Source organism: Ostrea edulis, chromosome 6 (assembly GCF_947568905.1).
Source record: "Ostrea edulis chromosome 6, xbOstEdul1.1, whole genome shotgun sequence".
NCBI classification, from domain to species: Eukaryota; Metazoa; Mollusca; class Bivalvia; order Ostreida; family Ostreidae; genus Ostrea; species Ostrea edulis.
Genome location: NC_079169.1, coordinates 27208927 through 27272421, shown reverse-complemented (window position 1 = coordinate 27272421; position 63495 = coordinate 27208927). Strand labels below are relative to the sequence as shown.

General features: G+C 36.5%; 3 protein-coding genes across 10 annotated transcripts in view; 2 read left to right on the top strand and 1 right to left on the bottom strand.

Moving 5' to 3' along the window:
• LOC125645733 (3-beta-hydroxysteroid sulfotransferase-like) overlaps positions 1–2814 on the top strand; it is a 37026-nt gene extending 34212 nt beyond the window's left edge. For 7 of the 8 annotated variants that reach the window (XM_056142251.1, XM_056142256.1, XM_056142254.1 and 4 more), the window contains one exon: positions 23–2814. In XM_056142251.1, the coding sequence (XP_055998226.1) occupies positions 23–397 (375 nt within the window). In that variant the 3' untranslated portion in view covers positions 398–2814. The remainder of the gene's footprint in view (positions 1–22) is intronic. The other variant, XM_048925465.2, reaches the window with a different exon arrangement.
• Positions 2815–19250: 16436 nt separating this feature from the next.
• LOC125646671 (tripartite motif-containing protein 45-like) lies at positions 19251–22071 on the top strand. Its single transcript, XM_048873165.2, has 2 exons — positions 19251–19276; positions 20197–22071. Exon 2 carries the CDS (start codon positions 20216–20218, stop codon positions 20951–20953), a length of 738 nt encoding a protein of 245 aa, XP_048729122.1. The 5' UTR covers positions 19251–19276; positions 20197–20215; the 3' UTR covers positions 20954–22071.
• Positions 22072–25071: 3000 nt separating this feature from the next.
• LOC125645706 (cullin-associated NEDD8-dissociated protein 1-like) lies at positions 25072–62019 on the bottom strand. Its single transcript, XM_056142250.1, has 32 exons — positions 61803–62019; positions 61419–61520; positions 56625–56692; positions 55186–55298; positions 54266–54366; positions 54058–54124; positions 53732–53830; positions 51281–51407; positions 50472–50634; positions 50258–50361; positions 49934–50088; positions 49405–49513; positions 49058–49243; positions 48027–48138; positions 47551–47644; positions 46306–46423; positions 45657–45788; positions 45434–45467; positions 44447–44546; positions 42523–42608; positions 41405–41605; positions 40963–41028; positions 39735–39898; positions 39422–39516; positions 38320–38423; positions 37500–37567; positions 37124–37313; positions 34788–34976; positions 34208–34279; positions 32364–32535; positions 27191–27337; positions 25072–25864 (listed from the first exon to the last, which is right to left on the bottom strand). The coding sequence occupies exons 1-32, from the start codon at positions 61842–61844 to the stop codon at positions 25734–25736; spliced, it is 3711 nt and encodes a 1236-aa protein (XP_055998225.1). The 5' UTR covers positions 61845–62019; the 3' UTR covers positions 25072–25733.
• Between the last annotated feature and the right edge of the window lie 1476 nt (positions 62020–63495).

The window sequence follows — 63495 nt, the reverse complement described above, 5'->3', positions numbered from 1 at the left end:
ACTGGACATTTTCATTTTACAGAATCTTAAAGAAAGTGTTCAGGAAATATCCGACTTTCTTGGTCTCAATTCCCCGCCAGAGCTGATAGAAGACATTGCAAAGAAATGTGAATTTCGCACAATGTCAGCTCACAAAAATGCGAATGTTCCGGAACCGTTAAGACAACTAACAAACACAGGAAATGAACAAAGTCACATTATCTACGGAAAAGGTTTGAAATATGTTATTTTTCACATGAATATTCATTTTCAATTCCATGTCTTTGTACAGACCCTGGAACGAACTACTACACCAGTCGAACGCTGGGGTAGCAGGGGACAGTTTCGCACTATAGGCCCGGTCAACTTTTTCAAAAAATGGAAATACCCCATATTTGAAGTGATATTACATGTGTAAAAATGTATACAATAATTTTAGGATGCATGTCAAATGTAGCTGAGTGCTTCATAAAAATGTTGATATACAACATGTAGGTGTCACCATGATTCCTAGCTTATAGATGGGTGCAAATACGAAACTAAGACACGTGGTCAGTTGCTGAAGAAAATCCGGTGAAAACATGCAGGGTCTAGCAAAAGGTCGGTAGCTGTGAGGGAAGGTGGATGGCCCCATATGCGAGGTAGATGTTTTAGAAGGGCAGATAGGGTTCTTGATTGTGCACAGTGTCTAAATCCCCATGTTTGGTACTGTGATGGTGTGGGGGTGGTGCGGATTAACCCAAATGAGGGAAAATCAAAGCAAAAAAGGGGAACCTGCTCAGGGCATGTTTTGTGCAACAGCACCAGTATTTATAGATTACATGTAATTTAGGGTCATAATTTATTAACTACACTAATATGAAATACAAGTATTGACATAAAAGGAAAATATGATTTTTCATTAGTCTGTCATAATCTGTCTTTGGTGTATACCCCCTATCCACATGTTTCAAAACCAAAGAAACTGTCCCCTGCCACCTGGACGGTTTGGAAACGAACGGTTTTGTTTGGGGAACGAACGCTGAACGGATTGAACAGAATTATTCTTAACGAGAACGGGCGGTTTTTATCAGGAACGGATCGCTTTGAGACTGAGAATGAACGGTTCTCATTGCGAACGGAACGCTTTGGTCCAAGGTGGGAACGTACGTTTAATTTAATAATAACTAAGCATTTTAATTTGAAATTCGTCAATAATAATTATTATTTTCAACAAAACTTTAGTTTGCGTTTAAATCTGATAGTGTAATGTCCGCACGCATTGTTTAAGGATCATGGTGACTTGTTCTGATTGAAGGTTCACGTAATGGTACTCATTCGGGTCACGTACATTAAAAACGCTTTGAAGACACCTGTCAAAATCAAGGAAGCCAATGTCACCTGATACAGGGATCAACAGGGGTGACTCCGTGTCCACTTTCCCGTAAACTGGTACATGTACACCGTTACTCTAGCGACTCTTCGTGTCTCGATCACTTCATACATACTTCTGATGACACCACAACAAATTCATTTTAATTTTCCAACACTTTCACTGTAAAAGAGAAAATCTTATAATTTGACATTTTTGTTTTGATATCCCCAATTGACAAAAACAAAACAAAAATAATCAATCATAAATTATTTTTTTTAAAAACTCCACTGCACGAAGTTCTTCCTTTCATCAACAGTAACATTATCGTAATTTATTTATTCATTGGTTTCAATATGAATAATCCATTTTCACATGTTTTCTTCTTCAATAAGTTTATTTCCGTTCACAATCTTCGTGAAAGTAAATTTGCCCTTTACCCCCAAAATAAGAACTATGCTGTCGTATCGTAATGAACTGGTTTGTCTGTAAACTTTTATGGATTTAAACCGCAGAACTGTCCACCCTTGTACAACTTTAGAATAATGTGTCAAATCAAAAGCGATAGTCTTCTTACATCTTGACCATTCGTCATGCTGACCGACAATGACGGACTGACCCACGAGTTTCGAATGACATGGGAATGGAATGCTTTGTGCTGGGAACGGAACGCTGAGTGGTTTGAACGGAACGGTTGATATGGGAATGGAACGGTTCTTATCGGTAACGGAACGGTTCTTTTCGGTAACAGAACGGTTCTTATAGATAACGGAGCGGTTCTTATCGGTAACGGAGCGGTTCTTATCGGTAACGGAGCGGTTCAGATGATGCAGAAGTATCCTCTAGGATCTGTACATAATGAAACTACCAGAAGCAGTGTCGCGATTTATCATTGCTTTGAATGACAAAGCATGTTCTCCGTTTCACTTTTTTGTTTAGGATATGTGGGATCTTGGAAGGACCATTTTACAGTGGCTGAAAACGAGGCTTTTGACAAATCTTTGGAAGCTAGCCTGTCGGAGTTGGGGTTGAATCTTACCTATGAGTTGTAACAGACACCCTACACATTTCAATCATTCAAAAAGAAAAGTAATCATGTCCTCTATATATATAAACCTGATAGAAATAAAACAAAAGTGTTGAGTATTGATCTATTATTGGACTTCACAAAATTCAGAATGAGTTTTTATAAAGGACAAGGTACGGTTTTAGCCAAAATCTGGCCTGTCAAGAAAATTCACCAAAATACTAAATCTGGTATTTGAGAATGTGCCATTTATGAAAATGACCATTGTTATTCTTTATCTACCACAGCAGCTGCAATATATTCAACGGAAAACTCTATATTAAACTGACGACGTCACCAACTTTGACGTTAATTTTGACGTAATATACGAGAGTTCTCCCCAAGTGATGTTTTGAGTAGGAAAATAAAAATTGTATCACACATAGAAGTATTAATTTTTAATAAATGCGAAATTATTGGTTTTTGTTCTGATTTGAATGGGTATTAAATGGAAATTGAAACCACATCAGGGGCAAAAACTGCAGATATTCGCGGAAAGCTTTTCTGGTGCGAAAATATAATGGTCCAAATACCAAATATTAAAGAAACATTTATATACCTATAACAGCGATTTCTTATTTCTGTCTCCAACTTCCTTTATTGTGGCGAATTTTAAGAAAAATTATATTTATATTTGTTAGAGTCTTGCGTGCATGCAGGGGGGAAATGACGACATTAAAGGTGGCTCAAATTCAAATCACTGAATTTTATGCGAAGTTTATGTTATCACCAATGTAATTCTTCACGAATCGGAACACAATGGAATTCATCGGTATTTGTTTTTAATTGGTATACGCAATGTTCCATGAACCTTGATGATAAAACATCATAAATGTATATTGTCAATATTATATGCGTGACATTTGGAGCAAAATGTCATTTCATAGGTATACTCAGGAAAAAACGCAGTGTATATGAGAAACTAGAAACACAACTTCAAAGGGGAATAAATTATGAAACGGTAACGGAGATCAGTGGTAGAGCATTCGTTCCGTAACCAGGAGGTATAGTGAGTTCGAACCTCGCACAAGTCATGGCCACGTCGAATCTGAGACGTAGAGATAGGCCTACATGTGCTCTTCGACAAAAGTGAGAATCACGGGTCTTTCAGATAGGCACCTGATGCCACCTCGAGTGTGTCCAGGGGTCCGTGTTTCCCCTACTAATCATTTTGTATTCTTCATAGAAATTATGCAAATTGATCACTATTCGATATCTTCAGCTTTTCACGACCATAAAATTGGAGGTCCTGTGTCACAATAGGACTTGGCACGTTAAATATTTTAATACTATAGCCTTGAGTGCTAATCATAGGTTTTATATGTGGTACTTCAGATACAGCTGATGACCTCTCAATTTGAGTGAAAAGTTCTCGAAAGGACGTGAAATAAACAAACAAAACATGAAAAACTTTTGAAGTCCTAATACTTTCTCTCTCTCTCTCTCTCTCTCTCTCTCTCTCTCTCTCTCTCTCTCTCTCTTAAATATACCATGCCTCAAAAGGACCGCCTCCCATGTACATATTCACACACACTCACTCACCGCTATCAGGCTCATATTTCTCTACACACACAAAAACGTCAATGTGTTCCGGACAGTACGACTGAGCGATACGAAGCTTGTACACCCCAGCACTTGGTTGACGCAATTCAGTGTCATTGTAACCACTTTTGGCCAAGAAACCCTCTTAAAAGTTGTTGTAAAATACAAAAATTATTCAATAGTTTATTAGTTTATACAAGAGAAATAAAACTTAAGACTTGCTACCCCCCCCCCCCCAATGAAAAAATAAAAACAATCAAATATAAACTGCATTTTCTCATTACGCAAGTATATACATACATCGTGTCTCCTAGGGATCCGGGTTAAAATAGGTCCTTAGTACCCCTTGCTTGTCGTAAGAGGCGACTAAATGGGGCGGTCCTTCGGATGAGACCGCAAAAATTTAACCGAGTTCCCGTGCCACAGCAGGTGTGGCACGATAAAAAGACCCCTCCTTGTTCAAAGGCCGTAAGCGCCGAACATAGGCCTAAATTTTGCAACCCTTTGATCTATGGAGCGCCAAATTAACATAAACTCAAATAATTGAAGATATCTTCAATTATTTGAAGATATCATCAATTAATTTAATGCGCCCAACAATTGAATTAAAGATCTCTTCAAATAATTAATGATATCTTCAATTCTGAATTATTGCGCGCATTAATTGAATTGATGATAGCATTAATTCTTCAACTGAATTGATGCGCGCTTCAATTGAATTAATGATCTCTTCAAATGAATTAATGATATCAACAATTGAATTGATGCGCGCTACAATCCAATTGAAGAGAGCAATAATTGATATAATGCGCGCATTAAATCAATTGATGAGAGCAATAATTGAATTGATGCGCGCATTAATTCATTTGATGAGAGCAATAATGGATTTAATGCGCGCATTAATTCAATTAATGCTCTCTTCAATTGAATTAATGATATCTTTAATTCATTTGAAGAGAGCAATAATTCTTTTAGAGAGAGCAACTATATAATTAAAGATATCTTCAATTCAACATATCCACAATTGAATTAATGATCTCTTTAATTGAATTGTTGCTCTCTTTAAAAGAATTGATGTGCGCATTAATTCCTTATACAAAAGCATTGTAAATGATTTAAAGATATCTTCAATTGAATTAAAGAGATCATCAAATTATTTAAACCGAGCTCTAAATTAATTATTGCGAGCAATATTTCTACTAAATTGATGCTCTCATCAAATGAATTGAAGAGAGCAATAATTGAATTAATGCGCGCATCAAATCTATTATTGCTCTCATTAATTGAATTAATGCGCGCATCAATTGAATTGAAGAGAGCAATAATTGAATTAATGCGCGCATTAAATCAATTATTGCTCTCATTACTTCAATTGATGCGCGCATTAATTCAATTGATGAGAGCAATAATTGAATTGAAGCGCGCATTAATTCATTTGATGAGAGCAATAATTGATTTAATGCGCGCATTAATTCAATTAAAGAGAGCAATAATTGAATTGATGATATCTTCAAATAATTGAAGATATCTTCAATTATTTGAGTTTATGTTAATTTGGCACTCCATATTGATCGGTTCTGTTTATCGTCTTCATGAATTTTTGTACATAAGGCGGCAACTTCGATATGATATTTCTGAAATGCATTAAGACAATTAACATAAAATGAAACATAAAAAGGTTTGTTTTTGGTGGATATTTGGGCACTTGTCAAAATCTAATAAATCTGTGTTCCAGATTACTACTGAATGTCACAGAAAATGATTATACATGATATTTATTCTTTATAGACAGTAAAACATCATTCATTCCATTCGAAGGGGAAAATGACATGACTCGGAATAGGAACCCGAGTATGATTTATAGCACGATAATTATATATAACCCACATCTCATTTCATACAAATATATACATGTAAAAATGTCACAACAGCAGCTTTTCCCTCTTAGCATCATCTAATATATGAATTGGCAGTGTCCTTTGACGAACTCGACAACCAATAATGACCCAAATGCGCTCAATAGGGTTCAGATCTGGACTTCAAGCAGACTATGATAGTGTCACAACTATACTGGATATCGATATATTGGATCTAAGACTCAGACGAAACATGCTTGTGGATGAAAAGTGAAGATAACGAACAGTGATCAATCCCAAAACTATAAGGAATACTAATTAGAGATTTGGGCAAACACGGGCCCCTCGATATACCTGGTGGAATTAGGTGCCTCGGAGGAGTAAGCATTCCCTGGATCTCAGACAAAACATGCGTGTTAGTGTGATGTATTAGTTAAAAACGCATTGATCAATCTCAAAGCTTCTATAAAGAATACAAAACTAAGAGCTTGGCAAACGTGGACCCCTGGATACATCAGAGATCGGGTCAGATAAAAACATGACATCCCACCTATGGTGTGTCCAGGCCTCCGTGTTTGTCCTACTCTTCATTTTGTATTTTTATAGGAGTTATCAGATCGACCACTATTCGTTATCTTCACTTTTTCATGTGTGTCTAAAACTGAATTACCTGAAGAGGCGATTTACACCTAACGGAGAACTAAACTCACTAAAAAATGTATATCGTTGAAACACTGAAATAGGCTTGTGTCAGTAAAAATGTTTATTGGTTGTACAAAAAGCATGCGGCAGGTGCGACCCGTCATCAGGGGATATTTATTCCTCCTAGGCACCTGATCCCACCTCTAGTGTGTCCAGGGGTCCGTGTTTGCCCTCCTCACTATTTTGTATTATCTATGAGATTGCTCTCACTTTATTTTCGCTTTTCGTTCCCTTAATATCAAAGACGATGGGTCAATTTTGAGGATTTACTTTTTTGTTATGCTTTTCTGGATCAATGTTTCGTCGTGGTTTGTTTTTACTCGAAAATGAAGTGGTTTGTTATGTCGTGAAATCTTTTGAGAAGCCTTTCGGGCTTCACAGGATATCATCACGTAATCAGTCCACTCTCTAGTTAGATATATGTAGTTCTATTTCATATTTCATGAAATGTAATGTATTTTTCTTGTTATCCTCATTGTGTCGATTTACTGTGATACGGTCATTTTGGTGAGAGTTTGACGGTGCATTAAAATCTGCATCTAAATTTGATTTAGAAACTCACTGTACTTTTCTTTAGTGTCATAAATAGTTCATGTCCTTTGATAATTCAAGTTGCAAATTTCGATTGAATATAAGTAAGAGGAAAACGTGTATGATTGCAAGCAATGGCTTCTATCGATGAATGGAGTGATCCTAAACCAGAGAAAACATATTTGGATCAGTCCTCGGCTTATCGTTTTAAGAATTTATTGGGAAATTTTAAGTTGATTATCTAAGGCAGTTTGGCGTAATGATTTTATGACGGCTTAAAAGACAATTCTTAAACCCTAATCTTATTTCAAATGTTTCATAGCAACGCGCTTTACACTTTCTATTTATCGATTTAATGTCTGTTCTGCCTACCATTTAGAATCTCTCTATTAAAGATACAGTGCTTTACATCAAATATCACAACACGATTATTGACTATATCCGAGTAACACCTGTTTGTGCGTAGATCTGATTGTGTATTACTTGAAAAAAATACAACCTGTATACAATCGAATAATCGCTGATGTGTTCATACCAGTTGTTAGACCGTTCTTTATATACTGATGTTGACTACAGATTTTTCCGTTTATCTAATCAAGATAGAAGGTTCACGGTCGGTAAGAGCAGTCGAAAGGGAATGTTTACTACTCTTAGACACCTGATTCCGCCTTTGAAGTATCCAGGACTTCGTGTTTGTCCTGCTTTTTTGTATATATTTTTTAATAGAATTTATGAGACTGTTGGTTATCGTGAAATGTTTCCTTGTTTCCTGTGTTTAATCACAGAGTCAATACATACTGCGAATATCTCGATCACCGGGTCTAAATCCGGATAAGGTCACTGAAGAGTGCTTATCTTCGAGGTATCCTGCTACTTTTTAGTATCAGTTTATAATATCACATATTCAGTATCTCTGTCAATGATGCTGGATGAAATATCTGCCTCTTTAACACACAGTATAAGAAACGATATTATTCATATCTACAGTATATATACTACAAACCGTTCGTAATATTTAAAAGGTGTTCCTTTATGTAAGTGATATTTTAAAACTATGTAACCATACAAACTACCTCTGTCTTTATGTGCATATACTCTTTATATATCATCCCATGGGGATCCGGGTTAGAATAGTTCCTCCGTACCCCTTGCTTGTCGAAAGAGTGACTAAATGGGGCGGACCGAAAAAAAAACTAGTATCCGTGTCACAGCAAGTGTGGCACGATAAAGATCCACCCCTGCTCAATGGCCGTACGCGCCGAGCAAAGGCCTAAATTTTGCAGTCCTTCACCGGTCTTGGTGACGTCTCCATATGAGTGACACTATCATTCAGCTCGGTGGTAAAAAAAAAAAAAAAAACAGACTCTGTTTTGGGAACTTTGATTTCTCTAGGTTAATATATTTTCCTTGATATATTTTACAGTGAATTATTATAGATAAATTGCTGATCTTTGAATCGTATTATTGATTTTTGCCCGCATTTCATTCGAGTAATTCTGACCCATAACATGTACAACATGAATAAGTGAAATTTACATCACACCTCTTAATAATTCAGTGCTAAATGTAAACATTTGGCTAACAAACAGAACGCCGACGTGTTATCCTGGTGACAAACAGTTTAAAATATTTAGAGTTTGGCTATCAATATAATTGAAAAGATCATTACCTTATGCATTTTATAACACCATAGCAATCGTGATACAAACAGATCAAAGTCTACATACATATATTTTCTGTCCAATAACGACAGCAAGATGCGATCCTAAAACAATGGTTATTCCAGGTAGGATTTTGCAGAGAACACTAGAGGAAAAGGAAGAAGAAATTGGTATTATGTTCTGGGAATAAATCGGAATTTCAAAATGTATTTTTCAATTCTATGCCTAAAAGAAATTGAACATTTCAGAGCAAGGGATTAAGGATTCATGTACAAGTAAAAAGCGAAGATAACGAGTAAGTGACTAATCTCATAAATCCTATAAAAAAAATTACAAAATTAAGAGAAGGGCAAACACGGATCCCAGAGGTGGGATCAGGCGTCCAAAAGAAACAACCTTCCCCCACTGACCGGCCACACCCGCCGTGAGTCTCACATCCCAATCAGACAAACGGAGCAGTCCGTAGTCAAAACCAACAGGCAAAGAACCGCTCAACACTCGGTACAAAAGACGTCAGACAGCATTTTACCCAAAGACAGATTGTACCCGTAAATCAGATCACCACAACCACCACAGAACTCGCAAAACGCCTACTCCATACGAGGCTGCGGAAACCCCGAAACAACGTACCTGTCAGTAAGAAAGCAGTTATAACATATTTTGGGGAATCTAAACACCCTTTTTAACTATTTCACGAAAGCATTTTGAAGACATGCACCTTTATCATTTTGCTGGAGATTTAATTGGGGGGTTTTGTGTGTTTATCTCAATTATGATACAAATTACACTTGTGAGATAGTTACAACATGCGACACAGATGATCTAAACACTTCGTGTGGTCAAAATTATTTTAATGGTCGGAGTCAAAGTCTTCTGTCAAAACATAGACACTCGTTAACTGCCGTTCACTGTCTACTTCACCGATTTTATCAATGCGTAAAACAACTTGAGAAGTGATAACACTACCCCTGATAAGAACTGATAATGTAGTAGCAATACTAAATCTACCCCAACAAACACAGTCCCGAGGAATTTAAATAAAGGAATTCCGTGGGTGATATTTAATTTTCACAGCAGATCGTCAAGGTGGTGGTTACAGGAATAGTAATACGGGCATTTAGCTATATCAAGAGTAATATCGCAAAGGGAAGGGTTTCAAACTAAGATGAAATCAGTGTCTGTTTATTTAATCATTACCATCATTGTAGTGTGGAATATTTCACAGACACACTCATTTTGGCAATACTTTGAATGGACCGGGAAATATAATAACAACCGAACCAATCTCTTCTGTCCGTTGTACTGTAAAGATCAGACAGATGAACATGCTGAATCATGCTGTTGCTGCAATTCAAAAACCCTCTGGGAGTTAGACACCAGGCGCCTACTTACGTTGGAAACAGAATACACTGGCAGAAGAGGGAAAGCTATCATTTTACCAAAACCTTCAGTGAAGGTAGGATATACCCAGTTCATCAAAGTGGTACACGTGAGTGGATTTCTGGTTTTCATGCCCTTAAATATGTGTTCCTACTCCGATATAGTAGAAATTAACTTTTCCAAGAATGCTTTCAAGGGCATTGGTGACATCCCATGTCTGTCCAATTTAGATACTTTGGATCTCTCGCACAATCTGATAACCTTTATTTCAAACTCATCCTTCTCCGGACTCTCCTTACTGCGTAGAATCGATCTATCATATAATTTGATCAGACGTATAGAACCCTATACACTCTTTCAAAAATCTCTAGAGTTGTTTTCAGTTGATTTCAGTCACAATGAGATCAGAGACCTCGATTGTACAAACATAGTGAAGGAGAAGACATTCTGTAAAATCAAATATGACCACAACAAAATCGACCGGCTGGTTAACGAAGCATCATTTCAAATAGACAAGAATAAAACATATGGTGGTGGTGGATATATTGATCTAAGTCATAATAACCTCAAACATTTTGTCAATTTTACTGATCTCGGCATCTCTGATCTAACTCTACTTGGAAAGTTTTTCAACTTTGCTTTTGATTTGCGTAATTCACATATACATTGTGATTGCAACATGGAGCCGTACCTACAGAAAGCCCGACAATGGGTGAACAGAATGTGGCGTGATTATTTTAACATCACCTGCGATTTTCCACCCAATCTTGTGGGTTTGACAATTGGTGAGGTTGTGGCCAGAAACAAGTCAGGTCTGGACAGGCTCACGTGTGACATTTCCAGTAGCTCTGATGGATGTCCCACCGTCTGCACGTGCTACAGACAGCCCAGTCAAGAACGGACGGTGGTAGACTGTAACTCGGCAGGGTTACTTCATCTTCCAAAGCATATGCCACCATTTAATGATCTCCAGCTTTTTTTTGCTAACAACTCTATAAAGGAATTAGATTTGGATTCTGTGAGTTATTTAAGCCGAATTTCCCATCTTGACCTTTCAGGCAATTTAATAGAGAAAATATCTGAAACTTTTGCTAAAGCATTGAACAAAAATATTAGCATTGTGTTGCAAGGCAACAACTTGAAAAACATTCCTTCCTCCTTTAAGAGCAACGACCCATGCAATTTACACCTTGGATATGTATACATACCGTGCAATTGTGATAATGAATGGGTGTCAGACTGGCTGTCTGTTCGAAGAGAAAACACTTGCACAAATAAATCAAATATTTTATGTACGACACAATCAGGACATGTACCAGCCCTTGAGTTTGACTTCCAATCTCTGAATTGCCGTCAGGACCATGTCCTTCGAAACATCGCGTTATCCGTTGCCATTGTCACTCTCCTTCTGGTTGGCGGACTTGCTATTTGTTACTATTACCGTTATGAAATCTATCTTCTGAGAAAAAATCCAAGAAACCCTAGGAAAAACCGTCTGCAATACAGAACTGATGTCTATATAACGGTGGGTGAGGACGATGAAGAACAGTTATTGTGGGTCGTTAACGTTCTACTTCCATTTCTGAACGCGCGGAATTACTCTGTGTTTTTCCCGCTCCGAGACAGTGATGTTGGTCGCGTGAGAGAGGAAGAAATAATCAATAGTGTCGGAAACAGTCGGAACTACATCGTTCTGTTATCCTGGAATTCTCTTGGAAATGGCAGTGACGAGGCGTGGCAGAACCTAGAATGGCGTTATATTTGGAACAATTTTAAAAGGCAACCGCACTTGAAAAACATCATCATTATAAACTACGCACAATTCCGTTCTTGTGACTTCGTTCCTAGTCCAATCAAAGCATTTCTGCGACTAAAACTTACATTGGATTTTGCCAATCGGAAGCATCAGTTATTGCGTGATGTACAAATGCGCCTGGGCACGGCAAATGAACTTGTTTGTACTAAACCGCTAAACTATTCCAAACCCAATTTATATCAAAGAATATCGAATACCATTTTACCCGACAATGGAATGGGTTCGGCAAACAACCGATCTAGCACATCCAGTCCATTTGATATGATGGACTTATCCTCATACACTAACAATGCACAGATGTATTCTACTGATGGAGATAAGTCATCTACATCGGCGAGGAAGTCCAATATATCATTTACGGGTATAGATTCTCTAAGTCATCACAGAAAACCGAAAACAATTAACATTTCAATCTGAAGGCTTTAACATTTATGGGTAAAGATTCTCAAAATCATCTCAGAAGACCGAAAACAATTAACATTTCAATCTGAAGGCTTTAACATTTACGGGTAAAGATTCTTAAAATCATCTCAGAAGACCGAAAACAATTAACATTTCAATCTGAAGGCTTTAACATTTACGGGTAAAGATTCTTAAAATCATCTCAGAAGACCGAAAACAATTAACATTTCAATCTGAAGGCTTTAACATTTATGGGTAAAGATTCTCAAAATCATCTCAGAAGACCGAAAACAATTAACATTTCAATCTGAAGGCTTTAACATTTACGGGTAAAGATTCTTAAAATCATCTCAGAAGACCGAAAACAATTAACATTTCAATCTGAAGGCTTTAACATTTACGGGTATAAATTCTCTCAGACATCACAGAAAACCGAAAACAATTAACTTTTCAATCTAAAGGTTGTAACCTGTACGTTAACGGGTTTTTTCTTTCGGTTTGACATTCAATCAACTTGTGTCCTTTTTAATGATGATATTAAGAAAATACCTAATGGGAATTTTCTCAGGACGTTTATATATATATATATATGTGTGTGTGTGTGTGTGTGTGTGTGTGTGTGTGTGTGTGTGTGTGTGTGTATAAACTTATCTTTTATTTTATCATTTATATTAAATAGTTTGTGTCTAGCTGCTTTTTTAAGATTTTGAAATAATTTATGTACATTCTGCATCACTTACTAAGTTTTAACGTGTTTGTATATTCTTTTATTCAAAGTTTTAGTTTTAGGTTTTTGATTTAAACTTATTTTAATTGATAAACTCGAAACGATCGGGCAACAGACATAGCCTTTGTAGGCTCTCTCCTAAATACAAAGGTCAATTATAAGAAACCTTAAACAAACAGGATTATCTGAAGATGTGACAATATTGTAATAAGGTTTACATGAAAATCATTAATACGAGTGAAATGATTTTGTAGAGATCATATGTTTCTTTTCTCTCTCTCTCTCTCTCTCTCTCTCTCTCTCTCTCTCTCTCTCACACACACACACACACACACACACACACACACATTTACAAAACTCTCCACCTACATTAACACACATACATTTATACATATAATATAGAGGTTTAGCGCTTTGGAGTAATTCTAATGTTATATTTAGCGATATTTAAATATTGTGCATCATAATGATAATTAATCTTATTATATATATACCTGATTTATTCTGTCATATTAGGTACTTATTAAGTCTGAATTATGATGATGCTGACGATGGTGTTTACATGTGTATACGTAATATATTTTATATGTACTTATCATATCTCCGACTGTGATATGTAAAACTTATACGGTACCAATTTTGATGCACCAGATGCGCATTTCGACAAATTATGTTCTGTAATATATATTCATATACATTGTTTTACACTTAGAAAATAAATTTTCACATAGATATTGCATGTTCAAAATCCGACTCTTTAGAAATTCAAACTGCCGTACTGTAAGGGGTGGCTGAAAAGCAAACTACAACGGATCAAGAACTCAACGGTAAGTCTTGTTACGCGCGTTCAGAACTCAGCGGTACGTCTTGTTACGCGCGTTCAGAACTCAGCGGTACGTCTTGTTACGCGCGTTCAGAACCCAGCGGTACGTCTTATTACGCGCGTTCAGAACTCAGTGGTACGTCTTATTACGCGCGTTCAAAAATCAATAGCACGTCTTATCACGCGGACGATAAAGTCTAAACATATCGTCCCGGTTCTGGTTGACCTGCACTCGCCTCCAATTCAATACAGATGTTGCTACAATATTTTTCTATATGTTTACAAAGCACTTAACAATCTTATCTTTAGGAACTTGTGACACTCTGCACACCAAATCGACCTCTTTGATCGGAATCAGCATTGCATTTTGCTGTCCCACGGATTAGATCCAAAATCTACGGCGAACGACACCTTGATAACACTGCGTCCATACTCCGAAACAATTTGCCTTTTAATATGAGAAACACAAAATATCTAGCTATTTCAAAAAGAGAGAGTTAATTCGTTTATTCAGAAAAGCTCATGCTGTTTAACTAGGTATACATGTATATTTCACACAGAATTTTACCGGTATGTCTCAGATTTTTTTTTATATGAAGCGCTTTAGAGGAATTTTATAATCTATAGGACGGCTATTATATTGTAGTGTATTTAAACTCTCCACAACATTGTATATGTTTGGAGCTCAGTATATCTGCTTCCCTTCAGTGACTGAGAAACGATCCCCTCCCTCCCCGTTGCTGTAATACCATGATACATCTTCATCATTAAAGGCAATGCGCACCAAAAAGCTGTTATTACAATAGGATGTAAATAGCATGTGACGTAAATGACAAATCCTGATGTAGCACATATATTTATCGCCACCCGCCGCAAATTTAATGCATCTTACAAATTAGTTGTACTGATATATTGAGTCCATATTTCTTCATGTAAGAAAAACAGGACATTAGAGTGAGTGGATAGCTAAAATTATATAATGCTCCTGGAAAGGTCAGCGCCATCTGGTGACATTGCTTCAATATTCAGAATGCTCCGATACACAGCATCGTGTAAAATCAGCAATATGAAAAGTGAAAATAATGATCAATCTCAGAATTCCTATAAAGAATACAAAATCAAGAGTAGAGAAACACATCAGAGGTGGAATCAGGAGTAAGCATCCCCTATTAATCGGTCACACCCGCCGTGAGTCCTATATCTTGATAAGGGAAACGGAGTAATCCGTAGTCAAAGAATAGTATTAAAGAATGGCGTAACAGTTGGCATGAAACTCTCCAGACAGCATTTGACACGATGATAGTCTGTATTTGTAAATTACACTGAAGATCATTATAATGATTATAGAATTTGCAAAATGTTGAACTTAAACGAGACTGCTGAAACGCCTGTTGCATCATCGTATTTGTCAGTAGCCTGTCTTGATTTTAAAACTGATCATACGCAGAACAAGTTTTTGCGTATTGAATCAGTTGAGAGACATAAACACAATATGCAGATAATAATGGAATATTGCTATGAGAAGTTAACGTTGTAGAAATAGAAGTGACTCTTTATGTCATAAAACTGTGTTAGTAATTTGCCGTTAGCATCTATGTTCAATAGAATATCCAAGTATGAGGCAGATGTGGAAGACTCTTTCTGCTGCAGAATTCATTTGGAATTCAGCCCAACAACAAGTTTTGACAAGGTCAGGGAAGTTATCACAATTTCACCAGTATATTTGCTTATTTTGATTCAAGCAGACCTACTACAGTCGTGTATATTGCAGGTGGATGCCTCACAGATTGCTGGTGCCACTTTGATGCAAAAGGGCAGGCCAATCGCATTTGCATCCTAATCGCTGACTCCGAGTGCGAAAAATTACACTCAGATTGAGCAACAGATGTATGGAATCCTATTTGAATACAAACACTTCCATCAGTACCTATAAGGTAGAGAGGACAAGAGAGACCATAAACCTCTTGTTCCGATAATGAAAAAACCACTACATTCGGTCCCACCAAGGTTTCAGTGTATGTTCATGTACCTACAAAGATACCACCTAGATTTACACTTTAAACCCGGTAAGATTATACCAGTAGCAGATACTCTGTCAAGGAAATATCTTCACATGCCCTGAGTTATCCAAAACACAAGAGGTGCTGTGAGCAATGCTCACTAAGAATACCCTCCGTTTACCCCCATCTCCCAAAGGGTGTTGGTAATAGGTATAAACTACCTCTTTTCTGAGTGTAAAAAACAAATGGCATGACAAACCGAACCATATTGCTACTTCGATGTCCAGTGTGCTTGACCTTTGACCTTTTGACCCAAAAATCGATAGGGAACATCTTCATCCCATGGGTAGTCCATATGTATGATATGGTGACTGTAGGTGGAAAGGATAACACTTTAGAGCCCGGAAACCATATTGCTACTTCGATGTCCAGTGTGCTTGACCTTTGACCTTTTGACCCAAAAATCGATAGGGAACATCTTCATCCCATGGGTAGTCCATATATATGATATGGTGACGGTAGGTGGAAAGGATAATGCTTTAGAGCCCAGAAACCATTGCGTCTACAGACGGACGGACAGACAGACTGACAACCCGATTCCAGTATCCCCCCCCACAACTTGTTGCGGGGGGTATAATGAAACTTTTGTGCACTCAATCATTACACACCATGGAGTGAATGACAAATGCCTAGACGAAATAAAGTCAGCAACAGCTCGGAATGAGCATGGTTGGTCAGATGAGAGAAGCTCATGCGCACCGGAAATTCTAGAATATTGGAACCACAGAGATGAGCTCTCCTACGTAGAAAGTCTCCTCCTGAAAGGTCATAAAATTGTAAATCCCCTGAACAAAGGTCTGACATCTTATGGTCAATGCACATAGGTCACCAAGGCATACATGAATGTTTTATAAGAGCTCGTACATGTCTTTTGGTCTGGAATGAACTCTGATATAACTAAACTTGTATCAGCATGTTCTGTATATCAGAAGCGTAGGTACTCTAACCCAAAGGAACCTATGATTTGTAGCATAACTCCTGACTACCCTTGGCATATAGTTGTCACAGATTTGTTACACTAGATGGCAAAGAACACTTATTAGTCGTTGAATATTACAGCCATTACTTTAAAATAGTAGAATTGATGAGCACTCAAAACAAGGTCATCATCCAGAAACTTAAGACCATTTTTGCTCAATCTGGTATCCCGAAAAAAGTAGTTTCCGACAATGGACATAAATAATCATCTTGTGAATTTACCGCTTTTGCGGAAAAGTACAATCCCATGCATACCACTTGTAGCCTCCCCCCCCCCCCCCCCCTTACACCCAATCCAATGGACTAGCCGAAAGATGTGTGCAAATGCCTAAAGGAATCCTTAAAACGGCAAAGGTTGACATCATGAACTTTTTCTAGCTTTATTAGCATATCGAACAACCCTCTAGACAATGGTTATTCAATAGCAGAGTTGTTACAAGGTATCTGTGTACTTCCTTGCACAGCCATTTGCTACTTCAGAGGATTGAATCCCGTTGGTCAAGGTCAAATCCAAGAGAAGTCGCGTGTCATACAAGTCGCATGTTTAGTGGGTTATATTAGGTGCATTTGAATTAACAGATTAATTGACTAATGTATAAGCTTGTTGCAACTCTTGTTAGACTCCTGTTTGAATGCTTGTAGTTTCTGGTGTAATAATGTCCAAATGATTTTGATATCTGCAATCTTTTTCCCCTCATCAAGTAAAATCAAACAATAATTTTGTGTATATTCTTAGGCACTGCGTTGCTTTTTTCTGAAAATGGCTGGGGGGTTGTTGACTGAAACCTTCAAGAAAACCTAGTATTTCCAAATCGCTAAATTGGTTGGGATGTCGGAAAAGGCAATGTCGGTATAATTTACAATTTAATTACAATGTAATTCGATCTTTGTTTCGATGCGACGAAACTGGACCGCATTCTGTGAGTTTACCTTTGTGTATTTTCTAAATTGTTCCTTGTAAATAACATAAAATTTCCAGACAAATACACGGCCGGATTACCTGGAGTACGCTCTGGTGACTCGTGGTACACGCAGTGTACACTGTATCTCATTGTTCATCGAGTGAATTCAAACGATATTCCTGGGCAGCTGCTGCGCCCCTGAAGCGTTTAGTAAATGAGGTCGAACAACTGTGTTTAGCCAGTATACGTTATCAAGTACAGTAATAAACAAACCAAGATCAGTCACGTACCAAAAACAGAAAAAACAAACCAAGATCAGTCACGTACCAAAAACAGACAAAACAAACCAAGGTCAGTCACGTACCAAAAACAGACAAAACAAACCAAGGTCAGTCACGTACCAAAAACAGACAAGACAAACCAAGGTCAGTCACGTACCAAAAACAGACAAGACAAACCAAGGTCAGTCACGTACCAAAAACAGACAAGACAAACCAAGGTCAGTCACGTACCAAAAACAGACAAGACAAACCAAGGTCAGTCACGTACCAAAAACAGACAAGACAAACCAAGGTCAGTCACGTACCAAAAACAGACAAGACAAACCAAGGTCAGTCACGTACCAAAAACAGACAAGACAAACCAAAGTCAGTCACGTACCAAAAACAGACAAGACAAACCAAGGTCAGTCACGTACCAAAAACAGACAAGACAAACCAAGGTCAGTCACGTACCAAAAACAGACAAGACAAACCAAGGTCAGTCACGTACCAAAAACAGACAAGACAAACCAAAGTCAGTCACGTACCAAAAACAGACAAGACAAACCAAGGTCAGTCACGTACCAAAAACAGACAAAACCAAGGTCAGTCACGTACCAAAAACAGACAAAACCAAGGTCAGTCACGTACCAAAAACAGACAAGACAAACCAAGGTCAGTCATGTACCAAAAACAGACAAAACCAAGGTCAGTCACGTACCAAAACGGACAAAACAAACAAAGATTGGTCACGTGCCAAAAATAGCTAAAAATGAACCAAAATCAGTAACATACCAAAAACAGAACAAACCAAGATTAGTCACGTGCCAAAATAGCTAAAAGCAAGCCAAGATCAGTCACGTAAAACAACAGCTGAAACAAACTAAGATAAGTCACGTACCAAAACTGCTAAAAACAAACCAAGGTCAGGTCATATACCAAAAACACCTTAAACAAACCAAGATTAGTCACGTACAAAACAAAAGCTAAAACAAACCAAGATCAGTTACGTGAAACAACAGCTGAAACAAACCAAGATTAGTCACGTACATAACAAAAGCTAAAACAAACCAAGATCAGTTACGTGAAACAACAGCTGAAACAAACCAAGATTAGTCACGTACAAAAAACCTGAAACAAACCAAGGTCAGTCACGTACCAAAACAGATAAAACAAACCAAAAAATTAACAACGTCCATACTATACAGCGAGGAGAAGTATTGGCACACAACAAATTGTGGTAAGATTTATTTAATCTTATAAACTCTATTTGTTGCTGAACTTGTTTTCTCTACAGTTTCCTCAATGTCCGCCAACATTATCCATGGAATATATTAATCACCTTGACTAATATAACTCACAAATATTGCTTTATCAAAATGCACATTATTCGAGAGAGATTTTCTTTATTTAAATGAGACTGAAGACAGGATAAATGCCATGTGACAACACACTGCTTCCGATTCACTTAACTTTCTATTGGTCAATGTCACTGTCCACTTTTAGTGACGATACATGTATCACTACCCGTCACTTCAGTTCTCGATGAAATGTGAAGATAACGAACAGTGATCAATCTCATAACTCCTATAAGCAATACAAAATAGATAGTTGGGCAAACATGGACCCCTTGACACACCAGAGGTGGGATCAGGTGCCTAGGAGTAGTAAGCTTCCCCTGTCGACCGGTCACACCCGCCGTGAACCCTATATCCTGATCAGGTAAACGGAGTTATCCGTAGTCAAAATCAATGTACCAAGAACGATCTAACAATCGGTGTGAAAAACGTCAGACAGCATTTCCAGCATTTCGATACATTTCATGTGAAAACATCAACAAAGTTTAATATGCTAATTCAGAAATTCATACAGGGATATAACAGGACATGCTACAAGCTTATATACTCAATACTCTGTTAACTGCAAGTTCACTGAACACCCTCCTCAGCTAAAACACAATATCTCACCACTTCATTTTTGTGCATATGATATCACAAAGTCAACCTATTTCGCATACTTTCTAATGTACAAGACAAAAATCAAAACTTTGTTGAATTTGGGTTTCTAATTTCTTGAACGGTGCTCTATTTCATATATTGCGATGACAGTATTGATTTATTCTTTAAAAATCAAGATAATATCAGTTTTAATATTTTACAGCTGTGGCTATAATACAGGAATGGCGACTGCCACCACTCAGGCACAGAAGCTCATCACTTGTGATCTAAACTGTGATCGGCCCGTCCAGCAATTCTGTAACAGCTGCCAAGTCGGTCTGTGTGGAGACTGCATCAACAAACACGTCAACAGCTTCAAGTCGGTGAAGCATGACATTGTTCCTTTCACAAAGCGCACGGTACAGATGGTGTTCCCTCAGTGTACATCTCATTCCCACCAGAGATGTGAGGGACACTGTCAACAGTGTGATGTCCCAGTCTGCATCAAATGTCTTTTGGGTCCACATAAAGGTCATGATGCCGTGGACATTACAGACATCATTGTCAAAAAGAAAGAAAAAATCAAAACAGAAATAGAAGAAATGGAAGACATTGTTTCCAAGAACAAGACACATGATGCTGAAACTGAAAAGAAAATCTCCCAAACCATGACCCACTTCTCTGATTTAGAGAAACAAGCCAAAGATCACAGAAAACAATGGCACCTAGAGGTAGACATCATCTTTGACAAACTTGAATCTTGGATTAAGTTACTCTGCGATCAAGAAATTACAAGGCTGCAATCATGCCTGTCCAAACTTAGAAATCAGAATTTCAGTTTGATCCAAACTGTCCAAGAAAACAAGGCGATCCTGAATTCCAAAATGGTATCCGATGTTAATAGTTACAACTCCAAACTAGATGAACTCAGAAGTATCCCACAAGTACCTAATACTATACTACCTTCACTCAGAAAATAAACATGCTTTAAGGGAGAGAACTCAGTCTAAAAATGGAAGAATACAGGGCCAAACTGACGCAGACAACATTTTCAAGTCTAACGGATCAAATGTCATCTTTTTATATTCAAGAATTATTAGAGGAAGCCACAAAAATTGCAAAATTGTTCAAACATAGATCCTTTCTATTGTCATTGCGTAAATATACGTGACGGCCATAAACAGAAATCGTGACCCCCTGGACTTGGTCCCAGGGGAAGATATGATCATAACATATTTGGAATGGTTCGGAAGGGGATTGATTGATTGGTTGATTGTATATTGTTTAACGTCCCTCTCGATAATATTTCACTCATATGGAGAAATCACTATTGCCAGTGGAGGACTGCAACATTTAGGGCTATGCTCGGCGCTTATGGCCATTGAGCAGGAAAGGATCTGTATCGGTTTTTTCGGTCTCATCCGAAGGACCGCCCCATTTAGCCGCCTCTTACGACAAGCGAGGGATACTGAGGACTTATTCTAATCCGGATCCCCACGGGAATCGGAATGGGGTTGCATTCTATCGATTGTTAACATTACAAAGATCTAAAGATCTACTTTTATTTCTATTCTACTACTGCTTAGATAACTAGGTCACTGCGACGTCGTGAGCACTCGTGGCAGTTTCCGAAACGGCCTACATTGTTTTTGACGACGGAAAAGGTGAGATGGTATGGTATTCTAAATCTATTTCGAAAAATATTGCAAGTATTTATTTTGATGTTAAAACGGATTATATCAACTGCTTTGAATACACAGGTCAAGAAAAACTTGTCTGTGCATCACCATGTTTACATGTGTATAGCTCTCGGAGTGCAGACGATTGTTTTATACTGAATGACAAATGTTCTTCAGTCATTTATGAATTTGTTTCAACATATATTGATTGATTTTATGATTATAAAATTGAATTTTCAGTCATCGACTTTATTGTTGCGTTAGCAAAATACAAAGTACAAGCGAGATGAGTATCAATTTTCTCATAACCAGTTATTACATATGAAGGTATATAGCCAAATAATGACCGCGGTTTCCCTTTGATCTTTGCAATAACCGAAGTGGAATTATAGATTGGAACCTTACAGGGTAGCACGTGACCGTATACAAGGGGGGGGGGGGGGCTTGCAGATGCATAAGTATACATGTACATGTTTATTGGGATTCAGCAATTCAGATATTTTGTCATCAGATCTATTTCCTTGTATTTTGTCATCAGATCTATTTCGTTGTATTTTGTCATCAGATCTATTTCATTGTATTTTGTCATCAGATCTATTTCGTTGTATTTTGTCATCAGATCTATTTCGTTGTATTTTGTCATCAGATCTATTTCATTGTATTTTGTCATCAGATCTATTTCCTTGTATTTTGTCATCAGATCTATTTCGTTGTATTTTGTCATCAGATCTATTTCCTTGTATTTTGTCATCAGATCTATTTCATTGTATTTTGACATCAGATCTATTTCGTTGTATTTTGTCATCAGATATATTTCCTTGTATTTTGTCATCAGATCTATTTCATTGTATTTTGTCATCAGATCTATTTCATTGTATTTTGTCATCAGATCTATTTCCTTGTATTTTGTCATCAGATCTATTTCATTGTATTTTGTCATCAGATCTATTTCATTGAATTAAAGTTGAAACTGGAACATTATTATCTAGACCCTGTTGAATTTGAACTTTAAGGTTTGGATTAAATCTTAATTCTGAGGATAAAGCTTCAAATATTTCATATCCATTGGGCCTATATATCATTATAGCTTTAGCAATAAATCTTACAATGAAATAATTGCATGAAATCTGTTTTAAAACATTTTGATTTCAACCTAGAATATTAAGTTTCTGTCACTGTAGAAACACGTGTCTATGGTCCTTGTTTTAAAAGGACAGCTTTATATTTTCTATTACAATGTGTGTTATATAGATCTGTCCATGTAGTGTACGTAAACAATATCCGCGTTCAACACAATCTAATGCTTTTTGTATCGTAGAAAGACTTAACAACTGCTTCATATTGATTTATTTACGTATATTTTTGCAACTAAAGTAGAGACCATATTTTATTCGAGCATTTTTACCGTTTCACAATATTGAAAAAACCTCGTTTCAAAACGGTATATAAAAGAGCTCAGGGCAGAGATAGATACTAATTGTCTATGAAACGCCGTTTTTACATTTATTCCTCTTTAAAGATATCTCATAAATTACATAAGATATCTTATAAAGTTTATAAGATATCTTCTAAAGTTATGAGATATTCTATATCCTTTATAAGATTTCTTATAAAATATATAAGATATCTTACATATCTTATAAGATAATTTATAAACGATTTTTATAAGATATCTCATAAACTTTATATCTTATAAAAGAAATTTATAAGATATCTCATATATTGAGATATCTTGTTTGATGTACAAGATATATTATAAAGTTTATGATATATCTTAATATAGTTTAAAAGATATCCTATATATTTTATGAGATATCCTATATATTTTATGAGATATCTTATAAACTGTAAATTCTGAGATATCTTATAAAATATGAGAAATCTTATAAAATATCTGATTAAAGTTATGATATCTCATAAAAGAACTTTATAAAGGTACATTTGTATCTTATAAAGTTTATGAGAGATCTTATAAAAATTCATTTATGATAACTCATGTCCAACTTTGACCCCACCATATAACAGTTTTGATAAATCACTACAAAACATTTTAAATACGTGCATACCACCAGATGATAATCAAAGATTTTCTCTGTGTATAAATTTGGAAAACTGCCTATGAGCCATGGTTGTAATAACATTTGAGTCTATTTCATATAACAATCCTTTGGATAATCCTACCCCAATAGTTGTGGATATTCTTTTTAAAAACACCATTTATTTGTAAGGTTATTCATCATTGGAAGCGGATGTCGCTTTTACAAGAAGTGCCACCAAGAGGCCCATGGGCCACCAACACTCATCTGATTCAAACTGGTCTTGCTGTCCTTCAGAAGATTTCATGCGCAAGTTTTAATCCTTTATTCCCACAAAAACTTCCAAATCCCTATTATGACCCTACCTAGGCCAAGGGTCACGTAACCTAATTTGAATCGACACAATATAGGGATGCCTTAATGTAAAATCTGACAACCGATTCTAGCCCCACCCTACCCATGGTCCATATTTTTTTTTAAAAATCAAATCTTTCTGCATACATTCTCACGTAAAACTTTGAATCTGTATTGTGACCAAGACCTACCCCAAAAGTACTGACTTGAAGAAACTTGAATCTACATTACCTAGGGATCCTTGTGTATTGATAAGATTTATCCTGGTGCTGCTACTTTTGATAATACGATTTTTTAAAGTTTTTCTCTCGCATAAAACTTGCATCCCTACTGAAGCCCCATTCTAACACCCCCTACTCCCCACCCCCCTCTGCCAGGACTTGAAAATAAACCTTCATCTGAACTGAAAGTGCATGCATACTAATACCTCTTATCATGGTCCTGGTACTCTTGAGGAGAAAATAAGTTTTTTTCCCCATGTAAAACTTCCCATATTACCATTACTGAGAACCACCTCTTGGGGGCATTTGCTTTCAAAAATTTTGAATCTGCACAACCCGGGGATGTTCGCCTATGACTATGAAATTCATGGTTTACATTTTCCTTAGATTTTTAAAGACTTTTTACTCTACATTCCCATGTAAAACTTTGATCCCCTCCACTAGTGCCTGTTCCCCATGAATCCACACAATAAGTCCACAATGTAAAGGGTTTTATATTCATTAATAGGTCATTTCTATATTACAGCACAATGTCATCTTTAGGAAAACAAGAAAATCCATTTCTTATGATCCCAACCTCTGGTCTCAGAAGTATAATAAAGATTGAGATGTGTCTTTATCTCAATCTGACTTCTGTGGTTAAACTGTAGCAAGTAGAGCCACACACTTCTGGGTATTCTGTAAACTTTTACCCAGTACACTTCAACATGAATACTATCACTATAAACCAGATATGGGGCATACATTAGTATGTCCATAAACTTATATCCTGCAGGTTTCATATCATGTTGAGATAAAAAATCAAATAATATATTCCTAATGTTTATTAGTTTGCTTCATTGAGAAGGTACAAGAGCCACATTGTTTTGTATCATAGAATAATAACATCACTACACTCACTTTCCATCAGTAAACAACTAAGTATTTCTTAGAGTAGGAAATATATTTTAGCAGAATTTGCTGAACAGATAATTGTATTCTCAAAATGAATACAAATAACATACAAAAAATTATATTTCTGCAATAAATACATTTAGTCACCATGGCAATCTCCATACTTTATTTGTTCTTTATGCACACACTTATTTTTCCTACAGAAACATTTCAAACGATAAAGTAATCATATTTTTATTATGCGAAATAGAAATCTGATAGAAATAATATATTTTGTAAAGCTGGGACAAAGTCCTTTTAAATGTACACATACAGTCATATTCCTAAGGAAACATTTGTACACCGTATCTAAAATCTCTCTCCAAACAAATTCAGGAGCTGTCATCAATTAAGCACTAACTTACAAAAATTAACAATACTATTCACTTTATTAAGAAATAAGTTTTTGTACCATGGTTTGCTATTCATAAAATATCAATCTTTAAATAAGAAAACGACAAACAGCACTTCCACATGGCACTTTCTTTTGCACAAACATCACAAAGACACAGACTGCCTATAAAGAGTTTGTGTGACTCAGCTGGTGTCCATCATCATGATGTCAGTAGTGGAGGTCTGAGCATCCTTCTGAATACTCTCAAACATGGCACCCAGTTCAGTACTCTGCTTGATCTGAGATAAGAATTCATTCATTTGTGGACTCTTGTCTGCAATAAAGAAATTTTAAACTTCAGTACAAAACACAAGTGTAAAATTATGACACCATTTCCTGTTTTGTATCAGGAACACGTTCTGAACAGTTCTACTTTGTTCATTTGAAATAATATGTTTTACGGTGTGGCCGTTGAGACAATGGAATACATAATATCTTGCAACTTGACTTTATGCGTTTAATCCGCCTATTCATTTAACACAGGAAATATAATGCGGTCGATGTAAACAGTGCATTGTGATGTCATATTAGCTGCAATGTTTTTTTCTTCCTTTCTTTCAAACTAATCAACAACAAAATATATGAAGGTATGAGAAAGCTTGTCTGTAATTTAAAAACATGTGTGGTACTTTCCAAACTATTTATTTGTTTCATCTACGAGGTTGTCCATGAAGTATACCAGTGACATTGACATTTTTGCAGAAACATTACGGGTAAATACTCATCATTTTTCAGCTGATGAAGAGCAAACCACGTGACTTTAAAGTGTAATTATCCTTACGTCACTTCACGATGCAAGCTTCTAATTACTCTCTCTCATTTACTACTGTTCATTCATATGAACATTCAATGGACATTTTTTTAATAAACTTGGCAAGAATATCTTTTACCCTTTGTTTCAATTTCAGTGGGTCCAAAAGAAATTGTTAATCATTTCAATATTTGTTTTTCTCCTAAACTACACACTACATGAGGTTTAGTGATCAGGAATTACTATGCTTCCTGTTTGTGTGTAGCTGATCTGATTCTATTTCTGCATAGCGTGTAGTTACTTATAAACGTACAGTAGGACTATTTCTTGGTTACTTATAAACGTACATTAGGACTATGTCTTAGTTACTTATAAACATAAATTAGGACTATTTCTTGGTTATTTTTAAACTAATGTACATTATGACTATTTCTTAGTTACTTATAAATGTACATTAAAACTATTTCTTGGTTATTTTTAAATGTACATTAGAACTATTTCTTGGTTATTTTTAAATGTACATTAGAACTATTTCTTGGTTACTTTTAAATGTACATTAGGACTATTTCTTTTGTGCATCTTTACTTTTTTGTCATGTTTAAATTTTTCACATAAACTGAAACAACTGTGTTAATTCAGGAGAAATACAGAGGAATAATCTTCACTGACTACACTTACAACCTGAATATCAATTCTGTACTTAATGCTCGAATTTTTCCCTCATAAAATGATTGACAGATGGAAAAATAAAGACAAGCAGCAATTCAGAGCTATCGCATCTTCTTTGCACGGTCCTAAGTAGTCACCTAATTAGTTCAATAAAGAACGGAAACGGTTTTAATGTCTTACCTGCATCAGGGATACCCAGTAACGAGGCTACAGCTCTCATGGCCGATCTTTTCAACTCATCCTGTTTCTCAAATTCTTGTTTGACAGAGTGGGCTTTGACCTTGGTGGTGCAGGTGGCTCTCAGTGGCTCCACCAGCCTGTCCAATCCTGCATTGTAAACAAATGGTTTATAGAAGTTTTTGGAATTTCCCCCAATTTAATCTTAATCTGTTTCAAGGATCTCTGTAATATGCTGTAGTCAGGTAATTGTAAAACCCAACACAGGCTACGGCCATCACATGGATATCAACACACAAACTGTAATTACAAACACTGTTTGATGATGAAATTTCTTGAAATACAGCTTACAGCAAAATGCTGTGGTCAAATATTGAAACATTTGTTATATCCAAGAAGTTCATGATATATATTTTAAAACTACAGGAAATATAAAAATCATTTTGCTGTAAGCATGAATTCTTAAGTGTGTTTGCTGTAACCGTGTTTTACTGTAGTTTGAATGGGGCTATAATGAGTATTTAGAGGCATGTCATGTCACAAGCATAATGAAAAAATAAGAAATACGGAATTCATATCAATGGCTTTGAGATTGGGATGCAATAATACAATGATATATGACCTTACTTGTGTGCAGAAAAAAAATGCATTGCAGATTTTTATACGGGGTGGATCGGTTGGCTCTCTGGTATAAACCAACTTGTTACCTAGCTACCTTTGTTCTGGTTCATAACACATTGTCTAATCATAGGCAACCTAGACATTCAGAAGTAAAGAAGAGCTTAAAAGGTGAGATCAATTTCAGTTTATAAGCCATATAGCCCCGTCCTGGTGCAGGAACACTAAGCCAGGGGGTGGGATCCACTAACCCAGGGCTTAAGAATCTCACAACTCCAGAAGATCCACTACGTGACCCATATAGCTCCACCCTAGAGCCTGAACTCCTGACGTAAGGGTCAATGAGTGTCATAATTTTGTCAGAAGTCACCATGCTCATTATTTGACTGAACTCATTTGTTTCCTAAGTGTTCTAGAGTAAAGAAGATTCTTGTATATTTGTATTGTTTACTGTTTTAACCTGTTCATCATATTTATTATGTAATTATAAATATTTATTATAAATTGGAAATAAGCTGAAAGCTTTTAAGCGTTATCCTTAGGTTATCATATCATTATACGTCATGTATCCACGTCACTTATTCTTTAACTGTTATAATTGTATAGTTCTATACATATCATTATACGTCATGTATCCACGTCACTTATTCTTTAACTGTTATAATTGTATAGTTCTATACATATCATTATACGTCATGTATCCACGTCACTTATTCTTTAACTGTTATAATTGTATAGTTCTATACATATCATTATACGTCATGTATCCACGTCACTTATTCTTTAACTGTTATAATTGTATAGTTCTATACATTATGTCCTATATACATGTTTCTGAATATCATTTTTACATAAATCTATTGTTAGGTGATTATGTTTCCAAAAATAATATTTAGGTTTTGTTCAATGACAGGAACCTGTAATTTTGTCTGAATAGTATGGGTCTATACCATACCACCCTAATTTTAAAAAACACAAGGAATAAAATGTATTCAATTAGGAGGTGGTATGGTATAGACCCCTACTACTATTATTTAAGACAAAATTACAGGTTCTTGTCGGTAAATTCCCCTGTGTCTCTAAAATATGATAATGTTCTTATCATGACATTCTATTACCTAATATTATATTTATCTCAAAATGGAATATCAGCAAGATCTTTTCAAATCCATTACCTACATATTACTCTGATGTCTGCCATTAAAAGGATCACAGCCCATACAGCTTTAGAGTCAGAATGAACAGCTTAATAGTATTCATTAACTAGACTATATGGTACACAGTGAGAAACAATCTCTGTCAGTCATGTACCAAGACAGCTAAAACAAACCTTCCACTGGACAAAATGGTGGAACTCCCTCCATACTATACAGCGAGGTGAATTACTGCCACACAATAAACTGTGGTAAGATTTATTCAATCTTGTAGACTCTAGTTTGTTGTTGTAGCTGTTTTCTCTACAGTTTTAACATTATTAATGGACTATATTGAAAACCTTGACCAATATAACTCATAAATAATGCTTTATCAAAATGAACATCATTCGAGAGATATTTTTTATGTTCACATGAGACTGAAGACAAGATAAATGTAATGTGACATCACACTTTACTTTCTAGTTAACTGAACAACCATCTTAATCTTAAATGTCTCTTGGGTCCACATAAAGGTCATGATGTCGAGGACATTACAGACATCATTGTCAAAAAGAAAGAAAAAAATCAAAACAGAAATAGAAGAAATGGAAGACATCGTTTCCCAGAACAAGACACATGATGCCGAAACTGAAAAGAAAATCTCCCAAACCATGACCCACTTCTCTGATTTAGAGAAACAAGTCAAAGATCACAGGAAATAATGGCACCTAGAGATAGACAACATCTTTCACAAACTCAAATCTTTGATCCAATCACTCCGCGATCAAGAAATCACAACACTGCAATTAAGCCAGTCCTTACTCAGAAGTCAAAATTTCAGTATGTTCCAAACTGTCCAAGAAAACAAGGAGATCCTAAATTCCACCATCACATTTGATGTTAACTACAAATCCCAACTAGATGAACTCAGAAATATTCCACAAGTACTGAATACTATACTACCCTCACTCAAAATCAACACAGTCCAAGGCGGAACACTCAAGCTAGAACGAGAACAATACCAGGCTACGCTAACAACACTAACAAGTCAAATCTCTTCCTCTTCATCTGTTCAGGAATTATTAGAGGAAGCCAAATTCATTGCAAACATTCCAACAAATGTCACGGTACTACATAGAGTAGCCTGTGTCGGACCAGATAAAGCATGGATTTGTGGAAGAGACAAAATTATAGAATGTGTTGACATACACGGAACTGTCACCGACACTGTCACCAGCACACGTAAAGACTTCCCTGATGATATAACAGTGAACAGACAGGGAGAACTGATTTATAGTGATGGCGCCCACAGAACTGTGAACATTGTCAGACACGGGAAAACGGAGATACTGATCACAACACCGCGGGGCTGGCATCTACAGGGACTGTGCTGTACCAGGTCAGGGGACATCATGGTCAGCATGGACACTACCGATAAAACCCATTGCAAAATTGTCCATTGTGAGGGTCAGAGAGTGACACAGGAAATAAATAAAGATGAACACGGCAATTTGATCTATCAAAGAGGTCTATATGGAGTGAATGTGACAGAACAACAATGGTGACATCGTGGCCTCTGACTGTAATACCGACACAGTGGTGGTGGTGAACAGGAAAAGTCTAATTCCGATACAACGACAAACCACCAGGGGGACAGAAAGAATTCTTGCCTGGAAAGATACTGACCGACTCCTTGGGTCACATCATTGTAGTAGATATCGACAATCACGGTCTACACATTCTAGATCCGAATGGACTATTTCTGAGATGTGTGAACAATTGTGGGTTGTACAATCCCTCTGGACTGAGTGTGAACAATTATAGGTTATACAATCCCTCTGGACTGAGTGTGAACAATTATGGGTTATACAATTCTTCTGGACTGAGTGTGAACAGTGAGGGGAAGCTGTGGTGGTGTTGTACAATTCAGATAGAGTGAAAGTGATCCAGTACGTAAAATAAACACCATGACATTCCCTAGAACTCACATGAGTTACTGTAAACCAACTTTTATTCGTGGCTACTTAATTTCGCGATTCACCTGTGGCAATCGACCCTTTTTCATTAACATTGACATATAGTCAAATACTGGTTCACAACGAGTAATATTCGTGAAGATGAAGTTCTCGCTAATCTAGCGAAATTTTCTTGCACATGAATTAATGTTGGTTTACAGTAAATCACTCGACAAAATACTACATGAGACCTTAATTTACTGCCATCACACAGCAGACTCCACTGTTTCTAATAATCTATTTATAGAAACACGAAGCAGAAACACCAGTTAAAATCACATCTACATATTTCACACTTCAAGTATCAATCCTACTCCAAATCAAGGAGAATACAATATGCATCAACCTTCAACAAGTTTTAAAGCTAAAGATAAAAAAATATCATTACTAATCAAAGGGAAATCACTCTAAACTGTAACAAATTCATCACATGGTCAGCTGATGTTGTTTGGACTGGAATATTGTCAGCTGCTTATAGACCCTAAGAAGACATGTAAACTAACTAATGATGTAAACTAACTAATGACATAATGTCTCCTTCATCAGATACATAAATTTGGCATGTCGGGGATTTTTGCTCCCCTTCAGAGTACCGGAAGGGGAAACAGATTGTTCTGAGAACCAGACAAGTGCTGGAGGTTCTTCCCATCAAATCCAAATAAAGGACAAAATGAAACACAACTAGACAACCATTACACCCTCACCGTTCAATGGAGTGTAGAAAACATGAATTTTTAAACATTATAAAGAAAACATTTAAGATTTAGTATACATAAATGATTAAGGCCAAAAAAAATAATAAATAGTTTCTCAGGCTAAAAATTTCAAATTTTGATGAGGAGGCAGGTTTCTTTTTTCACTTGGCTGACTCATATCAAATCGTCATATAACATTAAAATCTGTGTGAAAGTGAATTTTGATCATACAGATGTGAAAACTTAGAGCATGTTTCAAATGGTCAATGAAAAATGTCCATGACAAGATTCCTCACCCAATACTCTCCTTATATAACATACAATACTCATCATCCTAATAAGTGGCCCCTGTCCCTATCAAAGATCCAAGGACTTTTCTTCAACTCTCAAAAATTAAGAACACCCCCCCCCCCCCCCCCCCATCATACAGTGCGACTAACCTTATACCATAATAACTACTTTATCTTTGTGTATTTACAATGTTCTATTGACAATGATTTGAAATAATAAATAAGACCTAAATGGATTATGTTACCAATAGAGGAAAGTATAACAATAACTCATTCACAAATTAATTTCTATCTAAACAATTCTTAAAGTCAAAAGTTCAACATAAAGTTCTATATAACTACCCCCTCCCATTTTGCAATTTTCTTAGCACCCAAGCGTTCAATAGGATGGATACGGGTAAGCTGAGTAAATTCTGACTTACTCTGTAACACAGCGCTAGGACAGAGATGAGCAAGTCGGACCAGCATTAAGTAGGTCAACATCTTAATGTCATAGTGATCCTTCAATCCATCCTCAACGTGATTCAGAAACTCGAAAATGTCCAGTCGGTCTAGACAGGAATCCAGCAAGGTGTACATACACTCAAAGGCAGCCTAAAATAGTCACAAAATTTATATCAAGGCAGCCTAAAACAGTCACAACATTTATATCAAGGCAGTCTAAAATAGTCACAACATTTATATCAAGGCAGCCTAAAATAGTCACAACATTTATATCAAGGCAGCCTAAAATAGTCACAAAGTTTATATCAAGGCAGCCTAAAATAGTCACAACATTTATATCAAGGCAGCCTAAAATAGTCACAACATTTATATCAAGGCAGCCTAAAATAGTCACAACATTTATATCAAGGCAGCCTAAAATAGTCACAACATTTATATCAAGGCAGTCTGAAAAAGTCACAAAATTTATATCAAAGCAGCCTAAAATAGTTACAAAATTTATATCAAGGCAGCCTAAAGTAGTCACAAAATTTATATCAATATTATATATATAATACTATTGTAATTAACAAATTTGATATATATTTTTATTGATGTGTTCCTTTTTGTGATCAATGAGCTCGAAATGTCAAATTAATGTTTTTTTGTTGTTGTTTTTTTTAAATCAGCGATTGCGGCGCATCGACCGCCTCTATTCAGACGTCCTACTTTTACCGCATTTCCATAGCAACACAATCAGATCCCCATGAATAAAAAACAAAATATAAAAATTAAATTTCTTTAAAACTTGTCCATCAAAAGTTACGAAATTCGAACTTGATCTGTAGTTTGACACTATGAAACTACACTTTTCAGTTTCAAATGAATCCACGCAAGCATAACACAAGAGTCTGGAAAACCAATATGGGACAGACTGACAGACAGAGGGACAGATGGAGAAGAAAGCTATAGTCCCCTTCCGTTTTAGAAACCAGTAGGGGACTAATAACAATAACTACTGTTCATCATCTAATTCCTCACCTTTCTAATCTCTTGACCATCATCTTATTCCTAACCTTTCTAATCTCTTGACCATCATCTAATTCCTCACCTTTCTAATCTCTTGACCATCATCTAATTCCTCACCTTCCTAATCTCTTCACCATCATCTTATTCCTCACCTTCCTAATCTCTTGACCATCATCTTATTCCTAACCTTTCTAATCTCTTGACCATCATCTAATTCCTCACTTTTCTAATATCTTGACCATCATCTAATTCCTCACATTTCTAATCTCTTGACCATCATCTTATTCCTAACCTTTCTAATCTCTTGACCATCTAATTCCTCACCTTTCTAATCTCTTGACCATCATCAAATTCCTCACCTTCCTAGTCTCTTGACCATCATCTTATTCCTAACCTTTCTAATCTCTTGACCATCATCAAATTCCTCACCTTCCTAGTCTCTTGACCATCATCTTATTCCTCACATTTCTAATCTCTTGACCATCGTCTTATTCCTCACATTTCTAATATCTTGACCATCATCTTATTCCTCACCTTTCTAATCTCTTGACCATCATCTTATTCCTCACCTTCCTAATCTCTTGACCATCATCTTATTCCTAACCTTTCTAATCTCTTGACCATCATCTTATTCCTCACCTTCCTAATCTCTTGACCATCATCTTATTCCTAACCTTTCTAATCTCTTGACCATCATCTAATTCCTCACCTTTCTAATATCTTGACCATCATCTAATTCCTCACCTTTCTAATATCTAGGCCATCATCTAATTCCTCACCTTTTTAATATCTAGACCATCATCTAATTCCTCACCTTTCTAATATCTAGACCATCATCTAGTGTATGTTTAAATGGACCCATTTCTACTTCGCGGATCAACTCTTTCTGAAATCAAGAAAAGTACTACACAATTCAGCAGTGTTATCATTTCTATAAAATCATTGAATTTTATGCAACAACGTTAAAATCCAGTGGATCCAATGTATGTATATACCCAAAATGATTAGTACCAATCAACACAATGCCTAAATCAATATTCTGTGTTTTATATCTTTATCAACTGATCGGAAAAAATGACTCGGCTCAAACATAATTGCTACCAAGTATTTCTATCAAGAAATTTATCTCAAATTCTTCATTTCTAAGAACAAAACATATTTTCTCTGCTTGCAATTATTTTTCTTTTGTTAAATAAAACAAATTTCAGTGTACATTCCATTTCAAGATTTGATAACACTGGTTTTGCAATCAAATGTCACTATTATACACTTTTTGTCCAAAAAATAGATTTCCCATTTATGTACTCATTAGTCAAATTGATCATTCTCAAAAGTTAAAAAAAAAATTAATTTTCATCTCGACCTATTACTATATGAGCAACATTTAACCTTACCCGAACTTTGGTTTCATTGTAGAGATGAGGGAGCACTTTGTCCAACAGATCTCGGATAAGTGAAGGCTTGTTGTGGGCCGCAGAATTAAACGTCACTAGCGCTACACGCCTTACATTTAAGTCGGGGTCTTGTAAAGTCTTCAGAAAATCTCCTATACAGTTACGAAGTAAATTGTCAATCCCTTGTGGCTACAAAAGAAAGAAAATACAGGTAAACTAGGGACATGTAAATATTCTGACAAGAAAGTACTGCATAATTAGAAACATTTATTCGTTAAATTACATACTACCTGCAATAATTCTATAAAGTACACTGTAGCTTTCATGCTATTAGATAATAAACAACATGTGTTAGTTGTACAGTGGAACCCCGTTATTATGTTTTTAATTTTGTCATGATAAAATAACATAATACCGGGGGCAACGTAATAAACGTTCCCAGTGAAATCCGTTAAAAATATCATTTGGAAATTGTATATCGTCCGTTGGTACTCCGTGAAGGGATGCGTGAATATATCTTTACTGTTTCTTTGTTTAAAAGATTATTATACTTTGTTTTATTTACATCTTATCTATAATGTCCGTAATTCTTCATGTTCTTATCCCTTTTCTTTATCTCTGGTGTAGGATACATAAGGATGTTTTGATAAACGTTGTTTTTTCTGCATTCGTTTGGACCGCCATTTTGTTCAACTTTAAAACAATGCGTTCATGTAAATTTCTATCAATAACTCGTTCCGGTTCGTATTCAACATTCGTATTAAAAAAATAACAAACATTGTTTTATTAAGTTCTCTAATTACACAATACACAACACAATAAAAAAAAATCCCACCCCAAAACAACAAAACTATAGACACAAAACGCACACGATACCCAACACTTACACACTTTTCTCACCAACGATAAACACGGAGAACAATTTAAGCGCAATCCACATAAAAAAATATAATGATGCACGAAGATTTCATTTATAACGCTAAATGATGGCACTAAAATCACGTGCGCATCAAGGGATTTTAGAATATTCACTGAGGTAAATGCCGTGCGCGAATCGGCCGATAACACAGGACAGTTTGATTGGTGTATGTATGGACGAGATTTACGAACACCCAAGCTGCATGTCCAAACAACAGACAATTTTTTAATTGACCACCTTTCGTCACCTATGTCCAAGCAGTTACTCAAGCGGTTTTAACAATGCTACGATAAATCTTGTCTTTCATGTTCGGTACCAAAGCTGTCCGTAAATAGAGTTTTAATAGCGAAGGTAATCACACTATGCTGAACACTCAGGTGGTTGAGAAATTATTTCTTCGATTATCAAATATGAAAAATGAAGTAAATTTCATAGAGTACAATGTCTAAATAAACATTATTTATTTGTTTATCACTGGCTTCAATACGAGGTATTCACCGGTATTGATGTCGCTAGATCTATCGAAGCGTGATAGTCAAGCGTCTCTAATCCCCAAACAGACCAGGAAATTTATGTGGTGACTGCCTCAGACAGTCAAGGTGTGAATGGCTTATTATTTTGAGAATCATTATTGAATAATTAGGGGTTTATTACGTTTTTGTCGGAATTTTTACAACGTAGTACCGAGTCCCGGCATCTTAGGGCAACGTAATAACGAGGTCTATTTTATATAGGTTTGTTAAGAAATGGTTTTGTGCTTTGAAATTCCAACGTAATATGCGGACTAACGTATTAAAGGGGGAACGTAATAACGGGGTTCCACTGTAATACGCATTCAAGACTTTGCCAGAAATAATTTCCTTTATAGGGTCAATCAAGAAAGAAAGATTAACCTAAATGATCTGATCTAATACAGTGAATTTGATGTCGGTTATTGACCTGATACAGTGAATTTGAAGTCTGTTATTGACCTGATAAAATGAATTTGATGTCCGTTATTGACCTGATAAAGTGAATTTGATGTCCGTTATTGACCTGATAAAGTGAATTTGATGTCCGTTATTGACCTGATATGGTGAATTTGATGTCTGTTATTGATCCGATACAGTGAGTTTGATGCATGGTACTGATCTGATATGGTGAGTTTGATGCATGGTACTGACCTGATATGGTGAATTTGATGTGTGGTACTGACCTGATATGATACAGCGAATTTGAAGTGTGGTACTGACCTGATATGATACAGCGAATTTGAAGTGTGGTACTGACCTGATCTGATACATTGAATTTGATGTGTGATACTGACCTGACCCGATCTGATACAGTGAAATTGATGTGTGGTACTGATCTGATATGGTGAGTTTTATGTGTTGTACTGACCTGATCTGATACAGTGAGTTTGATGTGTGGTACTGACCTGATCTGATATGGTGAACTTGATTGCTGTGACGACTGTACTCCTGGTGAGAGCTGATTGAGAATTCAGATGATTCTTTAGATTACCGAGAAGATTACCAGGATCTATAAGAGTCAGTTTTCCTAAACATTCCGACACTACATTCCGTGTTCCTTCCTCTGGACACTCGCAGTGATTAAACAACATAGACCTGGAAAATGTGATTAATTAACAATTAACAGCACATCATATTCAGATTAAAGGTACATGTCAAACTCTGGGATTACAAAATAAAGTCAAATTTTGTTGCTGGGTTTTTTTCTCACTTCCATCCCAATAAACACAACACCATGCCTTGTTTTTAAAATAACTCTAAATGTAAATTACAAAGACTTACCACACAGAAGAAACATACGGCTTGAGATTGTCCACACCAGCTGTAGACGTGGACTCGCAGCTAATAATCTGAAATCAAAAACACCTTCAATCAGCATTGGGTCATGCATTGATAAATGCCCCTATCACCCCTTCCTCCATCCACATAAAACAGCTGATCCCATTATTCATAAATTAGTTACTTTTTATTTTCGATGTTAAGATATTGTTTTTAAACATTTTCCCTGATGGAGTAAGGTCACAGTGCGAAGCCAACAAACCAGGTTCAAATGACATCACAATGACAAGCCAACAAATCAAGGTCAATCATAGTAGCCATTGCTGTTCCAAGATGTGGAAAGTTTTTGTAATGTCACTTTTTAAGTTATATGCATATACATGTACATGGGTTATTTATTACTTTTATAAATCACTTGGTATGAATTCTGCTTGGACTGCAGACACATTTTCACCAGGCACCAAATTAAAGCCCATCTGATCATAAAGCTGCTTTCAAATCACAAGTTCTCAAATAAAATCATTCCGCGCTTTAAAAGCATCATTTACACATTGGCTTTGATCAGCAAAGAGGACACTTATACTGTGTTACTATACCAAAATTATCAACATAAAAATGCCACCAGTTCACAAACCAGGACACACACCTTACATAGCATGTATTCAGATAAGTTTCATTCTTATAAAACAAATATCAAAGTATCAGTCACCACTTAATTTGACAATGTTCACATATCTTATATACCTAAATCTTTCTCAACTTACTGCTAAAATCAGGGACAAAAATTCCTCAACAACATTTATCTTCGACAACTGATATTTACCTCTTTCAAAGAATGCAGAAGAAGATATTGTCTTTTTGGTTGATTTTCGATTTCTTTCAAAACAAAGGGTAAAAACTTTGGTAGGTTTCCAACACTGACATTTCCTGAAAAATAAAAGATGCACTTGTACTCTTACTATAATGTACATGTAAAAGTCTCTCATTTACTAAAGCATAGTCACAGTCAGTAGCTGTCTATAGACAGTCAGTAGCTGTGTATAGACACAGTCAGTAGCTGTCTATAAACACAGTCAGTAGCTGTCTATAGACACAGTCAGTAGCTGTCTATAAACACAGTCAGTAGCTGTCTATAGACACAGTCAGTAGCTGTCTATAAACACAGTCAGTAGCTGTCTATAGACACAGTCAGTAGCTGTCTATAAACACAGTCAGTAGCTGTCTATAGACACAGTCAGTAGCTGTCTATAGACACAGTCAGTAGCTGTGTATAGACACAGTCAGTAGTTGTTTTTAGACACAGTCAGTAGCTGTCTATAGACACAGTCAGTAGCTGTGTATAGACACAGTCAGTAGCTGTCTATAGACACAGTCAGTAGCTGTCTATAGACACAGTCAGTAGCTGTCTATAAACACAGTCAGTAGCTGTCTATAGACACAGTCAGTAGCTGTCTATAGACACAGTCAGTAGCTGTCTATAAACACAGTCAGTAGCTGTCTATAGACACAGTCAGTAGCTGTCTATAGACACAGTCAGTAGTTGTCTATAGACACAGTCAGTAGCTGTCTATAGACACAGTCAGTAGCTGTCTATAGTCACAGTCAGTAGCTATAAACACAGTTGGTAGCTGTCTATAGACACAGTCAGTAGCTGTCTAAAAACACAGTTGGTAGCTGTCTACTGTCTATAAACACAGTCGGTAGCTGTGTATAGACAGTCAGTAGCTGTCTATAAACACAGTCAGTAGCTGTCTATAGTCACAGTCAGTAGCTGTCTATAGACACAATCGGTAGTTGTGTATAGACAGTCAGTAGCTGTGTATAGACAGTCAGTAGCTGTGTATAGACAGTCAGTAGCTGTGTACACAGTCGGTAGCTGTGTATAGACAGTCAGTAGCTGTCTATATCGATGGTCAGTGACATACCTAGAGCATAAGAAGCCGCAGCTTTCACCTCTTCATTGTGTGAGGAAAAGGAATCTAGTACGACAGCCTGGATTTCACTATGTCCACTCAGGTCTCTAATGAGAAAACAACAGCATATCAAGACATCAGACAACTAGATGTTGACATTCTTATTGATTTTTTGTCAGTTTAGATCTTTAAACACACTTTCTGCTATTAATTCATTTTCCCAACAATAAAGTCTCAAAAATTTTAAAAATTTGATTACACTAAAGTTGGTTAAGAAGCAAATTTTAAAACAAAAAAAAACGATAATAAAAAATTAAAATTTTACATGTGCTTTCCAATTTCACCGAGTGCCAGCAGCGCAAAGAATCGGATTGAGTCTGTGGATTTTGGATTTTTTACGTCCTTGACGAACTGTGTGACTACATTATTGACTTCACCTGGGCACTTCATTGTCAGGGCAGCAACACATTTAGCAATCGAGTGAAAAGCCTGCAAGACAATAGAATAGGGAAAAGTGAAATCAGGTCAAAGACAGGTAAACAGAATAGTGAAATCAGGTCACAGATAAATAGAATAGTGAAATCAGGTCACATACAGGTAAACAGAATAGTGAAATCAGATAGATAAAGTAGTGAAATGAGGTCATATACTGGTAGATAGAATATAGCGAAATGAAGTTACATACAGGTAGATAGAATAGTGGAACCAGGTCACAGACAGGTAGATAGAATAGTGAAATAATGTCAGATACAGGTAGATGAATAGTGAAATCAGGTCACATTCAGGTAGATAGAATATAGAGAAATCAGGTCACAGAAAGGTAAATAGAATAGTGAAATGAAGTCAAGACAGGTAGATAGAATAGTGAAATCAGGTCACAGACAAGTAGATAGAATAGAGAAATGAGGTCACAGACAGGTAGATTGAACAGTGAAATGAGGTCACAGACAGGTAGATTGAACTGTGAAATGAGGCTATACAGAGGCAAACATATATTTCTTGCCTCATTCCTTCAGGGTTTAATATTTTTCTACCAATGAATTATCTGAAGATAAAGTTAATGTGCCTACTCTGTGTCTAAATCTGCATTATAATGTAAGTTGAGATTGTGAACATTTCATCAGTGACTGTACCACTGAGAAATTTTAATGGAAAGGATATTATAATTGTTTGTTTACATGTTTGTGGTGGTTGTTTGTTTGTGGACAGCAAATCCCATGTTTGTGGTGGTTTATTTGTTTACCTGTTTGTGAACAGTGAATCCTATATTTGGGTTGGTTTGTTTACCTGTTTGTTGACAGTGAACCCCATGTTTGTGGTGGTTTGTTTACCTGTTTGTGAACAGTGAATCCTATATTTGTGGTGGTTTGTTTACCTGTTTGTGGACAGCGATCCCCATGTTTGTGGTGGTTTGTTTACCTGTTTGTGAACAGTGAATCCTATATTTGTGGTGGTTTGTTTACCTGTTTGTGGACAGCGATCCCCATGTTTGTGGTAGTTTGTTTACCTGTTTGTGGACAGCGAACCCCATTTTTTTATGGTGGTTTGTTTACCTGTTTGTGGACAGCGAACCCCATGTTTGTGGTGGTGGTTGGACTGTATACAGGTGTAATTAGCAGCTGAAAAGAAATAAAATTTTGTCTACATACATGTACAGCATTCAAAATGAAGCAGAAATACTCACTAAATGCGACCAAAAATACTTAACTTGGTTCTAATTACTTTATCAAATAATTCTTGAAAATTTCAAGTGCATTTTTGATTTTGTTACCAGACTTCATTGTCTTCTTAAATAAAGAAATCTATAAACTCCTCATCAAAATTAAGAATGCTTGTACAATGAAATGTGTCTGTAAAGGAGTGTAAACATTTACCAGGAAGTTCGGCCCTAAAGCAACCTCTCACACAGGAGGAAAGTTCTGAAATTTCATCTGTTCCACGTACTACTGTGAGGCCTATAACATCGCCAGGTAAAGTAAAATTCAGGATATCTACCTGTAGGAAATCTCTGAAGCCGTGTTTGGGTAGTCCCGTAATGACGAGAGCTTGGAACAGTTCCAGCAGCGCTGTGAGGGCCCCTCCCTGTAGTAGGGGGGACTGGATCAACTGAAGAATCTGGGGAAGAATCTCATTTGGCAGGCTTGCCATACACGACTTGTGGGTCTTGGATATTGAGGTCAACAAGTTCAAAGTCAACTGAAAATATGAAGGTAATCACAGATCATATCCAGGAATTGGCAAAAAAAACCTATAAGAAAATCCTTGTAACCTAAACTGAAAGATTTTTTTTTACAGGATTTTGTGTAGGAAATGACATATTTCCTTTATCATAATTCACTTTAGAAAATAAAAACAGTTCACATACACTATATTTAAATCTTAATAGACAGCTCTCTGTGCAGTTTCAGATAAAATTTCAGCATTTATTTGTCCTATAATGACACTCTTTAACCCCAACAATATCATAATTATTCAATAACAGAGACAAAGTCAAATAAAAATCTTCCAATACATGGTAAGCAGTCTCTATAAAACAATTACATAGTTCTCTCCCCTAGTCTCTATAACACAAAACAATTATATAGTTCTCTCCCCTAGTCTCTATAAAACAAAACAATTATATAGTTCCCTCCCTTAGTCTCTATAAAACAAAACAATTATAGAGTTCTCTCCCTTAGTCTCTATAAAACAAAACAATTATATAGTTCTCTCCCTTAGTCTCTATAAAACAAAACAATTACATAGTTCTCTACCGTAGTCTCTATAAAACAAAACAATTACATAGTTCTCTCCCTTAGTCTCTATAAAACAAAACAATTATATAGTTCTCTCCCTTACCAGGTAGTCTCTATAAAACAAAATTATATAGTTCTCTCCCTTAGTCTCTATAAAACAAAACAATTACATAGTTCTCTCCCCTAGTCTCTATAAAACAAAACAATTACATAGTTCCCTCCCTTAGTCTCTATAAAACAAAACAATTATATAGTTCTCTCCCTTAGTCTTTACAAAACAAAACAATTTAGTACATATTAGTTCTCTTTCCTATTCCTGATTTCATAATCAAACAGGAAAAGGTATGAATACAATTCATCTTATTTTTTGGTCCTTACCTGAGAGACATGTAGATCATTCTCATTGATCAGCGGTGGCATTTCATTCATGACTTCATAAATCATGGTGGAAGATAACGAGGAACCTGAAAAAGATAATGTAATTAGTGACTGGTACTCCTGCAATTCTAAGTTGATGTAATATACTGGTGTTTATCCATGAAATGTTAGTGTGGAATTATAATCAATTATCAAAACAACAAAGGAGTACACAGCATCACATTTACCAAAGCTGATGACTCATGAGCATCAAATTTTAACAAGAGGCCTATGGGCCACATGATCACCTGACTCACCTTGGCCCAAACTTAAAGATTTCCCTTATATATTTGCATGTAAAACTTTAATCCCCTATTGTGCCCCCCCCCCCCCCCCCCCCTATGGCCATGATTTTAACGAACTTCAATCTGCACTATGTCAGGAAGCTTCCATGTAAATTTGAACTTGGTTCTTGAGAAAAAGATTTTCAAAGTTATTCCCTATATATTTCCATGTAAAACTCTGATCCCCTATTGTGGCCCCACCCTACACCCAGGGACCATGATTTCAACTTTTTTGACCCAGTGGTTCTTGAGATTTTTAAATGATCCCACCCTATTTTTGTAATTTTGTGATTATCTCCCCTTTGAAAGGGGCATGACCCTTCATTTGAACTAACTTGAATCCCCCTCACCCAAGGATGATTTGTACCAAGTTTGATTGAAATTAGCCTGCTGGTTCTGGATAATATTTTTAAAATCTCTCAGTGTATTTTCGATATCATTTCCCCTTGGAGAAAGGCATTGCCCCTCATTAGAACAAAATGGAATCCCCTTCACTCAAGACTGATTTGTACCAAGTTTGGTTGAAATTGGCCAAGTGGTTCTGGAGAAGAAAATGAAAATGTTTACAACTACATCAACGACAGACAACACAACTACGCCAACGACAGACAACTGAAAGTTTGATCAGAAAAGCTCACTTAGCAGGTGAGCTAAAAATCAGTAATACACTAAGATTTCTAACATATCATTAGGTAATAGGCCATAAGACCCAAAACTCCTACTTCAGGAATAATCAGTACAAAATTCCATCCATGCTCGCTTAAGTAATAATGACAGAACCTGACCCCATAAATTTCATAATTTCAGTAGACTCAATGCTCGTTATAATCATGCAAATATTTTGCTGCCTTGATGTCCAGAAGTAAAGAAGATTTTCCAAGATATAATGCATTTTCAATATATAACCAACTTAGTCCCACCCTGGGACCTGAACCCTAAACCCAAGGGTTATGAATTTCACAATTTTGGTAGATGCTTGAGTGTTCGCTATAATCATGCAATCATTTTGACTGCTTGATGTCCAGCAGTAAAAGAAGTATTTTGAGATTGTATTCATTTTGTTGGTTTTGACCCCAGCCCTCAAACCCCAGGAAGGCAAGGTCCATTAAGTTTACAAGTGTTGTTCACCTTTACAAAAATTGTTGGAACTGCTTCAGCATGAGAAGCTGAAAATGTTAAGTTTACAACCAACACATGTCAAACAATGATGGACGAAAACATGGCATAGGTTGCCTGAGGTGACCCAATAAAAATATTGGCTTATATTTATCCTTTCATATAACTTAAGGACAATGGTATTCTTGGTTGTGTGACAATTTCGGGGGGGTCACACTAACAAATTTATAGAATAACGATCCCAAGCTTAAATGCAAAGCTATAAACATTACAAAATACCTGAAGCAACCCGAGTGATATGAGTTCATTACAAGAAACAAACAACTTTTGACCTGTTTATCAACATTGGGAATAGGTCCAAATTTCGGCCCTCTACAGACCCAGAAGTCCCCGAACAATTGACCAATAGGTGAGTTGAACTTCAGCACCTGTACCTCAGATAACCTTGGTCACTACATTCTTGCTATAAATAGAACTGACATTACCGTAACACTTGACTAGTACATCCAGACACGTCAGTGTGCTGAGTTTCAGTGCCCTCTGGTTCTTCCTCAGAAATGACGCTAGCACAGGGATTCCCTCATCCTGAAGTAGAAAGCATTCAACTCTAAAGGTCACATGATACAGGGCATCACTGTAAAAGTCCCATGATAGAGGGCATTCACACTAAAGGTCACATGATAGAGGGCATTCACACTAAAGGTCACATGATAGAGGGCATTCACACTGAAGGTCACAAGATAGAGCATATCACTGTAAAAGTCATTCGATAGAGGGCATTCAACTCGATTCAATGCCACAAAATTTATACTAATTCTTAAATTTCTCCATTTCAAAAAGGACAAAGTTTAACCCTCATTACCCAAGCATGCTTTGAAATTAAGTGGTTAACCCTGCGGTTGTTGAAAAAGTTTAAGTTTAAGGACGACCAGATGGACAAAAAGTGATCAGAAAAGCTCACTTGGAGTTTTCAGCTCATGTGAGATAATAATTGAAAACAAAGACAACTTTCCTTTATTGAACATCAGTCTATAAGGCAATGTGTTTCCATTCAGTCTATAAGGCAATGTGTTTCCATTCAATAGGATTATGATTTAATTCTAAAGTTGTCAGATGTATCTGTGTTTTAGTGTTTTCAAAACAGTAACTTATTCAAGAAGATGATAAAGTGGGAAAGTCTACTCCAGACCAGCACACATTCTGATGAAGGCTGGACACGAGACAAACACTTGTAGTCAGAAGACAACAAAGCTGGCCAGGAAGTCTCAACTTACTCCATCTATATGTTAAATATCAAAAGCCTTGTCTCCCTTGCTTCAAAAGCTGTAACCAAGGTTAAAATTTCCCCTAAAAGTATGATGCTGATGTGGAATTATTCTCCTAATAAAAATGTCTTTACAAAGCAGGCTAAATCCATGCAGAGGGATGAAGAGATGTGCTAAATCATCATATAAATAAAATCACACACTTACCAAAATTGGTTTTAAATCTATCCTTAGAGGCGAGCTGCAATGAATACATTTTTATGTAGTTCACAAGAGTTAACAAGCGTATCATTCCATAACTTTTAAACTCACTAACATACATGTACTGTAATTCTGAATTCCTCCACAACTTAACTCATCATATACAGGTACTAAACATTCAGATTACCTAACACGCATGTTCTGCACATTTAATTTTCTCCATACTTACCCCGCTATCATTGTGAGGGCTTTGACAGCTGTCAGTCTCGTTATTTCGTTCTTTAACCGCTCCAGGAAAATTGGCAGGCATTCCCTAAGTTCCGTAGATAGACCATCACCCATGTTGCGAATTATCTGTCCCCTGTTAACAAATCTTACACAATTATTCGCTCTTTAAACAAGGTCAGTTTTATTCTGTTTGTGTTTCTCCATTTCATTGTCAATAAAGTCTGCTGAAGTTAGGGTCTTGGGGGGAGGGGGTTCATCTTCATATTTTTTTATTACATCCGAATTCCATACATCCATCACTCTAAGGCGAGCTTATGCTTTATTAAAATATGTATGCAAACTCTGAGCAATGTATGAATTGAGTCGAATTGAAAACTCTACAAGTACACGTAGGTATCATCGTTAACTTGCAACATTTCGTACAGAGCGAATTATGAGCCTCAAATTACCAAGACTTAGCATTTTATTACTGGGCTTTTCTTAGCCTTAAAATTGGGAAAAATCAATAGAATTTGGCCTTAGGAATGGTACCGTTTATTAGGACCAGTTATATAAAACTTTGATAAACAGCCTTCTGCAAAAGGTTGCCCACTGCCACCTACATGCATGAGATTGCCCTTCCTTTTGAAGTTTGCCCACTGTCTACCTACATGCATGAGATTGCCCTTTCCTTGACCTCCTGGTCAATGTCTGCTGCCTTCAGACGTTTCAATGTACACTGGTACAGCTCAGGGACAAATGGTTTGTGGTTAAACTGGACTGGGTCCTCTGTAAATAGAAATACACATTCTGCTTATAAACAAGAAACTGTAGGTCCCACTGTATTTGTGAGATTTTTACTTTCCCCATAATTTTGAGAGATTACAATATCAATTTTTCATATTATCTGTTAGGAAGTCTTCAAAAATTACTTGATTGCTTTAACAAATCCAACTTACACAAATCTATCAAACTCAATTGGAGGGAGGGTATGTGTAGGAGGGGGGTGTTTCTGCTTTTGCTAATTAATTTGGGAAGGGGGATTCTGCTTCTGCTCGTTTTCATTTTTTTTTAGGGGTGGGGGACACAATAATAAGATTATTCAAAAGGTGGGAGTGAAAGTTATCATGGAGTCAGTTATCTTGTCATTCACTCAGTGACCATTAATGTGTTTAATTTTATCTAAAAAGTATAGTTGTTTGCTCAGGGAGATATTGTAAAACAGCTTTAATGTGTGATTTTAAATTGAGCCCAATAAAAGAACTACCTCCTACCTACCACTTCAACAATGATCAGTCACATTACAGCACATTTTCAATGATTGCCGGGAGGGGGGGGGGGGGGGGGGGAAGGTGAACCAAACTAAATTTTATTGCCTCTGCACAAGTTTCAGAAACCTGTACATATCACAACATGAGGTTGTTTTGGCAACTTATTGATATACTCAAATGTACATATATATTTTGTTTCACATGATTCATTGATGTTTTCCACCACACTCAACAATTTTTCAGTTATATGGTGGCGCCCAGTTTTTGTTTGTTGGTGGAAGAGAGAACCCAGATACAATGTACCTGGGAAGAGACCACCGACCTTCCGAAAGTAAACTGGGAAACTTTCTCACTTACCGGCGCGAGCGGGATTCGAACCCGCGCCAACAGAGGTGAATTACTGCAGCTTATTATCATGCAACATTGTAGTTTCAATCTTGACTTACCCAGCGGTCTGATGACTGACTTACCCAGCGGTCTGATGACCTTGACTTACCCAGCGGTCTGATGACCTTGACTTACCCAGCGTCTGATGACTTTGACTTACCCAGCAGTCTGATGACCTTGACTTACCCAGCGTCTGATGACCTTGACTTACCCAGTGGTCTGATGACTGACTTACCCAGCGTCTGATGACTGACTTACCCAGCGGTCTGATGACCTTGACTAGCTGTTGCGTCACTAGAAGAGCTTCTGATGTGATTTTGTAGAAGGGATCCGAAACAGAATGAACAATGGGCTGGGGAAACAAATGTACAGATTAACATAAACATCAGTAGGGATGAGAGAGTTGTAATTAACATAGTCAGGAAAAGATCTATTTCAGACAAATAATACTACGATTTTAACCAGTTTACTTCTCCTAGAACAAAGCACAGATATGCCACTTGTATACTGTGAACATACTTTTTTCCACGGGATCATGATTCAACAAAATTACAATTTCTGTTCAATCCGCAGGTAGAACGTTACATTATGTTTGTGACAACCTTTACTGGATGTTATTGGTACGTGTATTTTGATGTACAGCAATTGTGGTGGTAAATCATCTGATGCATCTTAATAGAACAAGGATTTTGATGTGATTATGGCAGGGAATCATGATGCAAAAAAAATCTTACCGGCACAAGAATTTTGATGTGAGGAAGAAATACAGTGGGCTGGTGATGAATTAGAATACAGTTGAGGAACGACAGAGTGTCTATCTTCATGTTAGAACTAGAATTCTTGTCTCTGAAAGAAATAATCATGTTAGAACCAGAATTCTTGTCTCTGAAACAAATACTGTATAGCAGGTTAATGTCGTGGTCGGAAAAAAATCACGATTTTTTCAGTTAGCAACAAATCGCGGTCGGTTTAATTCACGGAAAAACAAATCTCAATATCCAGAACCCGATTTCGTATCAATATGAAAGATAAATTCACTGGATGTTAAATTCATGGAAATTTTGTTTCAGTGAATACAGCAAAAATTAACTCCGCGAGTTCATTTTCTGCTATACAGTCATCTTCATGTTAGAACTAGAATTCTTGTCTCTGGAACAAATAATTTTCATGTTAGAACTAGAATTCTTGTCTCTGGAACAAATAATTTTCATGTAAGAACTAGAATTCTTGTCTCTGGAACAAATAATTTTCATGTTAGAACTAGAACTCTTGTCTCTGGAACAAATAATTTTCATGTAAGAACTAGAATTCTTGTCTCTGAAACAAATAACGACAATCCATTGCTAATCCTCTATCTGCTTCCTCTTATAAACAGCATGGGATTTCTGTAAAACCAACTTCATCTCCTGCTCAGTCTGCTGCTGTCTTTCTCAAGAAATTCCCCTCCAATGCATTGACCTCTACAAACCTCCCTAAAGATATTTCTTCTCCGTCTTTATTTATTGATATCATGATAACAATTTTAATTTTTTAATATTTTTTACGATAACATTAACTCAGTAAATACAAAGCTTTAAGTTCATATCATGTCACTTTCATCTTGCCCTTAATACCAAAGAAAGCACCACCATTTCAAACTTTAAGAAAAATTCACAAAGTATTCCCAACTCCAGAATTATTCAACATACAATGTGTTTAAAAATGTCATAATGTGGTACAAAATGCCTGAATGACAGATTTATTAATTCACAAAACTCATCCTTACCCCAGTGAATATATAATACCCGGCACCAGCTGGTCGAAGTGTTTGGCTAGTGCCCCCGGGAGAACCAGTACAAGCTCCGTGAGGAGACTGAAGCACCCCTGTCGTGTCTTCACACTCTTTTCTCTCAGCTGTTTGTGAATTGCTTTCACAATGTCCGGTATTTGGGTCTGTAGCATGGACACTGGTCTGCCAAAGTTCAATGATGTCAAAGTTCAAAAATGTAGTTCAGAGTATTTCGTATCAATTTTATGATTTTATGATTGTTCAATACCGAATGGGATTGGACAATAGGATAAACCTATGTTAGTCCGCTCCCTATTTCGTAAAGTATGACTTGTAAACTCTACCCTCCATCCTGTTCCATGGCATCCGTGTCAGATGTGATTGTGGGCCGTGTCTGTCTTAGTAGGGTCACAAATGCATGAAATATGTCTGCCTTCACATTTTCCTCTCTCTCTGAAAAAAATACCTTGCATCTTGTCGAGACCCTCACATATTATGTCTTTTTAAATCTACAACTGTACAGATCTGCATGTACAAGTCTTTAATGTATGTATATTAACAGACAGGTTAAGTCTCGAAAGTCGAATATATATACAGTAAAACTCACTTATAATAAACACGAATGTAATAAATCTATGTTTACTGCAAAGTGATATTTTATTCCCCTATGAGAGGAAAATATTGAAAATTTTATTGGATATAATGAAGATCAGTTATAATGAACTGTTTTTCACTGATCTGGGAGGTTTGGTATATCCATGTTTTACTGTATCTTGATCTACATCAATTTTCATAAATTTTTATAATGTCTACAATGTTCTACATTGTATTTAAACTCACTAGACCTCTGTAACAAATTACTATTTCCCTGACCTTTAAACCTAGCAATGAGTGCTGGCGATACATTTCTGTAGAATTCCATTAACATTTCGTGACGAGTCCCAATCACCGCATCCAAACATTTTGCTGCAGCTCGTCTGACCTTCCAACTCATGTCATCATCATCACTGTATTCCTCATCTTCCTCTCTAAAATCATCATCATTATCATCTAATTCAAATAGTCCAAAATCTTCTATTAAATTCAAACTTCATCAGGAAAATGGAAAGATAATAATAACTTTGATTTCCATCCATTAATCGAAATATGCATCATCTTAAATTTCATCATCACTATCATCAAACTCTCAACACTGACTCCTCATCCTCATCGTCTCCTTCTGTTTCCATGGCATCATCATCATCGTCATCATAGTTATAGTTCGGGTCATGGCAGATGTACATCAAACAGATCTTGATTATCTGTATTCAGATAAAAAAAAAAAAAACATGCATTTACCAACAAAATAATTCCATTTTTTTGCTAAATTTTTAAAAATTTAAATTCTGAGATTCTTTCATTTTGTCATCACCTCTTGAACGAATGGTGAGATTTCCTTGGGACATCTCCGAATGAACGACTCAAATGCCTGCAGACAGTACTCCCTCAATTCGTCATCCTCTTCCTTACAGAACCTCACGATGGGAGGGACCATCTTTTCCAGGTGCTCACCAAAGCGGTGTCCTGCCTGTCGACTGTACGAGATAAAATAACCATTACATTACCTCAATGGTTTGTACACAAATGAGTTCTAAATCAAGAAAATTTAGAAAATCTTTCTGACTTTATATAATTCCCCCATGATGACAAGTAGAACACAAACATAAATGCCAAGTTCTTTTTCTAATTTAGGTTCACACTAGCATACTTGCTGTTCTGCTAAACATTTACAATTTTAGTGACAGAGGACATGCATTAAAACCCTGTGAGTCTGTGACCCAAGAGGAAATCAAGACAAGCTTTTCTATGAGCATCTTTATCCAATTCCTCAAGTCATTGCTAGGAATCTCAACATTTAATTTCAGAAACAGAGACCATGCCTTACCCAAAAGGCAATCTCAGACAAGATTTTCATCATACCAACCCAAGACAGCAAATATGAACATCTAGATGCAAATATCAAATCTCTCTATCTCTATAGATTTCAACATTTAACCAAATTTAAAGTTGAAGATAGAGAGACAGCCAAAATTGGATGGGCATTAAATTCACGTCCAGTGAAGTCCAACACTTCACTATCACAGACATAATGGTCACTACACCTCTCTCACAGACACCCACCTAATGGTCACTAAACCTCACAGACACCCACCTAATAGTTACTTCACCTCACTAACTCACCTAATTGCCCCAACACACTGTATGTAGGTCCTGGTTGTTGATGTGGAGGTGTTTTTGATCAGTTCAGTCAAGAGAAACTCAATCAACTCATTAAATAGGGTATAATTACAGCTCATTACCAAGTAACCTGTAACACAACAAATACAGTACAACTCGCTTATGAATAACAAAAACGCTTATAACGAATTCATGCTTATTGCAACGTGATATTTATTCCACTATGATAGGAAAATTTTATTGACTATAAGAAAGTCTGGTTATAACAAACTGTTTTCGCTGACTTTGAAGGGGCACTAAAACCATGTTTTACTGTATAATGAAGTTTGGTTATAATGAACTGTTTTCACTGGCTCTGAGGTTCGTTATAACCATGTTTTACTGAATAATGATGTTTTATAATGAACTGTTTTCGCTGGCTTTAAGGTTCGTTATAACTGTTTTTTACTGTATAATGATGTTTAATTATAATAAATTGTTTTGGCTGGCCCTGAGGTACATTATAAACATGTTTTACTGTATAATGATATTTGGTTATAATGAACTGTTTTCACTGGCCCTGAGGTTTGTTATAACCGTGTTTTACTGTATAATGATGTTTAATCATAATAAATTGTTTTGGCTGGCCCTGAGGTTCATTATAACCATATTTTACTGAATAATAATGTTTGATTATAATGAACTGTTTTTGCTGGCTTCGAGGTTCGTTATAACTGTCTTTTACTGTATAATGATGTTTGATTTTGATTATTATGAACTGTTTTGATTGGCCCTGAGGTTCATTATAACCTTGTTTTATTGTACATCCTGTTCACTGCATTGTAATAATTCATTTTTTATGTCCCGCCGAGAATTTTTCACTCATATTGAGACATTATTGTAATAAAACAAATAAATCTAATCCATAACAAGTTCAATTATTACCAAGTATGGTCTGTAGTCTGAGCAGGGCTCAACATTAACTTTTTTTCCTACTTGTCCATTCGGACAAGAGACAAAGATATTTACTTGTCCGAACTTCAACTTCACTCGTCCGAAAAAATTTCTAAAAAGGATATAATATCGTCAACTTGAAAACTGTATTTAATTTACTTAATATATAGTCTATTTTTATACCTGCTTGATTGATTTTTTTTAAAATCTTATTCTCTTGATAAAAACAACAAACGCATAAAACAAAATTTTATCTAGACTTCCCATCTTGAATCAATGACTTCGTAAGATCCATGGATGCATTCTCTCACCAGACGGCGCGCTATGTTGTGGAGCGTAGCGTAACGCTCTCTGGTAAGAGATTGCAATGGGTGATTGAAAGTAGTACGCAATAAGTGAACACCAATCCCGATTGAGTTTGACTCCGCTAGTTTACATAGCGATCGAAGTTCATTTTCCATGCATTATACATGTACTTCCGACTCTCAACTACCGATAAACTTTTCACAAAGTTGTTTGGAGACTTCTTTACATAAAAAAGCACTTGTCCAATTGGACAAGTGCCCATCAATACTCACTTGTCCGAAATATTTTTCCACTGGTACCGGACAAGCGGACAAACGTAAATGTTGACCCCTGCTGAGCCCTATACATTTACAGTGAAAGCGAAATGTCGTCGGACCGACGGACATGTCCAGTAATTTGACTCTCGGTCCGTTAAAATTCGTTATATTTCCAGTCCGAATGTCCGGTGACTTACCGGCAACGGTTTCCTATACTACGCAACGTTTTTTTCCCCTTATATAACTGGTACCGATAAACGGTACCATTCCCAATGCCAAAAACTGTTGATTTTTCCCAATTTTGAGACTAAAAATTCCCAATTCACTTGCCGAAAAATAGACCTCTGAAATCGTAATTTTCTTAGTCTGAAACGTTGTACGAGTTAACTAAAATGTTCACTTCCAGTATTAAATCGAAAGTACAGATCATGGCAGTGTGTTTTGTTGAGCTATGACGATTCCTTATGTCTCACAACAAATATTACCATAAAAAAGTTTGTAAAGAGATGAATACTTCTTGTTTTGTTGTCTTTTTTTTTTTCTTTTAGTTAAAATCATTTGCCGATACATTGGTAGAAAATTCCCAATTTGTTCGATTTTGACGCTATTTTCCCCCAATGGGTACCGGTACCAGTGGGTAGAAAAAAATCGCTGCTACGTTTCAACTTCCAGTTCCGTTTATAAAAAAAACCCATACAAAAACAGCAACATGTTCCAATTAAAATGGAACAGTAATGCAGTCCCCGGTAAACCTTTAAAACGAAAATCCAATGATCAGGAGGCTCAAAGTCTTTCATTTTCATGTTTTAATATAAAAATAACACTCCTTTTTTCGGTCTGGTAAAATGTGATTCAGTCCGGTAATGTTCCTGTGTTTACCAGACCGAATGTCCTGTAAAACATTTCAACATTTCGCGATCACTGCGATAGCCCTGTACTGAAAGCCCTTCAGACTTACCGATAGCAATGATGGCGCGCTTCCTTACAGCCAGCCTTGGACTGGAGAGCTGAGGCAGCAGGGATTGCATGATGCTGGGATGGAAACTAATCAACAGTCCTGTATAACAGAAAAATGAGTTTCACCATTGTTTCTTTGCCAATTCCACAAATTTTTCTCTTTTTTTTGGGGGGGGGGGGGGGATTTCAAGAGAAAATGTGGCTCTACCAGTGTAGACCTGTACATTTGAATCACTATGTGGCAGGGAGACCTTGCGGTACATGTATTTCACATCATTAAAAGATTGAAGATTTCTCTAAATAACATGAGTGACAATGATTATTTACCTCCAAATCTGCTGAGAAGGTCCCCCAGAATATCTAATGCCTCCAGCTGGACAGACACGTCCTCTTGCTGCAACAAGTCATAAAAATTACATGCTAGGAAGAGTCCAAGGTACAGATTTCATTTTTTAAAAAACTGTTTTATCTTCACCTTTATAGCTGCATACATTGTACCTTTCACCTATCTTCCTACAGCACCTGTCAGTCTTACCTTTGATATAGCACTGGTTAATCGTCCTGTGATTTTTTTACAGATACTGGCTGCTAGAGCAGTGGAGGAGGGGGGTAACTCGCTGATCACGGTCTTCAGACCTGTGTGAAGAAGGGAATCTACATATACTGCATTATACTATATCAACATTACTGAGTACCATATAGAGCAGTGGAGGAGGGGTGGAGGAGGGGAGGGGGGGGGGCCTCATTCGTAAAGGATTATTCTCACCATCTTCCTTCAAAAAGATACCTGTACACTTTGAGGTGTGTCTGTGCTTGTTATCAGTGACTAAACTTAAACTCAAATACATGTATGTCACAAACATTTTAAAATGTTCACTATGAAAATAACACCTGACCAAAAAGCCCAAATCTATCCCAAATCAAATCGGTCTACTCCTGTCTGAACACAAATCAAATAAGCCATTCATCCCATTTCTCTCACAATGTGCTACCATGGTATTTTTTTTTTGGTTTACTACTTTGAATTTGTCAAGATTATTCTGCTGCTAAAAGTAACTATGTCTACCTTTTACCCCCAACAATAGATTCCCGTTTTCTATAGCCATGTTGTCAGTTTTAAAACAGCAGAGTAAAGGAGAGAGAGAAAATTGTCGCAGTAGCAGTGATGCTATCGAAAAAAAATAAAATGGAGAAAAGAAAGAAGCAAGAATGCAAAAAACAGAGGCATTGGATGATTGACTGCCTATGACTTAAACACACACTGAGCTCACATCAAAAGAAATTCAGGAAAGACTGTTTTGGTTTAATATATCTCATTAACTTGTTTTGTTCAAATCTGAATAGTCACTAAAGAAATGATAAGTCCATATCTAATAATACATAATACGTCAATTTACATGCACATGTATCAATGCAAAAACAACCACTGACAAACGTATCAATAAAACCACTGACCAATGCTGGAAATGTCTCTCAGCTGTTCTTTGTCCGATATCATGTTACTACACAGCGTGTCAACAATTGTCTCTACCTGGAACTCCTTTACTTTGTTCACCAATGGACCCAGACTGAAAAAAAACAACAATATAATGCATACAGTGAAATTTTCACCATCTCGTTTATATTCAAAGACATTCCTATGTAGGTTTCCATAAAATACTATTTTTAACTCAGTCATTTTTTTATTAAAGAGAAATAATTAAATTCACCCAGTTTTAAATACCCCCTTCCCCTACCCTTATTCAGAGAAAGGACAAAATGGATGCAAATAAATCATGGACAAAAATCAATATATGCACTCAGGGGTGCATGAGCCGAGTTGCATGGGATACATTGTAAAGTCAGGAATGATGTGGCATATTTATAATTGTGAATATTTGGATTTAAACTTTTAGAGTTATCATGCAGATCTAGATATTTCTAAAATTTTCAATCTTTTTTCATGACTGTGACCTTGACCTTTTTTCTCCAAAATCAATAGGGGGTCTTCCTAACCTGCTATCCAACAATATAACCAAGTTTCATTTGATTCAGTTTTAAACTTTTCGAGTTACTGTTCAGAAACCATATTTGTCTGAAGTTTTCAATCTATTTTCGGTCACTGTGACCTTGACCTTGGACCTTTTTTTTTTTCAAAATCAATAGGGGCCTTGCTTTGCTGGTATCCAACAATATATCCAAGTTTCATTTGATTCAAATAAAAAATTCTCGCGTTATCCTCCGGAATCCAAAATTTTTTGGAATTTAAAATCTATTTTCGGTCACTGTGACCTTGACCTTAGACATATTTTCTCCAAAATCAATAGAGGTCTTCCTTACCTGGTACATAACAATATCTTTAAGTATCATTTGATTCAGATTTAAACTTTCTGAGTTATCATTCGGAAACCAAATATTTCTAAAATTTTCATTCTATATTTGGTCACTGTGACCTTGACCTTTTTTCTCCAAAATCAATAGGGGTCTTCCTTACCTAGTACCCAACAATATGTCAAAGTTTCATTTGATTCGGATTTAAACTTTCTGAGTTATCATCCAGAAACCAAATTTTTCTGATTTAAACTTTCTGAGTTATCATTCGGAAACCAAATATTTCTAAAATTTTCATTCTATTTTCGGTCACTGTGACCTTGACCTTTGACCATTTTTCTCCAAAATCAATAGGGGTCTTCCTTACCTGGTACCCAACAATATATCAAAGTTTCATTTGATTTGATTGAAAGCTTTTCGAGTTATCATCCGGAAACCAATTGTTGACGCCCAACCACCCACCCGCATCACCAAACCAATAGCCGAGTTCAACTTCCTTGCAACTCGGCTAAAAACACAATAAAAATGTGGTTTTCTTGGACATTTTTCCTGGGCTAGTAAGTCCAAATACTGCATGTACCTACCATTTGACAGCAAGGTTCTGAACTTCTCCATTCTTGTCCTCCAAGAGCTTCAACAACATTCTCACCACCTGGAGATAAAACATTATTTCTTTCTTGAATTGACATGCACTATTTAGTTATTGAATTGAATACAAGGTGTAGTATCCTTGCAGTGGTAGAGCATTCACTTTGCAACATATCTTATATCAACAAATACAACCACTGACAAACATATGAAGAGTTGCCCGGCATCAAACCCAAGACATAAACATAGGTAGTGATTGCTGTAAGGGTCTGTAGGGGGCTGAAATAAGGCCCCATTCCCAATGCTAAAAAGCAGGAATTTTTCCCAATTTTTGCTTTGGAATTCCCAAACAATGAAAACAAATCAAGCAAGGTAGCCAAGTTATTCATAAATCTTCTTCACAGGCCCACAGATTACAATTTTTGCTTCAAAATTCTTAAGTAAACCTAATTTTTTGGCCTCTGCTTATTTGAATAAGGTAAGCTTTGACCAAATTGAAAGTCAGAAGGAGCCCAATTATACCTTAAAGCACTCTGAATTAGGTTTTTCCCTATTTCTTTGTATGAATTTTCCCAATTTCAGACAAATGTCGTAATTTTTCCCAACTGGAAAGGCCCTGACCCTTGAAATCAAGATCTTAAAAAAAAAACTGTTAGAAGTGAATATCATGGGTCTATCAAATATAACCTTAAAAATAGGGTTCCAGCATCAAGCTATTGACCATAAATATCTAAAATTTTAGTACTCAAATTACTAAATGATGTGATCACCAAGTTCTCACTCTGCTGACTGCATTCTTTGAATGTTAATCACAGTAACCAGGCTAGCTCCCATGCCACTGGGAGCTGCCCTTTTGTTTAATCTATAAGCTAAATCCGAATCGGAATGAAACAAATTCCCATCCAAACATAATTTTCCCCCGAGAAATCCAGGTCGCCAGCTTTGAGTCCAGGTGAACAGGAATCTCAGATATATTTTTTAACTTATTGTACAGTAACAGTTTTATAAAGCAAATCATTATAATTATAGAAATAGTAATAAGCTAAATAAATGAACTTGTTCATGAGTTTCTGTAAAAATATATACATAAATTGTTAGTAAAGTACAACAAACATTTTTTTATAACCAGATGAGTTTTTTCATACCTTTGTTCCTGTATGTTGTTAATAATTTGCTTTGTTTGAAAGAAAAAAGCCATCATATCTAAATGTGATGTCACAGTGCACTGTTTAAATCACTTGTGCTATATTTCCTGCATAACATGAATAGCCGGATTAAATGCCTATAGGGTAAACTTGTTAAATTTCAACCCATGGTTCATAAAAAATATCTAGCATTAATTTGATAATAGAGTGAGAGGATATTTCTATTTTTTAATTTACTGATTTACGATTATCACTTGGGACATGACAATGACTATTTCATGCTTTATTCAGCCCAATAGTCACGCTGTAATACATATCATACTTTAAACATTTTGTTTGAACTACAATTTATAACACACAACATACAAGTACAAATCAGACATAACTGACAAGTTTCGAGAAGAGCAGGGGGTGAAATTAACTCTTTCTACCACTGGCTAATATTAGTCCATGGATATAAAATCCACAGGCTAAAATGAAAACTTACAAGCTAGAATAAAAAGAATGAATCAGTTCTCCATTTTCATCAATGTTTTCCCCCATGATTACAGAGCCTAGTGGCAGTCTATGCGAAAGACATCAGACCGTCGGACCTGACCGATGTGCAGTGCCTCAGGTCCGATGCATCATTTTTTTTTTTACACCGGACCGGAATGTCCGATGTCTCAGTGTCCGGTTTTGAGTTTTACTATTTGGAACACTTCTAGTATACCGGTCCCCAAAATATGGCGCTAAAATGTGTGCCGCCGAAGGCGGTTTAGTATATATATACGATCGCGTTAGCGATCAGTAAAATCGCTAAAACGAGAAAAAATCACAAAAATAACCCCAAATTCGAATTCCTTGTTAAAAATGAAGTTTAAAAAACTGTTTTTTAAATCAGTTTTTTAAATCCGAAATGAAAAATAATGCAAGAAGACGTACATTTTTTGTTCCAAAATAAATGGAATCCGTTGTTGAGCAAAAGGGTCACGTGCGCTTTGTATACGTAATTCTCATGAATATTTGTATGATACGACGTCACTGGTGTTGATGTAAACAAACTGAACAGCTGATTTGCGATGAAAATGCCTCTAAAAACTGATTTTTTTTTTATTTGTGCTGATGCAAGAGAGCTGATTCACTAGGATTATCAGTTTTGATAAATTTGGACGGCAAAATATGTGGCAACGGGAAATTTGGATTAAAGGATTCGTCATATTCAAGCGACGGATTTATATGGAGATGTTCTAACCAAAATTTCCATCAGGAGTGGTAGCTGGTTTGAAAAGCACAAATTAACGCTGGAAAAAGTTCTGTTAATAACATATTTCTGGGTATACAAAGCTAGTAAAAGTTTCATGAGACACGAACTTGAAATTGCAAGTCAAACTGTTGTTGATTGGTATAATTATTCCAGAGAAGTGCATGCATATTTAAGAGAAGAATTCAGACAAAATAGGAGGAGTGGGATTTTTTTTTTTTTTTTTTGAAATTGACGAAATTTGGTAAAAGAAAATTTCACAAGGGATGGTGTCTGGGTTTTTGGTGGCACTGAAAGGGAGACAAAAAGGTGCTTTTTTACAACAGTGGTAGATCTAATCCGAGATTCCTCTGACTCTTACCCCCGCTTTTATATTTGACATGTGCGGGGGAGAGTCAGAGCGGACTCCATATTGAAAAGTGGGAATTCAGCGACACCAGCTGGTGTCGCTGCTTTACCTACCTCTTACAACTTTATTTCGCGGATCTATCTTCCAAGACGTGAGAATTCAGTTAACGGAAGATAAATCTATAAATAGATCTTGATTAATACGATGCTATCGCCGTTTAAACGGCCCTAACACCAACAAATGGAGCGTCACTTGAATTAGGTCGCCGCCTCGCCATTTGATTTCTTTGCGCATGACGTCAGCACATGTAAACACAAAATTCCATCGTTTAAACGGCGATAGCATCGTATTAATCATGATGTATTTGTAGAATAATCTTCCGATAACTGAATCCTCGCGTCTTGGAAGATGGGTCCGCGAAATAAAGTTGTAAGAGGTAGGTAAAGCAGCGACACCAGCTGGTGTCGCTGAATTCCCACTTTTCAATATGGAGTCCGCTCTGACTCTACCCCGCAGAAGTCACAAAATAAAAGCGGGGTTAAGAGTCAGAGGAATCTCGGATTATGGTAGATCGAACACGAGAAACTCTGCTTGAAATAATAAAAACCAAGATATAGCCCGGTACAACTATAAAAAAAAATCTTACAGACTCATTAAATCTGTATATGATCCTCTCGATACTCGTACCCAACCTTACTTCGGAACCCATGATTGACAAACAATGACTAGTTTTTCAACCCCTCGATCTGATTAATGCAAACAACAGCTTATAGATGATTTTAGGTTGTAAGGTAAGATAATTTTAACTACATTTGACTTGTCGGGGGCTGCCGCCCCCAAGCCCCCGCTTAGTATACTCAAACGCCGTCGGGCTTTTATTTTTATCGCACGATTTTCATTGCTCAGCATCCGAGGCGAAAATGCAAATGGCGGCGTGTTTACATTCCGCTTAGCAACGGCAAGGGAAATAACTGTTCATGCACAGACGCGTGCTTCTGGGGACCGGTATACTAGAAACTTCCCTACTATTTTGATGCGGAGTCATTTAAATGTTTGTTATAAGTAAAAAATAGCACACGAATCCAAATACGTAAATGAATGTGATTAAAACCGCATGGACTGTCTAAAGTATTATATGGGAGGGATCCCTGGTATAGTATTACTAGTATAATAAACAAGATTCCCTTGGTTTTGCATTTTCACATGTTTCACTTTTTTACATTAGGTTTTTCGGTCTGACAAAATTTGGTTCGGTCCGATGTGTTCATTGATTACACAGGACCGAATGTCCTGTGTGGTCCAAAAAACTTTCGCATAGACTGTAGTGGGTCAACAGACTTTTTTTTTTTTTTTTTTTACCAAATCACTGATATCGTGCATCGCTGGGTCTCTTGACCCTCGCTCCACTAATCCATCACCTGTTTACTGGAGGTCTAGTTTCAACACTTCTTAACCACATTAAGCTGGATACACATCTGTATTTGTGATCAAAATGAGATGTCTGACCTTTAAAGCATGTATTTGATTCGATATTTCTAAAAATTATAAATGAAAATGACTGACAAAATATTGGTTGTTGAAATTGGTCATTCATGTACAAGCATTTGAACGATTCTGAGTGCAAAGTTTAGAAAAAGCTAATTACGCATCACTGTTAAAAAAAAAAAAAAACAGATACAGGACGATCATGGTTTGTAAATCACCACTCGTCAAGATTTTAGAGTGTCCACTATTTGCACTTGCAATTTTTAAAATTTACTTGCATTTTACGAGTATTTCACACTAACTCCGACCCCTGTATGGATTAGAACTACCACAAAGACATTATTACATGCAGGTATTATTCTCATATATGCAAAACACTACAGTGTACACATCTTCACAATGTCGGGGGTTTTGAGTCCACTCGTGACCATGACGTTGCGAGGATGCACTGTATAAATCAGAACATATGAAACAATAGGTATCCCTTTTCCTTTGAATTCTGCTGATCTGACTCGAGTCATCCATTTTATATTAACATCTTTTGGAGCCACAGCTCTGCTGGACCTACCTTCCTCTCACTGTCATCGTCTAGCTTAATGGAGTCCTTCTGCAGCTCTGTCATCAGGTCATTAGTTGCCATGAAGCGAAAATCTTTGTCATTGGAGGTCATCTACAATGTACAAGTCATGCATTGTCGAATCCTGAACCTAATATGTGATTTATATAGAAATACATATAATAAACGGATTTCACGAAAACCCATATAATCTTATATTTATCAGCCATTTGCCACCATATATAGTTTGTATACTTGTGACGGAAAGTGTGTACATGTATCTAACTACACTTATATCAGTCAATTCAGAAAGTTCACATTTTCACTACATTCGGAAACAAAATTATGACTTGATAGGAGAGAGTCGGAGACGAGAGCGGATATATTCAATTGTACCTTCTCCAACAGGTTTGCAATGTGATACGAGACGCTTGCCATTTTTGTCGTTTTTGATTCTACTGCACCAAATATGCCTAAAGGACGACTGTCCTAATGAATTTGCTATTTGTTGATATTATCCCGGTGCAAAGTTGTCTTTTTCGGCAAAATCATGCGTAATATGGCAGCTTTCTAAGCGCCACCTATTATCAAAATCCCGATCCCGACTATTTCTAATTTGGGGCCCAAACAGGGAGATATTGCATACATAAGGAAAGAAAACTAAAACACAGAGTTAACATGAATTGATAGGCTGTGATATACATACATGGATTTACAGGGGAGGATCCAGGAATTTTTGAACAGGAAGGGGAGTTTCTACCATTAATTTTGATTTTCAAAAAAATGGGGGGGGGGGGGACTCCACCCTTTAAATGCGTTATTTTTTATATTTTTTACATTTTTTAGTAAACTTTCTGGTGATAGGGGTGAATTCCAACCCCCCGGAGCCCTCCCCCCTTCTAGTTCTGCCACTGGTTTGGGACGGTATTACATCGGACAAGAAGGAAAGAGTCACTGCATCAGTCTCATATGGTTATTATTCTGAGGATGCTCACTCCTCCTAGGCACCTGATCATTACTTAAACGATCAGTGATCAATCTCATAACTCTTATAAGCAAAATAGAGAGATGGGCAAACACGGGCACCTGGGTATACCAGGGATGGGATCAGGTGTCAAGTATTAAGCATCCCCTGTAGACCGGTCATAACCGCCATGAGCCCTACATCTTGAACAGGTAAACGGAGTAATCCGTAGTCAAATCAGTGTACCAAGAACGGTCTAACAATCGGTAAGAAACACGTCAGACAGCATTTGACCCAATGATAGCTATGTAGTTTGTAATGGCAAACTAGATCATTATAACGACCATAGAATTTGCTAAATGTTGACTTTAATTGAGACTGTTTGCAATATAAGCCTAAATAAGTTTTCATTATCAGATATACATATTTTTATTTTTCATTTTCCTAGTATTCACATAGTCACTCGCCCACAGTGGACCTAGCTTTTATTCCTTTTTAGTTTGCAAAGGTATCTATTCTTCACCCTTTTGTACTCAACAATGTGTACCATCGGGGAAAAAAATCCGTTTTGTTCGTAGCCTTATGTAAAAAACGTACACTGGGGGTGAGGTGTGGGGTGGGGGTTCGTATGAATATATAACGTACATTGGGAAAGACGTTTTGTGTTCCTCTACTGATTTAGCGGGGGATCGGGACCCCTTTCCCTGGAATTTGCAAAGTTTATGCCATCAAGATTTCATGAGAGGAAAAATAAGTCAGAAAAAGGAATGCACATTGTTACGATTTGTTCAAGATATCCTTCTTCCATTTATGCAACATTTCCTTTCTTTTCATCCTATTTTCGTATAGTGTATTCTCTTTATTATCTCCGTCTTGCTCTGTTATATGTTTACCACCTACGTGTATATATATGAACCTCTGATGACCTAGATGGCACTCGTGTTTGTAACTCATGTACAATGTAACAGGGTTTGAGCGAAATGAATTGAATTGAAATACCGGTGATTGGTGTAGCACTAAAATGACCGACGACACGAACAAATTAGCTCGGGGGTATATATATAAACTTTGACAGGAAATGTGGGTCCATATACCCTGTCAAAATCCAGATAACCTGGATCTTCT

Coding starts and splice junctions, on each gene's coding strand:
- LOC125645706 (XM_056142250.1), bottom strand. CDS start 61,844: ATGGCAAGCGTCTCGTATCACATTGCAAACCTGTTGGAGAAG. Junction 50,635..51,280: donor CAGTGTGTTGGGGCAATTAG/GTGAGTTAGTGA, acceptor TATCTCGTACAG/TCGACAGGCAGGACACCGCT. Junction 25,865..27,190: donor ACTGGGTATCCCTGATGCAG/GTAAGACATTAA, acceptor TCTTTATTGCAG/ACAAGAGTCCACAAATGAAT.
- LOC125646671 (XM_048873165.2), top strand. CDS start 20,216: ATGGCGACTGCCACCACTCAGGCACAGAAGCTCATCACTTGTGATCTA.